The 66883-nt window shown below is 40.9% G+C and overlaps 4 protein-coding genes across 5 annotated transcripts; all 4 read left to right on the top strand.

Annotated features, from left to right (window-relative positions):
- The first annotated feature begins 946 nt into the window (after positions 1–946).
- Positions 947–6327, top strand: adamts1 (ADAM metallopeptidase with thrombospondin type 1 motif, 1). The gene is made up of 8 exons (XM_054624071.1): positions 947–1559; positions 2256–2596; positions 2730–2862; positions 2949–3406; positions 3507–3693; positions 3923–4101; positions 4317–4492; positions 4596–6327. The coding sequence occupies exons 1-8, from the start codon at positions 947–949 to the stop codon at positions 5335–5337; spliced, it is 2829 nt and encodes a 942-aa protein (XP_054480046.1). The 3' UTR covers positions 5338–6327.
- Positions 6328–9968: 3641 nt separating this feature from the next.
- On the top strand, positions 9969–16908 carry cyyr1 (cysteine/tyrosine-rich 1). Its single transcript, XM_054624072.1, has 4 exons — positions 9969–10385; positions 13201–13300; positions 13911–14071; positions 15925–16908. The coding sequence occupies exons 1-4, from the start codon at positions 10298–10300 to the stop codon at positions 16056–16058; spliced, it is 483 nt and encodes a 160-aa protein (XP_054480047.1). The 5' UTR covers positions 9969–10297; the 3' UTR covers positions 16059–16908.
- Positions 16909–17139: 231 nt separating this feature from the next.
- Positions 17140–49331, top strand: appa (amyloid beta (A4) precursor protein a). 2 transcript variants are annotated; one of them, XM_054624073.1, is made up of 17 exons: positions 17140–17341; positions 32830–32997; positions 34739–34868; positions 35098–35210; positions 35319–35509; positions 35917–36242; positions 37207–37374; positions 40175–40308; positions 41343–41417; positions 41504–41662; positions 42006–42134; positions 42269–42368; positions 43247–43459; positions 43560–43613; positions 44529–44620; positions 46123–46269; positions 46795–49331. In XM_054624073.1, exons 1-17 carry the CDS (start codon positions 17282–17284, stop codon positions 46894–46896), a joined length of 2361 nt encoding a protein of 786 aa, XP_054480048.1. In that variant the 5' UTR covers positions 17140–17281; the 3' UTR covers positions 46897–49331. The 2 variants fall into 2 exon arrangements, with proteins under 2 accessions (XP_054480048.1, XP_054480049.1); XM_054624074.1 differs by lacking the exon at positions 37207–37374.
- A 923-nt stretch (positions 49332–50254) lies between these two features.
- On the top strand, positions 50255–53060 carry atp5pf (ATP synthase peripheral stalk subunit F6). The gene is made up of 4 exons (XM_054624075.1): positions 50255–50336; positions 51071–51240; positions 51665–51789; positions 52463–53060. The coding sequence occupies exons 2-4, from the start codon at positions 51071–51073 to the stop codon at positions 52489–52491; spliced, it is 324 nt and encodes a 107-aa protein (XP_054480050.1). The 5' UTR covers positions 50255–50336; the 3' UTR covers positions 52492–53060.
- The last annotated feature ends 13823 nt before the right edge of the window (positions 53061–66883 follow it).

Consider the following 66883-nt stretch of genomic DNA (forward strand, 5'->3'; position numbering starts at 1 on the left):
GCGGCCCCTCTCTGCTCCCGGGGAGCAGAGATGCCGAACCCCGGCCACGGTGCACCACAGCCGGCTTGGCACGGAGGAGGTGAGTACGACTCCCGGAGCCTTGGCCAGCACGATATGGTTACCATTCCGGACCTGCTGCCATCTCCCTTCTCCAGTTGCACCGACACTACAACACTGCTCCACATCAGCCTGTCACCCTGATTTATGTTGGAATGGACACAAGTGATAAAGTAAATGTATACTTGGAAGTATGTTAGGCAAATGTATCTTATTAGACGCACAGACAAACATTTTTAATATATCCAAGTAATGCTATTCATAGGTTATGGCTGTATTTGTACATCTTGTGACAGACTGTCAAGAGTTTGTAGAAGAAAACGTGTCTCTGCCCAAAGCTCTCTATCCTCCCACAATGATTGATTATTATGGCAAAGCTCCAGGTCGTTGGTGCGTTTTTGTTGCGCACGGGATTTGGCCACTCTCACATCAGAGGGCCCTCAGGAAAGGGGTGGTCCCGGGGCAGGGGGATATATAGGAGGGACCTGCTCTGCTCCGACTGAAAGGCAAGAAGAGCAGAGGACAGACTAACCGGGTCAGCAGAGGAAAAAACCTGCCCCCGAATTCAAACAGAGCAAGAAACTGAGACATCTGCTGAGTTTTGGAGAGAAGAGACCTGTTGGATTTACCAGCGAGATCCAGCTTTTATTTTCATTTAATTAACTTTTTTTTTTTGTTGCAACAAGTCAGACCTGCACATAACTTAAAACGAGATTTGCACTGGATTTGATCCCTTTTTTAGATTTTTTATGCTTGTGGGGACAGTTTTGTGGAAGTTCAAATACTTGTAGTTGAAAATCTTTGAAAGGATTTATTTGCTTCCTCGTAGAGACTTTTATTATCAATTTGTCTTTTTTTTTTTTTTACACTTGTCGGATTTTGCAGTTTTATGATGAGGTTTTTACACGTTTCCATTGGTTTAATCGCCGCTCTGTGCGTCGGAGCGGCGCACAGCTCCTGGGAGGAAAGCACCGTGGTACCGGTCAGACTGGACCCGGTGGCCCGGTCGGAGAGCGACACAGAACCGTGGAGGACTCTCTCCGCGGAGGAGAAGGAGAAGGAGGCGGAGATGAGGGAGTACAGGTTGGACGTATTTGGCAAGGAGCTGGTCTTGCAGCTAGAGCCTGATCAAACCTTCTTGGCACCGGGTTTTGTCTTCCACATTGTGGGGAGTCCCGAGTCCGAACCGACTCTGGACCCCAAAAGTGGAGCCGAACCGGGCTGCTTCTTCTCCGGGACGGTGAACGGAGAGGGACACTCTGTGGCTGCTCTCAACCTGTGCCACGGACTCCGGGGCGGATTCTACTTTCGGGGTGAAGAATATTTTATTCAGCCCCTTAACTCCAGTGACTTCAAGGACGTCCACACGATCCGCCGGAGAAGTCGGGCAGCTTTGGCCGAGGAGGGGAGCTCAAAGTGCGGGGTCAACGAGGACGAGGAGAGGGTCCCAAATAACCTGGAGGAAGAAGACGAGCACGGAGCCGCCAACGCAGACCAGACAGGTAAGGCTGCAGAAATACTATGTTATCATTTTCATAGTAGACTAAACTGACAATATTAGACAAGAAAAGTCTCAAAGAAACACACAGACAACGTGGTTTATTCATGTATACAAAAAAACACATCGTCCCAAGAAGCACAGCATGCTCATTGGACACGGCTGCCTTTTTTTGACAGCGCCGTCTACGCACTACCAGAGATGAGGAAGGGAGGGGAGGAAAGAGAGAGAGAGGGGGGGAACTTCTCCAGAGAGGGGGGAAAGAGGAGGAGGAGTGGCCGAGGAAGGGGAGGGGAGCAGCGGGGTCGGGGCCAGCCGGAGCCCGGCGGTGCTGAGACGTGTGAACTCGCCTCCTGGTACAACTCGCACCGCCAGACAGAGAAAGGATTTTCTCCCTTAGCATTATTTTCCCCCCTAGAAAAGGTCATTTTTAGGAATGTGGACCCTGAGGAGGAGGAGTCACGGAAGCCAGGCTCCTCCAGACGCATCCGGAGCCCTCTTTGGAGCCTCAATACCTCTGAATGAAATGAGCCTTTATAGCTGCTATTTAGAGCACTGGTCGGGTTTTTGAAGTGTGCAGCCTGTTTAAAACAAACTGAATAATGTCTATTAAAAGTGAGAAATGTAGAATCACTACTGAAACACGTGACCTGAACCTGGTTTGGTCTGACCTCTCCGTCTCTCTCTTCTCTCCCCTCAGAGCACCACAGAACCAGACGTTTTGTTTCCACCCCTCGCTACCTGGAGATCATGATCGTGGCCGACCAGTCCATGGCTGAGTTCCATGGCGCCGGGCTGAAGCCCTACCTCCTGACCATCATGGCAGTGGCGTCCCGCCTCTACCGCCACCCCAGCATCCACAACTCCATCAGCCTGGCGGTGGTGAAGCTGCTGGTGGTGTACGAGGAGGAGCGAGGCCCTCAGGTGTCGTCCAACGCCGCCATGACCCTCCGCAACTTCTGCCAGTGGCAGCGGCAGCACAACCCGCCCAGTGACCGCCACCCCGAGCACTATGACACCGCTGTGCTCTTCACCAGGACGGTAAGTTGGACTGGGAGAAGGGGAAGTGTGTTGAGAGAGATGATGGAGCAGAGATAGACCAAAAAAAAAGAGGAAGGGAAGCAGCATTCAAGAGTATTCAAACATTCATTTTGATCTCTGTCTGGCTGTTTAGGATCTGTGTGGTGCCCACTCTTGTGACACCCTGGGCATGGCAGATGTTGGCACCGTGTGCGACCCCGACAGAAGCTGCTCAATCATTGAGGACGACGGGCTGCAGGCAGCGTTTACTGTGGCACATGAACTCGGTAAGTAGAAACAAAACACGTTCTCAATAATCCCATGTGCCACTTTTACTAGAGATGATCAAAGAACGTTCATGTCTGTCCTCCAGGCCACGTCTTCAACATGCCTCATGATGATGCCCAGCTGTGCTCCGGGGTCAACGGCGCCCACTGGGGCTCCCACATGATGGCCTCCACCCTGTCCAACCTGGACCAGCAGCAGCCATGGTCCCCCTGCTCCGCCCTCATGGTCACCACCTTCCTGGACAACGGCCATGGTCAGTGCCTGCTGGATAAACCGGTCAAACCTCAGGTGCTCCCTCAGCCCCTGCCCGGGACGGTGTATGACGCAGACCACCAGTGTCGGCTCACCTTTGGCGACGACTCCCAGCACTGCCCCGATCTGAGCACCACGTGCGCAGCTCTGTGGTGCACCGTGACCACGTCCAATGGTCTGCTGGTGTGCCAGACTAAGAACTTCCCCTGGGCCGATGGAACGTCATGCGGGCATGACAGCTACTGCCTGGCCGGACACTGTCTCACTAAGAGCCAAGCCGCCAAACATCAGGTAGGAACCAACCAAAACTGTCTCATGCCGCCCAGCTTTGAACCAATCATCTCCAACTCAGTTCAAAAATAATAATGCTCATGTCCCTGTTGCTTTTTAGACTCCTGTCAATGGTGGCTGGGGAGTGTGGGGTCCCTGGGGCGACTGCTCACGGACCTGCGGTGGAGGGGTGCAGTATTCCTTCCGTTCCTGTGACAACCCTTTGCCCAAGAACGGGGGCAAGTACTGCGAGGGCAAGAGGATCCAGTACCGCTCCTGTAACACTGACACCTGCCCTGACACCAACGGTAAGACACCTTTGTTACCACAGAAATCTCAGATGAGATATGAGAAATTTCCCAAATGCTTTCCTTTGATGTCATGAAAATAAATGATAAATGTCTTTGCACCACATGCTGCAGTTGTTCTCAGGAAGATGTCACGTTTTGATCTACCTTGCACATTGGTGTGAAAGGTAGCACGCGGGTCCGGCTGAGCAAGCAGTAAATTCTGACCCCGCTCTGTTTTCTTTCTCAGGACTGTCATTCCGCGAGGAACAGTGCCTGGCCCACAACGACATGTCAGCCCAAGTGTCGCTGGGTTCAGGCGAGGGTGTCGAGTGGGTGCCCAAGTATGCTGGAGTTTCACCCAAAGACCGATGCAAGCTGATGTGCCGGGCCAAGGGGACTGGATACTTCTTTGTCCTCAAATCTAAGGTGAGAGTTGCTCGATTGTATTAAGAAATTCAGTTTTTTAACTGTTTTTAACTCTTACATGTGCAGACATGCAGGTTGAAAGGTCATAATGTCACTCATCCCCTTGGCTACCGCCTTGCTGGGGAAGACTTTAACTTCCTATCTTTTGGCTCTTATGTAACAGTCTTACTAGACCTAGCTCTTAAATTGCATTTGTGTCTCTCTGCTGCCCCCAGGTGGCTGATGGCACACCCTGCAGCCCGGACTCCACCTCAGTCTGCGTTCAAGGCCAGTGTGTAAAGGCTGGCTGCGATCGCATCATCGGCTCCAACCGACGCTTTGATAAGTGCGGTGTGTGTGGAGGAGACGGCTCCACCTGCAAGAAAGTGACCGGCTCTCTGGAGCGTGCCAGGTAAATAAATAACCGCCTTTTCCTCATACGCAAAAAAACAATGAAACATCATAGTATGATCTATTTTATGGCTCCGTCTGACATCTGTGTGTCTCTGTTTCAGGCCTGGTTACCAGGATGTTGTCACCATCCCTGCTGGTGCAACCCACCTGGACGTTAAGCAGCGTGCCCCAGGCAACGGTCGTCAAGATAACAGCTACTTGGCAGTGCGTCGCCAGGATAGAACCTATCTGTTAAACGGCGAATACAAGCTGATGACCATGGAGACCGACATCGCCTTGCGTGGGGCGCTGTTGCGATACAGCGGCTCATCTGCCGTCCTGGAGCGCATCCGTAGCTTCGCCCCGCTCCCCGAGCCCCTCACCATCCAGGTGCTGTCTGTAGGTGAAGCCCCGAGGCCCCGGGTCAAGTACAGCTACTTTGCCCCGAGACCCAACAATGCTGCTTCAGCCTCCAGCAGCAACGGAGTCCGCCGCCATTCCATCAATGCTATAAGGGAGGTGGGTGGAGCCGAGTGGACCCTGAGGGAGTGGGGTCTGTGCTCCCAGACCTGTGGCGGAGGTTTGCAGCAGAGAGAGGTGGTGTGTCTGGATCCCCAGGGTCGCACGTCCAGAGATTGCCCGGAGGAGCTGCGGCCCTTGGCCTCTCGGTCCTGCTCCACCCAGTCCTGTCCCTCCTGGCTCCTCGGAGAATGGTCGGTCTGCTCCAAGACCTGCGGCCGAGGCTTCCGCAAACGCCAACTGCGCTGCATCGGCCACGACGGGCGCACGCTAACCCATGACAGCTGTGACCCCAAAGACCGGCCGCGACCCCTGCTGGAACTGTGCAATCAGAGTGCCTGTTAAGGAGTGCTCCCACAATCAGACCTCCTTTCATACACCGAGCTTTCAGAAAGACACCAGATATATAAACTCTGACCTTCATCGCCTCTTTTTTTCACACGGACAAACTAAATAAGGCGAATGAATGTTTACATCCAGAGCAAGAGTGGCTTTCATGGGTCCAAGGTAGTCTGATACGTCCACAACGACTGCGGCATTAAAGGCCAATTTGTACCCATTCACTCCATCCATTTTGGGGCCAGACGTCGGTCCGCAGTGGCACTGCCTCCTGGTTGAAGCAATAAAGGCTGATTACAGCTTGCTGCCTGTCTGGCCTCAGCGCAACAGTGGCACATTATGCCTCCCGTCAGGGGAAAGAAAGAAAGCATGTGCATTCCTGATTTCCTAAAGGAGCATGCTGCTTACCGTGCCAATGTCACGCTTGTGTGTGGGTGTGTGGGTGTACCTGAGTGAGTGTGAGACTGTGTGTGTGTGTGTGTGTGTGTGTGTGTGTGTGTGTGTGTGTGTGTGTGTGTGTGTGTGTGTGTGTGTGTGTGTGTGTAAAAAAATGTTTATGCATATATGTGATGTTTGTCCAAGCTGGGCTGGACAGACACATAAGGGGTTGGGGTGGGGGATGTTATTGCAGAGTCTATAAAGAAACAAATGAAAGAGAAAAGCTCATATTCTACTTACTCGCCCCATCAGGTATGGAAAAATAAGATAGCTAATAGTCATAGTGTTTATGTTCAAGCCAGTTTATTTATCACAAACCTGTAGCACTTCATCTTTTGTTTTTTGCCAGCGGCACATTGTAACACCCGGTTGTCTCTAAATGCCTCAGTACGCTGTACTTTGTCCTTTAGCCATATCTTGCCCTCGTCTATGCAACCTCCAATGAGGGAACTCTTCAACTACCAAAGAGGAGTGTCTGTGTGTGTGAGTGGGTGTGTGTGTGTGTGTGTGTGTGTGTGTGTGTGTGTGTGTGTGTGTGTGTGTGTGTGTGTGTGTGTGTGTGTGTGTGTGTGTGTGTGTGTGTGTGTGTGTGACCTAAAGAGGGACTTGTCTCCTGCTACTACTTCATAAGTAAGTCTCTCCTGCCTTCTGCGAAGGCACCTTGGTTTTTTTTCTATCAAGTCTTTTTCCTTTTGTACAGAATATCCAAACATTATTTATTTTTGTACAGCCTGTTAAATATAATCATGTGGCTTTTTTTAATATTATTTTTTATTTGTTATTGAGATCACAGAAGGGAGTAGAATATATAGAGTATTTATACAGTGTTATATATATATATATATATATATGTATATATATATATATAAATAAATATATGGTCCTAGGTTCATGAATAAAGTATCACATTGACTTATGAAGCTGTCGTCTCCAGAGTGGTTTGTCTTTTTAACGTTGGGAGGTGCACTTCTTTCCACTCACACACACTTTATTTTAATCCACCAATTACCACACGTTGCTAGGATACATGTGTCAGCAGAGATGGAAACAAATTTCACCAGCTGTGGAGCTCTTTGAATTGGTAAGCCTGCCAAAGCCAACCCACTAGAAGACAGTTTGTGAACATGTCCAAGGCTGCCAAAAATCTGAATCACTGATCTACATTCAGATCCTAGCGAGCTGATATTTGCCACCAGGGAGAGGTACTGGATTTATCAAAAAAAGCTAACCCCTGACGTTGGCAGAAATGTAATATAATATATATCATAAGTATGTTTTGCACACGGTTGAAGTTTCAGTTGGTTGAAATCCAAGCCCTAACCCCCATATTAGAAATTAAATAAAGTTTTGGTGCACCTACCCAAGTTGTGAAAATAGTTCTGTAATTCATGTTTTGTCCACTAGATGGGAGTATTTCAGCATGTCATCAAATGTGACTACCCAATAACTCTAGTCATGGCCGAATACTGTCTCCCCCTACCCAAACCTGAACCAACCCTTATCCCTTAACCCAATCAAACTGTTGAAAAACTGCAACTGCAAAAGTAGTCTAATACATTATTTCTGATTCGACAAACAAGCACGTAATTATTGAAACATAGAGCTACAAAATTCCAGTTATTTTAAGTGATGAATCGATGCTGGAAGCTGTAGAATTCACCGTCTTTCATTTAGACTGATAGAGCAGAAATGACCTTTGGAAAATCCCCAATGTAATTTTGCCTCTTTTATAGTCAGGCATGCCCCCTAAACTTTCTGAGCCCCTTCTGGGACCAGAAACCACGTCAGCACCGTCACTAAAAAACTGAAGCCTCTATGTCTCTTCCTGTTGGGCCCTGAGGAAGATTATCTCCCGCCTTGGCGGCTCCCACTGCAGCACAAAGGAAATCATTATCCTGTAATTATGGATGGTTAAGAGGAAGATTGGCCACGTCTGTAATCTGCGTAATGGTATAATGTGTCACCAGACTCTAGTCAGCCTAAACAACTGGCACAGACGAGGATGTGCACTGCACGTTTTTCTGACTTTGCGATTGAATAAAAGTAAATGTCAGCATTAATGCGTCCGCCTGCGATGAAAATCTCTTTACCTGCTTGTTTTTTTTCTTTCCTGTCTCAGCTTCACATCACTGCAGCTGAAAAGAAACATCTGGAAGGCATTACGAATCACTGCCGCTCAATGTGGGTGGCATTTCAGAGAGCGAAATTATCTTCATCCTTTTGCCACCCTTGGCTTCCCATAAAAGGGGTTGTTTAAAAAGAAAAGAAACAGCATTCATTTCTAAAAGAATCAAAATCCCTTACGGCCAAAGGATTCATTTGGTCGCACAAATATGGTTGGAAAAAAAAAATCATCTTTTATGTCATGTTGTCAGAGGATATGTTATTCTTCAATGAACACCATCTCTTGTATGGGGAACTTTTACAGCGGTTAATGTTCACAGCCTACCAGGGGCCTTTTCAGAGCAGTAATTTAGCTTTTTTAATTGTCAGTTTTATGACTGTATTTAAGTCCCTACAGGTTTGCACAAGTAAGGTTCTTGATCCAAAGTATTCCCTGTGTGGTGGTCTGCCCCTGTCCAACTTTTTCTGTATGTGCAAAAACACCCCTTCATCCTATCAGGTGTGTGTCCTTGGTGTTTTTGACATGACACCTTTGTGTTAATTGGAACACGTTCACACCTCAACACACCTCTAACAAAAGGGCTCTCTGGTATATTTAAACCAAGAAAGTAGGGCAGCTAGTCCTCATTTGGTCCCTGATGATAGCCGACGTGTCGTCACACAGGTGTGAAGAGAGGCCCCCGGGTTCATTATGGTCCGGGTCCTCTCTCGTCTCAATAGAAGTCGTGATGTGACACCCATGCACAGGCGCTCATCCTTTTGCTGAGTCAAGGCTGGCAGATATAACTGGAATAAGACAGGAAAACAGGCAATTATGCCTTCAAAATAAAAGCACAAACGCACGTAGACTCGTTTAACTGTGACTATGTCTTAATTCACTTATTAAAATGGACAGGGTTCCAACCAGTATGACCATAGTTTTTCTGTCTGTACATATAATATTTCAGTTATTGTGGATTTTTTTTTACTGTTTTTTATTGCTTATTTATAATACATTTTATTTTATCTTGTTTTTCTTTTATTATGTCTCTTGTTTTGCACTATACTCTATGCTGCTGTAATCCTGTACATTTAACTAATAAAGGATTATCTTATCTTATCTTATCTTATCTTATCTTATCTGTCTGTCAACATGCTGACCAGGCGCCCCCCCCCCCCATGTGGATATACTGTACATTTTTATTCCTGTTCTATTTTTTATTTTGTTGTATAGTATGTGTATTTATTGTCTGTGTCTGTGTAGTTGTATAGTATGTGTATTTATTGTCTGTGTCTGTGTAGTTGTACAGTATGTGTATTTATTGTCTGTGTAGTTGTATAGTATAGTATGTATTTATTGTCTGTGTAGTTGTATAGTATGTGTATTTATTGTCTGTGTAGTTGTATAGTATGTGTATTTATTGTCTGTGTCTGTGTAGTTGTACAGTATGTGTATTTATTGTCTGTGTAGTTGTATAGTATGTGTATTTATTGTCTGTGTAGTTGTATAGTATGTGTATTTATTGTCTGTCTGTATGTGTATTTATTGTCTGTGTCTGTGTAGTTGTATAGTATGTAGTTGTATAATATGTGTATTTATTGTCTGTGTAGTTTATTTATTTATTGTCTGTGTAGTTGTATAGTATGTCTGTATAATTGTCTGTGTAGTTGTATAGTATGTGTATTTATTGTCTGTGTCTGTGTAGTTGAGCTGCTGCAACACTTGAATTTCCCCCATGGGGATCAATAAAGGAATATAATAATAATAATAATAATCTTATCTTATCTTATCTTACTTCTACACATAATAGTAATGCTACAATTTGTATCATTTTTTTTTTAAAGCAATCCAGCAACTTAACTGAAATATTTCAAAAACGACGTACACTGCCATATCAATTAGAGTCTTATTTTGAAATGATCGTCCAGAAGTCTTTTATTCCATAACGTGGCTGACTTCATACTGCTCTCTCTCTCTCTCTCTCTCTCTCTCTCTCTCTCTCTCTCTATCTCTCTCTCTCTCTCTCTCTATCTCTCTCGCTCCTCAGTGCATAGTCAACAGGGTAATTTGAGCAAACGGGGGCCGGTGGGGGAAGGGAGGGGAGAGGAGAGGAATAAAAACCTCAGCAGTCAGTCAGAGAGGTGTGGGACCAGGACCAGGAAAGACGCACACACACACACACACACACACACACACACACACACGTGGAGGAAAGAAACGGAGCTCCACTTCTAAAGGAGGGATATTAAAGAAATAACCCGGAATCACAACGAGAAGTCAGTGTAATGAGGGGGCAGAGACACAGCAATGGTCCCGGAGGAGCCAAATAGGTGACTGGAAAGAAAACGCGTCTTTGTTATCTTCTGCCCATTGATTAAGATAAATTAACCAGCAGCCCCGGAGAGTGGGAGAGAAGAAGGATTCATGGAAAACCCCTGGAGGAGGAGGTGGAGGACGCAGGCGGTGCGATGGAAGTTGCTGAGGAACTCGCTGCTACTTTGTTTACTCACCGGTGAGTTTTCCCAAATCCCAATCTGTTTACTCTTCCAACCTTCTACAAGCAGCCACATGTTTTATCATTGACTGATTGGTTTTGTTGTATTTATGACTTGACTCCTCCAGAGTTGCTGCTTGAGTGACCGAGTTAGTTCACGGGAAGCACAAATGTATCTTGCGTTTTGATCCAAATTACGCACAAAAACCTTTTGAGCCAAATCTGCGGTACAGTCTGTGGGGGGGGACTGACTGACTGTGTGTGTGTGTGTGTGTGTGTGTGTGTGTGTGTGTGTGTGTGTGTGTGTGTGTGTGTGTTAGAAAAGGGGGGGGGGTGGAAGGACATGGTGCAATTGTCTCCAAGCGTGTGGAGAGACAGGAGCCAGGACCCCCGAGGACCACCCATACAGAGCCAGAGGGCTGCTGGTGGGACCCCCTGCAGGCATTCACTTGTAAATATCACAGGGGTGTAGTGTTAAATCAGAAAAGGTGGGTTCAGTGTGGCCCCCCATAATAAAGGAAACAAAAAAAGACATATTCTGTCTTTTAAAATCGCAATAAAAATACTGTGAATTTAGATTTGATTGACTTCTCTGCAGTTTAAAGGTGGGCACGCTCAGTTTTCACCTCTGCATACCCACTTCACATAACCCTGAGCAGGGTTTTTTTGTTTTTTTTTTAAAAGCATCCTCCTGCAGTAATTAAAAGGCAGGACTCTTCAACCAGAATGTGAAGCCAAGTCTGGAAACGTGCATATATGCCTCCAGGCGCACATCATTTGAGTGTGAGTGACTGCTGAGAGAAAGCAGATCTTCAGCAACGACACACACACACACACACACACACACACACACACACACACACACACACACACACACACACACACACGCACAGTTTTTTTCTTTGCAATGTCATTCATTTTGAAGTGCACACACTGGATTGTTAAAGCATCCAACCTTCATTGGGAGAAAAAAACCAAAAAAAGAAAATAGAAAAAATATATATATATATATATATATATATATATATATATATATATATATATCTCGCAGCTCCCCAGAAGAAAAGCCCTCAGATGGAAAAAAGGCTTGTGTCACGGCAGCAGGTTGAGACGAGTGCACGGAGAGGCACAGCTGTGTGTACAATGCTTTTGAATATGAATGCTTTTATGGAAGAGCAGGAGGGGTTGATGGTGGTTGTGGTGGTGTGATGAACCACATTAATCACATCACACACACACACACACACACACACAAAAGCATGTAACAGATCCTTCAAAGGACATGTCTTTTCGCAGAAGGAACAAGCACATTCGTGTATTATGTCCCAGCAGAAATGGTAAACGACAGCTCTTCAATCCTCTTTATTTGACCCCCACGCACACATGGACACGTTAGTCACGCTTTGTCCAAATCTACTGACCTCCCACTCAAAAAGTAATGAATTCAGTTGCTGGATCACTGTGGCTCACGAGTCTTGTGTCCAACATGTACAGCTTTACACTCCTTCAATCCCAGTTTGAGAGCCTCCGTCTACTCCTGAACAGATCTGTTATTGTTAAAGGGGCACGTCGTGACTTATTATTTCTTAGCATGGGTTAAACTCCAAAACGGCTGGATCCTACATTTCCCATAATGCAGCTTTGCCTGGGGGTTATTTCTCAGACTTCGAGAGTATATAGTCCTCAGAATGAGGAATAAACTTCCCCTTGTTTGTAAAATTAGACTGCCCCTTTTAAACCTCAGTGAAAGACATAATTTCAAGATTATTTATTTGATTGATCTTGCAAAAATCTCCTGGACTCAATTCTACCTGTTAGGGTTGCGACTAGCAGATATTTTCATAAAAAGTTTCCTACAAATCCCCTCGTGGATGCATAAAATATCCTCCTGACAAAAACCAAACCGAGTGGAATCAAAACCAAACCGAGCCGCTTTTGCAGCTACTTACGTCATCAAAGTCCAAAAGCAGAACTTAATGCAATGCCGTCATAATTAATGTGCAACTTTTTCAGGCTGTGTCATCGACTCGTCTGTCAGATTCAGCCAGTTTGCAGCCTACAGCGTTTGACTCAGCCTGCCAGGCCATGCGGGCTGATTTGCTGCCTCAGTCAGTCCTGGAAATGGAAAAATAAATCAAGCATGTCACGTATTACCTGGGTGAAATGTTGCATGCCTGTCACATGGCAACGACAGTTTGTTGTGCCATGTTATTTAAATCTCCCACCCCAGTGGTTGTGTTTGGGTTCCTAACCCGACAAGGGCCGGTTATTTATTTATTTTTATTATTGGAACAAAACCCAAGGTCCCTGTGTGTTCATTACCCCGATCTTTTTTCTCTTCCTGTTTCCCCAGACGCTCCACATGTATTGATTGCTTCTTTTTTAAAACCGTCTAGTCCTCCACTTCCAACCAGCCTTTCAAGGTATAAATATAGGCTGTGTGCTTTTGAGGTTAGTTCATGAAAGCTTTCATTATAGTTAATTTGTCATCTAGGAGAATGTTGAAGAAAAAAAAATCACGGATAAAAAGAGGAAGAGCTTCTTTTAATTATAAATGGACACCTACGCCTTCTGAACAACCTGAAATATACCAATACCAAGGTTATTTTACTTGGAACCATGTTCATCTGTTTCTTTTTTATCTTTGATTATTTCACTGAAGAGCTTAATGAGTTTCTTTATCTGTGCAAATTACTTCCTTCTCTGTTTTTTTTTTTTATTTTTATTCCACCAGCATTCATAGAAGTGCTGGTGATTTTCGGTTCCACCAAATTTGACACCCTGTGTTAGCGACTTCTTAAAGAGTGTGTGGATGTGTGTGTGTGTGTTGCAGGCGGCAGTGAAGCCCAGTGTGAAGGCTGCATGGAGTACTGCTGCGATGGATCGCCACCTTTCTGCTGCTCCTACTACGCCTACGTCGGGGACGTCCTCTCGTGAGTTAACGCGCACACACACACGTACATCAATCGAATTAAGACTGTGTACACACACACACACACACACCTATAGGTTTGGTGCAGTTCTGGCTCCAGTGAGACATAAAGACTGAATCCGACACCAGCTGTTTTTAAACATGTCAGAAGACCCTTCAGAGGTCCTCACCTTTTGACCTCTGGCTGCGCTGATTCAGCACAGCTGCTTCAGCCCTTAAAACGCATCTCGGACTTCTTTCCTGTCAAGATAAAGATATTTAAAACAGTATATTTGTATGAATATTCTTTGTGCAAAAATGAATGCATCACGTCAGAGTTTGCTGCTCCTGAAAACAGCCAGGGCTGATTCTAACATGCTGAGTAACAAACCTGTTAATGATGAGTGTTTTATCTACTTTATAGTGCCAAATCACAGACTCCTCTGCATTTAACTAACACACACTAATGCCCAAAAACGTCACACAGCTGAGTTACATCAGATGCTGCAGTCCATCTCCACAGCAACTTAGAAGTATTGGTCGCATGTCTGTTTGAGACAGCTGCCTCCTCTCACACTCGGGTGGCTCACAGTTTTTGTGTGTGTGTGTGTGTGTGTGTGTCTGTGTTCCAGGGGCACTGCCATCTCGGGCATCGTGTTCGGCGTGGTGTTTCTGATGGGGGCGGTGGCGGCCCTGTTCCTGTGCGTGTGCATGTGCATGAAGAACGGACGCAGCGCTCGGGTCGACGTGTTCAGAACCTCCTACATCAACACTGTGACCCAGGGCTACCCAGGTCGGTCTACAGGGGACACACACACACACACACACACACACACACACACACACACACACACACACACACACACACACACACACACACACACTTTGAAAGAATAAAGATTAGCAAGAAGGATTTATTTAACAATATATCACTGGTCCATCAAGTTTAAAAAAAGATTTAATACAATACTTGAGCATTTGTTAAACCTTAAAACTCTTTAAAGTGTGTGTACATTTTTTTTTTTTTTTTTTTTACAGGATGTACACTAGCCAAGACGTTTTTCAAGCTTACTTTTTACTTGTCTGTAATGCGGAAACAAATTATTTATTTATTCTAATAAAGAATAATTTACAAATGAAACATCCTTTTTTTTTTTTTTTTTAGTGAGGAAAAAAGTAGTGCAAACATATCCATCACGAATGCACTTTTACAGAAAATACACCAGCCCAAAGAATTTTTAACAACATAACTTGTTACCCATTATTTGCCTTTTAAGCATTAATATATTACCTAACACTAGTGAGTTAAAGTAGTTACCTACTTTTACATTATTTATGAACTTGGTATGATAAAAACAGTGGCACCAATTCATCAAACACACTTTTGAAGGACAGACTTTTTTTTGCCCAATGTATTACAAATTTATTTATATAAATAAAAGCAATGGTTACACCTTTTTTTTTATATAGTATCACTTCACAGGTGGATGTTTTTCAAGGCTGACATGATGATTAACTTGAGTGGTCCATTTGTACTTTGTGACACCTTATCTGCTGTCCTCACACGACCAGATATGAAAAGTGAACAGCAGAATAGGTGTACCGTGTTACTGGATCCACCCTGGCCTTGAACACAATTCCTGTCAAGCAACACAAAGAGAGCGCTGATTCTTTTCAGAATAGACCAGGGCTTCACACGGCTCTGTTCCATATTCTTTTTAAGACTCATAAATACACCCATATTTCCCGCCAGCTCTTGTCCCCTCCACTTTGACACCCTGTTCCCACTTAAAAAGGGAGCAAACCGGCGACAATGTTCCCAGTTTGTACTCTCAGGTACATCAGAGTCTGTACTCTGTGTCACTCTCCAGCCCCAGGAATACACTGTTGTTGTGGGGTTTTTTTTGGCGCTCATCATTTATTCATCCCGTTTCGGTCTCCCCTGTGTATTACCTTCATGCTAGGCTGGACTGGCACTGTTCGCTCTGCCCTGCAGCTCTAATCATTTCATAAACATGCTGCTCAAACACACAAAGCCATGCAATATGAATGCACGTATGTAGCTACAGTGTTGTGAATTATTTTCTGTGTTGATAAAAGCATGCGAGGTGCTATTGTTGTCTTCTGCAACTGCCACAAAATGAGTTAATCTATATTGGTATATGATTTTAATGGTGATTAATGCTTTATCGCTAGTTTTATTTATGTAATGGTACCTTTAAAAGGTATAGAATATTTATTAAGTTGATCTTCATCTTGCAAGGTCTCATCCTGAGCTTATAACAGTTTTATAGAAAAATAAAGCTGCTCTTTTAAAATGTTAGACTATGGGTTATTAATAATAATGGAGTCATAAATGTGAACGCTTTGGTTTGGAGTCGGTCTCGACTAACTCATTCATCTTTTCTTTTATCTCTGCTGCTTTGATGTTTTAGTGAATAATATAAGTTCCCCATGGTGAGACTGATGCATTGTGGTTAAGAAAAGGACTTCTTTCTGCCATATTTTTTGATCTTTTAATAATCAAAGTCTCTTTCTCCAGAGTGCAGTTTCTCTGTTTATCCACTAGATGGTGCTACAGTCTCATCAAACTTTCCTCCCCCACTGAACTGCTGAACTTTATTTATTTCTCTGTCTCAAACTCAGGTCCTCCACCTCCCTACACCTACGACTACGAGATGTACCCTCCATCGCTGCACCCCCCGCCTTACACCCCAACTCAGCCCCAGCCGGCCAACTACTCGCCGCCTCCTCCGTACCCGGGCTGCACCCGCAAGTGAAGCCCTGCAGCACGGATCACCTACAGGCCAGCTCACAGGAAGCTGTCATGGGGGGGGTGTTAAAGACAATTTTCAGGGTGGCCCAGTGCAATATTGTTCAGCAAGCCAGAATTCCCAGCTATGTGCCTGCAAGGTGTAAAATGTCCCTGCATTTCTGCTGGAGTCTGGAGCAAATGGTGGGGAAATGAATGATAATTCCAACACTGTCGCTCAGGACTGCCCCACATTCTGATAGACTAAAGCCTGAGGCCGGTACTGATAAACCAATATTCTTATCCGTCCCTGACTGTGCACATCAAAGGCCCGGCGCCGCTTTGATGGAGGTGAAGACCACTTTTGTCAGCATAGAGGGGAACCTCGCGTCGCTGGAGGAGAAAAGTATTTCTAGGACACTGTGTGGACTCTGCTTTTATGGAAATGTACCTTTTTTTTTTTTAAATCTTGATTTATGTCAGTGACTGAGGTGGATGTGGATGATTAAAGATGTTTCAAACAATTCAGGTCTGGCCCTGTCATGTGTGGACACAAAGAGATAATGACTAATGCTGACTTTGAAAGGAATGGGTTGTTACAGTCTATGGTTGTGTTTTTTTTTATGGCCTTAATTGAAACAATGTGAGGGTGAAAACTGAAGATGGGATCACATCATATGCATTTGAAAATGTGTTTTCTTATTTTTTTTGTTGCCAGCTTTTTTTTTTAATTGTGAAGCATTCATAATTTTGAATTGCAGTTGTAGGCTAATTAAGGTGTGTAAATGAGAGTGAATTGATCTCACTGTGCTATGGCTGATACATGTGATGGAAGACTGTGAATGATGGAAAGGGGTTCAACTGTAATAACTTGATTAACGATTCTATGCGTTCCTTTTAATGTTTCAGTGACTGTGCTGTAAATTAAAGATGTGATTTAAACGTTTTTAATTAAGTAATGACGTCTAGTCTCCATTTCTTCATATATGAATGTTCAATAATGTGCGTCAGAAAGATAACGCGTGTGTGTGTGCATGCATGAGTGTGTGTGTGTTAATCCCACTCCGCTGTGGTCAGGTGATCCGTCGCTGAGCAGCTGTGCAGCCTCGCTATCGCTCACAATCACACATCGGGAGTCACCGGCTCTGAACGCACCAGCTCCTCACCGACGCAGACGCCTTTTTTCTCCCCTTCCCCAGACCTGCTCCGCGTAACGCTGCTTTCAGGAGCGTCCTGTCCAAGCCACACGACATGAGGGACCGACTGGCTTTACTGCTGCTGGCCGTGGCGACTTCGGCTCTGGCTGCAGAGGTAAGAAAATCCCGTTTTTTGTGCGAGATTTTGCGGAGTATTTCCACCATATTGTGGCTGTCAGATGCGTAAAGCTGGATGGAGACTGGAGCAGAAGATGGGCGGACAAACCTTCAGAGCAAAAGCTTTGACTGCGTTAAAGGGAGGAAGTTGGGGGTTATTTAATAACTAAATGATGTGAGGATAATTACAATTACAGGTGAATTTATTTCTGACATTATAACATTGTCACAAGGAAACATTGTCCATCGACTTTGACTGTGTTTGAGCTGCTTTTTAGTTCAATTAATACATTTCCTGCGAGCAAACATTAGCCAAGGATCAGTGAAATAGAATAAAAGTGTTAAAGTGGCTACTTCAATTGACACAGTTGGTGTAGCGTATTGTTAAAAAAAAAGAGGTTGTTTTACGCTGAAGGTTTTAACCGGAAGTGTTGCGTAAAAGCGCACTTATCTTGACACTGACTGTGAATTATTGGGTATTTCTAAACCGCTCATTGCGTTGTAAAACACCACGAACACGTTTAAATGTTTTGTTAGTATTTGTTGTATTACTAATCAACATTCCTAGAAGTACGAAAATAACCATAAAATATTGCGTATTTATTTTTAAAATAGCCTTTTCCCCCTTTTCCAATTCTCCGTACTGCCTTTTTTTTTCTCTCCCCTTTAAGCCTGTTGTGACTGATTTATAGAGACTATGTAACAATGAATGATCTACAGCTGGACCCATACTGTCTCCTTTGTTTCCCCCCCCTCAAGTGGCTTTTTCCTCCGATTTAAACAAATGTTACAAACAAGTAACAGTGTTGGTAAACAAATTAGTAACACTGCGCAAATGGCTCTATTCACCAAAACCCATTACACACACACACACACACACACACACACACACACACAGTGGTCATTCGGGCTAATTTAATGCCATTTAAACCCATTACAGGGAATAAATGAAACCAGTATTGTCTCGTTTTTTCCATATCCCGAGGGCTCATTTGAAGGGAGTGGGCGTGTTTTTGGGAGACTGAAAAAAAACAAGTCAATAAGAGCTCTTGTTTGCTTCACAATGACGACTTGAGGGCCATATTCTGGCTTTTGTGAGCCCTAAATATACCCGTGAAGATGACGGCATCCTCAGTGATAAAAAAAAAAAAAAAAAAAAAACCCAATGGTTATTAACGCTCTCCGTCATATTTCAGTCGGATGGTAGAGAGAATAGAGAAGTAAGATGGCGGCGGTGCACTGCAGCATTTATCGAGGGGTCGGGAAAACTGGGAAAGCCAACAGGAGCTTTTGAGTGTCATTGTTGCCTCTCAAAGCTTCTTTTTCTAACCTATTGTAGAGTTTGAGGTGATAATAGTCATTATTATATGTGAGGTATTCTTTAATAATGTCTATACAGCGGACCTAGTTTCTCTAAATCACTGCTCATCCATTTTTTAAAGCCTCTCTGCCAAGAATATCGCTTTGTGAAATATGCAGTGCAAAAAATAGCTATTTTTAACCCATCAGTTACTTGATCTCGTGGTGATATGTCACTGAAATGTAAAAAAATAATAATAAGAAGAAAGCACACTGATTTATCCTATTAAGGCATTTTCATCACACATAGATTTGAGGAAATGTCCTGTCATTGTGATTTTCTTGATTCCTGTAACACTTTTAAGTTCCCCTTTTTGTGTGTGTCATCTGGAAAGCACCATTTGAAACATGGGGATGTCCCAAACTGAGAATTTTTTTTTTTTTTAAGGTTGTGATGAGATGTGAGAGAAATGGCACATTCCTGTAACCACCAGCAAGCAGCCACCTTGTTTCAGATGGGAGCTGCAGTTGTGTTGGAGGAGCAGCTGCAGTTTCTTGTTGTCCGTGGGATCTCCGCTGGTTACACAATTATAGCAGGAATACGCGATAAATGACTTGTGGTGGATCGATAGTGTCAAACAATAGCTATTATTCTCCATCCGGGGGCCTCCTGTTTTTGCTGTCTCGGCCATTTCTGCTCATTTCTCCCCCAGATGAATCAGGTGTAATATGGCAGCAGACGTTCATTGTTTCCTGCGCGTACAGCCTCTAATCATTGGACTTGGAATGACTAGATCGGGCTGTTCATCAAGCAGAGCACTGGCTTTGCTCCTAATCCGTCGCTCTGCTTACTTAAGGAGTGTTTACATTACAAATTTTCAAAGGCGCAAGTGAGATGGAACAAGTTGTCTCAAATTTCAGTGAACAATGTGAGCAAGATGAAATCAGACTTGATAATGAGACCTTGCAAGTTTTTTTTTTTTGATCTTGTTGGGGCTTGTTTATATCCTCCGTGGCCGCCCTTACACAAACACACACAGGCTGGTAGGAAGCTGCTTTTTTTTTTTTTTTTCTCCTGACGGGCCGGCGGTGTGGAGCGTGGGAGTTGGATGCCAGCCTTTGTGTGTTTGTGAATCCTTGGGAAATGGCTCTTGGATGGGTGCAGGCAGTCTGTTTGTGTGCTCACTGCAGTCTTTCAGCCCGGGGCGGACCAGCCCTCTCCCCCTTATTAGCAGGCTTTAATGCCATTATTGCCTGTTGGCGCTGCCAGTGTTTCTGTCTGGCACCTTCTCTGCTGCTCACGCTGCAGTTTCTATTCTTTTGAAGGAGGAACTCCACCTGACTCTAATATATCTCCAGTTTCTTATTTTTACTTCTTCTTGAGTTTGTAATTTACATTTTTACAGAGAGAGAGAGAGAGTCAAGAGTCAGTTTCAACCTTGTGCTAAAATAAGACGGAGCATATTTGTGGAAAGCTGAAGTGTTGTGATAGTTTTTACTCTTCAGAAATCTGTTAATCAACTGAGACTAATGTCAGTGAATAATTCAGTTTCTCAATATCAGAATCTTTTTTTTCTGATTGTTGACTAACCTGCTAACGGAGAAGCCTTTGCTCTGTTTCTGACAGACTGACAACAAAAACCAGATGATTGTCGTTGTGTTTTTTTCTGCTATTTAACTCAATGGAATCATATTCAGAGCTGGGACAATCAATTCATTGATTAATTACTTGACGGGAAATCATTGGAACCATTTGGATGATTGATTAATGGTTAAGTTAATTATTCAAGCCACAATGGCCAATATTCAGTGGCTTCTCAAATGTGAATATTTAAATATAATTTCATATTAGTAGGTTGGTGGATCAAAACGATGACATTTCATTCACAAAAAGCATGTCTGATAATTCAATAATAATTTAAGTAAATGTAAAGCTTGCAAAACTGCCAAACTGTCTCGTTTCAGATTCTAAATGAGGTCATTTCTTTCCTCTCGGTTCTCAAGGGTAAATTCAATACCCTTGGGTTTTGGACCGCTGTTTGGACGAAATGAGCAATTTAAACACGTCTCCTTTGCTCTCAGAACTCGATGAACTAATGCTAAATATTTGAAACAGAACAGATAAAACAATAATGAGAAATTAATCAGTAGCTGCAACCACAGACAGCAAAAAAAAAAAAAAAAAAAAGGCCCCAGTCCTACCAGTCACTGTGGTTATATCAGTATGTCGTACTCCATTTTTCTGTCTCTGCTCATCTCAGTAAACAGAGGATATTGTCATGTGGCAGGACTGGATGTCCTTTTTATTTAACGAGACATGAAAGGAGTTTGTCTCCAGCGCTGCCTGGTTTTTGTCTCTCTCTCTCTCTGTCATTTTCTTTTTTTAATCCTTCATGTCCAACCAGTGGCGCAAATAGATAGTTTAAAAAAAAAATAAAAAAAATCCTTGTTCAAACAGAACACATTGTCCATCTTGGTTGTGTCAACAACAGCAACGACACTGCAACGCTCCCAATTAATGTCCCCCCCCTCCGTCACCCCTCTGTCTGTCCTGGAGAAAAGAATTCCTGACCTTTTGATACTGTTGTTTCTGTTGTCATGGTCCCTGGAAACGCTCTCGTGCTCGTTGTCTTTTGGACCTGCGTGTGACGTGAATCATTTCCCGAACACCGCGGATGCTTTTACCCCTTCATCTTTGCTTCCTCCTACCTGTTATACTTACCTTGTCTCTTTTTATTTTGGTCATCCTCACACTCACTTGTCTTCTTTTGTGCGTCCATGATGTGTTTTCCCACTGAAAGGTAAGCCCCCCCCCCTCCCTTTTTCAAAGCACGATAGGAATCTGGCCGTGCTGTTTTCAGTGGTAACCGGCCACTGCGTAGCTCAAAGGCCCGCTTTGTGCGCTGCAACCTGGCCTCTGAACGAGATACTGTGGACGAATGCCAGGAGGTGAGATTAGATCCAGCAAGTATCTGATAGCATAAGAAGCTTCTGAGGAGGACTTTTTTGGATTTTACAGCGAGGGTCTGGATGGAGTATCACACTCTTAATTCGTCTCGCTCACTGGCTCGTAATTACCTCCTAATAGGTCAAACGTGTAACAATCGTCCGGGAGCTCGCCGTGCTCCCTCCCTCTTTCTCTATAATAGAGTGAATCCCCGTCGATGCACCGCCATTCATCACCATCGGACCGCTATTTCCATCTGTAAATATATCAGCAGTGCGCCTCCAAGACGTGCTGAGTAAGCAGCCGTTGGTACGGAATCTGAATAATAAGCCGAGGAACGAGTCGCTCCGACCTGCACAATTACTCAGCAGCAGCAGCAGCATCGAGCGGCGTCCACCTCATCAGCGAGGAAGCTGCACACACACTGTATTCACACACACACACACACACACACACACACACACACACACACACACACACACACACACACACACACACACACACACATATGGCCTCCATCTAAAGCAGGATCATGCCATTTCCTGTTAAGGCCCCCGATGCTTTTATTGTCACATCTCCATCATAGTCGCCACGAGTCGCAGTCAAGGCTGCGATGTGTCGTTTGTGCGTGGGCGTGTGCGAATGACCTTCCGCTGAGATACGACCCGGGCTGCAATAATCTGACCAAGGCCAACACAACACAAGTTTTAATCTCGGAATTCGGTCGCACAGACGCCACATTATCAGCGCGTGATGGCTGAGTCCGGATATAAATGTAAGTGTGTATGTGTAGGTACACGCCCATGGAGCTGCAGCCGGATTAAGAGGATATGTCGCCTCACGCCACGACTCGTATCCGCCCGGCACCCAGAGGTGTCTGACTGGATTTGCGCGGCTGATCCGACGGGGCTGCTTGTGTCCTCTCTGTTGGATCCGAGACTAGAGGTGTAATGAACCAAAGGAAAGCTCCACCTCCCAAGCTTTCACTTATAGCGGAGGGTCCCTCCCCCACCCCCACCAGCGTGCCTGGGACTTTGACGTTCATGTTGGGTGAAGTGCATTAACGCTGACATGAAGTGGCCCCACAAATTCAGTCAGTCTAGAGATAACTAGAGTGGCATACAGCACATTTGGTACCTCCATTCCCTCCCCAAAAAAAGAGCCTGCAACAAAGTGGGTTTGAAAAAGCATCTCTGTGAGAGTCCTGGTTGTTAAGTGGCTTAGAAGCATAACATGTAGACGCAATTTGCAATGTCTGCTCCCATCTCTTTTCATGTTTCCTACTTGCCTGTCGACTGTAAATAAAAAAGGGCTCATGTAAGAAATAATAAATTAAATGTATCTGGCCAGGATTTACAAATTAAACTACTTCCTATCCCTTCTATTACAAAAAATGTCACATTTTAAAATAAGATTAGTGCCCAGAGAAATTATATTAATAAGTGTCAGATTGATATTTTTATCCCTTAAATTCTTTGGAATATAATAAATATCCGAGTTGAATTCGTAAGGCACATTTTCAAAAGAGCACTGGCCTCTATCGCAAGTCTTCACCAGCCACTGCCAACTCCAGACATGTGCCAGATGCTCTTGATGTTCCCGAGCAAAAGGTCAGAAAGTGCAGAAGTGAAAATGAAAACTTAAAAAAGCCAGCAAACACAAGTATGGGTATTAGAAGTGTGTCCCTTGGTGTTATTGGATTAAATCTTTGCATGTTTTTCCTTGTGGTTCTATGAGCTGAATTAAACAAGCTTTTGAATTAAAATGATTTATTTAATCTCAGCAGTTTAATATGACAAATCCAAATATGAGCAATTCAGCAACACTCCCGTCAAAACGAATACAAACCATTTCTTCCACCATATAAGTCGATTCCTGGAACCACAGTGGCGCTTGACTCTCTGTGGTCTTGTTTTCGAGGGTTATATTCTTCCACTTACAGAAGTGATCTCACCCTCTCTTCCTCTCACTCGTCTCTTCCCCATCCTGGGTGTTCATGGCTGCCATAGCGCCGGGGCCTCCCCCAGGTGCCTGGTACTTGGACTATAATTAGGCCGCTGTGTGTTTTTCACCGTCGTTCTTCTCACCCATTCCTCCCTCGCTCCCTCCTTTTACCATTTTCCACCAGAGCAGTTTCTCACTCTCGCCTTTTTTTCTCCTTCTTTTTCTGAAACGCTGTGTCATCCATACAGCGCGTTACTGATGTGCCCTCGGCTTGAGAGTCACAGTTCAGAGGGTTTATGAAACTAGTACCTCTTTGAGTCGGGCGACACGCCATCAATTGTAGATGACAAGTCCTCTTGGAGTCCAAGTGTGAAATTGGAACACTTGTTTAAAATGCCAAGTTCGTTGTGGTGTGTGTGTGTGTGTGTGTGTGTGTGTGTGTGTGTGTGTGTGTGTGTGTGTGTGTGTGTGTGTGTGTGTGTGTGTGTGTGTGTGTGTGTGTGTGTGTGTGTGTGTGTGTGTGTGTGTGTGTGTGTGTGTGTGTGTGCAAAAGAGACGAGAGGGTATGAGAGGTTTGCGTCAGAAGATGTACGGGCCTTATTGACTTTGCCTTGCTATTTCTGGATCTGCTTCCTGTTTGGTCCCTGTGAAAGAGGCGGACTTCCTGTGTTAATACAGCCGTGTGTGTGTGTGTGTGCGTGCGGTAGGAAGCCATTGTTTAGAAAATCCCTCTTGTTGGAATCAACAGTATGCTCTGTAAGAAAACCCAAGTCACTTAAATTTGGGATTTGTGAAATAGAATTTCCCCTTCTTGTTAAGCTGGTATTAATCATAATTTCCTTGTAAGGATTTCAGCATTTAGTCATATGATTCAGAATTAACCTTCTATCATATTAAAGTATGAATTGGTAGTATTCTTCCGTTGGTGATTGGAAATACTGACTGTGTTCCCTGTTTTCCTTCCGGCCCTCTCCGGAGGAGGTGCTGGTATCCGCTGATGACGAATCCAGATAAACACTCCCATCAGCACCCTAGGGCCCCGATTAACAGTGACTCCTAGTAACGACACTAATGTGCTCATATTCAGGCGTAAATAATAGTTATGCAGATGTAAACATGCTTTTAGGGAATTCTGCACTGTTTTCTAAAGACAGATTGGGGAAAAATGAAAATATCATTCAAATTGTAATTGTAGAATGAAGATGACGTAGCTACAGATGTTGAATCTTATTCTAAAGAATGAGAGTAGGGTTGATGTATGATGTTGTGACATGCTGATGACACAAACATGATACAAAAAGAACGTAGTATATGTACAGCAACACTGAGGTTTTAATGGGATTTTTAAAAACAGCCACTATTAACATGTTTTTTTTTTCCAACAGCTTTGTGTAATTTCTGATCCCAGTAGCCACAGTTCATTGTGTGATCACTGAGGGTGATCACACAATGAACTCTGTGTGTGTGTGTGTGTGTGTGTGTGTGTGTGTGTGTGTGTGTGTGTGTGTGTGTGTGTGTGTGTGTGTGTGTGTGTGTGTGTGTGTGTGTGTGTGTGTGTGTGTGTGTACAGCTCCATCTGTGTATATTGGCCCACTGCAGGATGACTCCCAGCTGAATAACATTGAGGTCAGAGGCAGTTTAGCAGGCCGTTACTGAATGAGGCGGCCATTACGCTTTTTGGGGACACAGAAACACCTGCATGCACGCCCGGCTACATGCAATTTACACACACACACACACGCTTCCTTCCGAAAGCACACCAATCTGCTGATGACATTCCTACTCCCAGGTGACTTGGACAATGGTGTTGCCTCAGGTTGCCACAGCGATGACAGAGGGAGGTTATAACAGGCAGCTCCCCGGGGTTGAGAGCAGGCTCTGTATCCATGGCGATTATAACTAAGGGAGCCGAGAGTCCCTCCATCACGTCTAGAGAAATTAAATGGGCCTAAGTTGGAACTATTTATCTTCCACACTTCTAATCAGATTTTCAAGAGATTTGTCTGAAATGCTAATTCCACAGGAAGCCCCCCCCCCCCCCCGAGAGACAAAAGCTTTATCGCATTGAATATGAATGAAGATAATGCTTCAAACAAACTTCCCCACAAACTGAATGAAAACTTTTAAAGACGACGACCGCTGGGATAAGCTCAGAGTAAATAAAATATAAGATCCTCTAAATGTGAGGGGAATAAAATCCCTTGATTGATTCGCCGTTTGACTTGAAGGAATCTTTTCATTGTGCCAGTTTGACCTTAATAAGTCCGACAAGCGAGGAGATCGATGTTTATCCCGAACTGACATAGATCTGAGTTGCAATCTGTGTTTCCTGAGGTGCTCGGGTTTCATCTCGACCTGATTCACATCAATTTACCCCACGCTAAAACATTGGCAGCTCTGCTTAGAGGACGAGCCAGGCCATCAATCCATCACCCAGTTGGTTTTTTTTGCCTTTTTTCTTTCTCATATTCAGTTTATTTATTTGATGAAGGCGTTCTGTCCTATTTTACATCTGCTCTGTAATTTAACTCTTGTCCGGCAGGGAGGAGGGTCTGGCTGCCCTGTAATCATTGAAACACACTTCCCTCTAAATCTGCTTCCCAAACATCAGGCGCAGATCGCTTTACACACACACACACACACACACACACACACACACACACACACACACACACACACACACACACACACACACACACACACACACACCAGAGTGGGAAAGCGTTGCACTCACACTTTAGAGTCCAGTCAAAGATGATATGGAGGTTTTAAGTAACAGCAGGGCCTGCTTGCCAAGGTGATTACAGAGTGTGTGTGTGTGTGTGTGTGTGTGTGTGTGTGTGTCTGGACAGTGTGCACGTGTGTGCGTGGAGCACAGTGTGCACGTACCAGCGTGGAGCACTCCTGTCACCGCGCCAGTCTTATCTAATTCAGCCGTCACACATCCTCTTCAGCTAAGCAAACGAAATTCCCGCTGCGATGCGTCTTGTAAACAAAGCCACAGACAGCCGGGGTCCGTGCTCCATTCCACCGCGATTGAGTGATTAATGAGCCAAAGCGGTGCTATATAAGTTTGCCGTGTCACATAACGCGTTATCCCGCTCGTAAATGCTTAAAGGCTGCCAGTGATAACACCATAAAGGCCTTATTTGCATTGTGTAAGTGCCAGTCGCGGGAGGAGATGCTCCACGTAGTGATTGTGTGTCTGAGCCATTGCTAACCATGTCATCAGTTGACATTATCTTGTAGCACAGTGTGTCCCAACACCGGACAATAGAGCCATGTCTTGTTAGCGGCTAGCTTGGACAAAGATGTCTGTAAAAGATGTGTGCTAGTAAGAGAGAGAGAGAGATTGTGTGTGTGTGTGTGTGTGTGTGTGTGTGTGTGTGTGTGTGTGTGTGTGTGTGTGTGTGTGTGTGTGTGTGTGTGTGTGTGTGTGTGTGTGTGTGTGTGTGTGTGTGTGTGTGTGTGTGTGTGTGTGTGTGTGTCTCTGCGACACATCTCGTCCTCCAGGGAGTCCCCCCTGGGGGATGAGAGATGATCTAAGAGACCCTCCCCCTCAAAACACCCCCACCACCTTCACCCAACTCCCCATGGCAGGCCTGGGCCACTCAGATAAGACTGTACAATTAATAGCACCGCAGGACCAGCGCCCATGGAGGGGACACATCAAAGATTGTGCGTGTGTGTGTGCAAGTGAGATGATACATGGTATGTGTGTGTCTAGAAGGATTTATTTGCAGTTTGTAAGCGTGTGATGCAATATTTCTCTTTCTGACAACCCTCCATTTACATTTAATGGGTAATAAACATCTTCCCTGGCTTTTTTCCCCTGCTCTTTAGTGCCGCCGATCACATCTGTGAGGGCGCCAGGCGTAAGCGGGCTCATTCACACATATCAGCACATTTTACAGTCCCTCTACACAATGACTTTGAGATGGGAATGGTTGTGCAATTTATGTAAAGGGAGGGAAGAAGAGTTATTATGTCTTACAGACTCCTACACATGGGAAGTGCTGCGCAGTTGCATTGATCGATGAGAATGTTCTCGCCTTTGAGAGGTGAGGGGCCACAAATTCAGACTATAAAATATTTTTTTCTGGCTGAATATTTTGTAACTAATTTCTGTTTTTATCCCAAAGTCAAAATAGTCAATGGGGACACAAGCTTGTAAGGGGTTCATTATTTATTTAAATTGTGATAACATTGTTCTCTCTTTAAAGTAATTACTGAGATCTGGGGACTTTGAGATTGCTATGACGAAGCAAGAAACAACAAATAGGGCTTTTTTCTTTTTTGCGTTTAAAGCCTCTTTTGAGGTTTGTTGTCATATTTGATGACGTCTTTAACAGGTTTTAGTTACTGTGGTTATATAAATGTAATTTATGGTGCTGTTGGATCACTGCTAAACCACTCGGTTAATGCAGGGGCCTGGCAAGCTGGAGAGCAAACAGCTTTTTGACGGCTGGGAAAACTATGGATTGGAGAAGAATATTTTGGAATTGATAAAATCTATCTTTTTTCAATAAGTCCAGACTTTTGGACTTTACAACTCTCTGGAGTTATTGGAAATATTCTGATCACACCAGTCGATAACAGCATTGGAGTCTAATTCTACAAATAATATAATACTAATTATATAATGTAGCCTGATCTTTTTTTTTTGCAACTCTGCAGACATACTGGGTTTAAATAGAATGAATAGACATAAAACAAAACTGTACAATGTTCAAATGTTGATTTTAAAATTCAAATGTCAACGTTCCAGCTTTGAGGCTTCCACCTATTCAGTACAACCCAATAAACAAACAAGCAGTTAAACCAGTCCAGGTGAGGATCTCATGATAAAGCGGATTAATCCTTTAAGGCAGAACATATGACACTCAGACCCATGTTGATGAGGCAAAGATCCTGTTGCGTGTGTCTAAGGTTTGCCTGGATGTGATCTAGGTCATGGTTTCCAGCTGTGGAAATAGGTCGCCTGTCTGAGATGGGAACTGTGATTTGAATCAGGGTGTAACACAATCACACACGTGTGGACGGTACATGCGGACCGCAGCCACGAGCTCATCATAAACCTCCTTGGGGTAGCGAACCACTCTATCAAATTGCAGTAGCAAATAATCTGACTTTAATCGCTTTAGTACTACAAACTTGTATGTTATTGCATTACATTATTAGATTGTTTGTTTGTCTGTTTTCCTTTTTACGAGCCTCCCTCGGGGTAAAACTAATTCCATTTCAACCTCAAATTATTACGAGGACATTGAACGCTTTGTGTAGTTTAAAAGCCATCATTGCATGCCAAGCTTTAACAACTTGGACACGGGCTATTTGCTACTTAATTTTGTGGTCCCATATGGGTCAGCAGGCCCAGTAGCTTAAGTCTGTATTTTCTTTTCATGGCTGAATTGATTTTGCTGCCATTTTCTAAAAAAAAATAAAAAAAAAACACACCAAAACAGATGGATGAATCTTACCTAGCATCAATTCTCTTTCTCTGGGAATTTTTTATGACTTTGCCAGCTTTTCGTCGCCCGCAACTTTTTGCTCTCGTTTTTGTCAACCCATGTGTTTCATCTACTAGTATGATTGAATAACAGCGGCAAGAAGCAGGAGAACATTTTTGATGGATCAGGGTTTTATATTTTGCATCACTTGTAATTTGTGTTTGCGGGAGAAGTAGCACGCCAAGCGATATGTGACGGGGTTTCTGCTGACGTTAATTGACTCCGAGTCAATCTGATGGAGCATCAGCCTCCTCTCCCCCTGGCTTATTCCCTGTCGTTCCGGTGATGGCTATCATGCCAGATTGAGACCAAAGGGGGATATTTCTCCTGACCAGGCTGCCGACTTAATCCTCAGTGCCCAGATTACCGCTCCTTCCCCTCCCTGCAGGATGACCGGCTGGCAGAGTGGTAGAAATGTGAACCAGAGCTGAGCTAGGATCAAGACAGAGAGAGAAGGAGATGAGGGAAGCCTGGTGTCTCCTTCTATAACATACATTTGTCTCCCGCTCTGCTGCAGACGTGTCTCACTCTTTGTCCGTCTGTCTTTCTTTGTGTCCATCTGTTGCTTGCTCACTCAGGGTAGATTCTAGCATCCCAGCATTGCAAAAAAAAAGTCATTTCCTCTCACTGTTCTTATCTTTTCTCCCGTCGTGATTGCAGTAATTTATTTTGTGCACACAGTATAATCAGTGGCGTCGCTGCTACGGAGAATTCTTTTCGAAATTGTTGACGGAGCCGGTACGGAGCTTAACTGACCGAAGGTGCACTCATTCTTTTCTACTAGAATGCCCCTTTCTACCACCAGAATAACCAATCTTTTCCCCATTTTTAAGCCTTCCCTGATTTTTCCATCAGCCTCCCTCTCTGTCCCCAGCCCTCCATCCCCACATCCTTTCTGTCTCACAGAGCGCTTGACCTTCTGCTCAAGCCCGAAGGCTCATTGTCCAATTCATCTGTTCTCCAATCTCTCCCCGTCTCTCTCCATTGTGGTTATTGTTCCTCCTCTCACTTTCTCCTCCCGGCTCCTGCCTCCTACATCATCCTGGGACTCTGATTTATAAGCTTGCAGCGAATGCTTGGCTGATCCACCCCACCGCCACCACCACCCGCTTCCCCCTCCCCCCCCCTTCAGCAGAAGACAGAGCGGTGGAGAGATAGCAGTGGAGAGGCTGAGAGGCAGGAAGGAGAAGAGGGAGCGATTGGACGAGGATATGATTTGCCAACCAAAAGAGGATGACACAAAGAATTTGAATGTCAGCTGGCAGTTGGCTCAGATTGAACTACCTGTGCCTCGAGCGGAGAGAAAGTTGGTTTATCTCTTTTAATAAGCGACAGGGAAGAGGCCAGAGGGTGTGCGGATAAGGTCAAAATGAAACCGGGCACCAGGAAAGTGAATTAATTAAAAGATAGCACACATGCACACAACTTCTTTTTTTAAATTTTTTCCTCATGAAAGATTATTTGAAAAGTTTCTGCTCCCACTTAGCCCTGGGTTTAACTGTTAATGAGCAGGATGGGATTTGATCTGCTCCCCGTTGGGCGCTCCTCACTCACAGATGGTAGTGTGGGAATCGAGCGGCAAAACCTCTAAATAACCCAAACGTGGTGCAGATGGCCCGGTGTCAACACTGATTGCTACCAGTGTTAAGTTGCCATGTGTCGGAGCCAAAGGGGGGGATTTACTGATTTCCTTGCCGCCGCAGCATGTTGGCCTGTGAACTTTGCAGGTGCATGCATGACACGTGAAAGTGTGAGCTGATCTGTGATCTTTTTCCCCCTCATTTGACTGCAGCACATGGCTGAACCTCCAACTAGTACACTTTATTTTGGCTCGTGCTTCCTTTATTTGTGCAGATGCAACTAAATGCAAACCAATACATCTAAATGATATAGATATTCAGCTTCATTACACACTTACGTGAACTTGTTTTGAGTATGTTATTGAGCAACCATAGGCTTCATACCAGGTCTTTAGAATACATGACAACTCTTAAGCAAAGCCTGTGTTTACCAGTAGTGGATGAATAGCAACATTTCTCATGATAACATGAAAAAAAAAAACATGACATCAGAGCAGATTGATGAACTTTGGCACTAAATCATCAATTGGGGCGACGTTCTTAAAAGTAGGACATTTGTCAACTGACAGACACACTGATAGCTTGTCTTGATTGATAGAAAAGATTCTCCGTTTGTGACTATAATTTATATATTGCAGCTGTCACAACCCCCACCGACCCTCGCAGATCATTCGTGGAGGCTGTACAAAATAATAGGTCCACTCTAAAATGTATAATAGACAGAGAACGCTGTCTGGTCTTCTTCTGCCAAGTGTATGAATCCTGTCAATGTCTTTAAATCGAATATAATAAAAGCCAGATACACCAGAAACATGCCTGCTAAATCGATCCAAACATTTGAGTTTCCAGCTTCAACTTGTTCTAAATCAATGCGCCCCCCCCCCAGCTGTTCTCATATTGGAAGAGGACTTTATGCCCCCGGCTACTAGGAGAGAATCAAGTCTGGAGGAAAAAATATGCTATCCGTCTCACAAAACAACATTTGTTTGCCTGCCAGGGCCTTCAAAACCATTAACAAGATTAGGGAGCACACAATGGCGACAGTCCCTCTCCTCCTCCCTCCCTCTCTCTACTTCTCTTTTCGCCCCCTCCTGTATTCCCTCCCATTTTGTTCTAGCTCATTTGCCAGTACAATGCAGACATTCAGTGGTTTGTCTGCACCTCCTCTCCTAAGGGGGCACAAAACCTCCGTATGCAACGCAGGCAGACAGCAATGTGGCACACACACACACACACACACACACACACACACACACACACACACACACACACACACACACACACACACACACACACACACACACACACCGATGCAAAAACCAACACAGAAATTAACACAAAAATGAAAACATTCATGCCAAAGGCAGGCATTCTCTGTCGCACACATGTTTGCTCACACACACACGCACTCTCCCTGCCTCCAGCCAGCTTGCTTTCTGGGTTGCTGCACTGACGGAGAGAAACAAACCCAAAATGAATCAACAGAGGGTTATATAAACACTGTACCGTCTACGAAAAAAAAGCCAGCATGGGCACAGAGATGTACACTATTTCCATAAATGGTATTGCATAGGGAGATCGAGTGGGTGCGTGTGTGCCGGTGCATGAACATCATAAACAACAGAAGGTGTATTGGATTGCTCCAGGCCTGTAGTTTGAGGCAATTTATTCCTCCGAAGCTATTGATTTTTGATGTCCATCAGATTTTTTTGGTTTTTTTTTTTGCTCTGTTCACCCAGCATTTTTCAGTGAGTTCTTTTGTACACTTGACAATACCCAATGGCAAACATGAACACGGGCCTTGCGCTGTACAGAGTTTGATTATAGGAGCACAGAAAAGGAAGCAAAAATGTTATTAGAATGTAAGAGAAGAATTTGTTCCTTCACTTCTCTCGCTAACACCTCATCCTCAGCTTTCCTCTTCTTTCTTTCCCTCTTCTCTCTCTCACTGCTCCTCTCATCTTAAACCAGCTTACCTCATCTTACTTTTCATCTAAGGCTAATCTCCTCTCCTCTCCTCTCCTCTCCTGTCCTCTCCTGTCCTCACCCCCCTCCCCTCTATCTGAGTAATGAAATTTAATTGCATCCGTCTTGCATTTTTCAGCGCAAGTGCTCCAGAAGACATGAGCGGTACATCTCATTAAATCTCTCCCTCGCCTGTCTCTCTCCTCCCCCACCCCCACCCCCACCCCCACTCCACCCCTAGGTGCCTACAGATGTTTCTATGGGCCTGTTGGCAGAGCCCCAGGTGGCCATGTTTTGCGGCAAACTCAACATGCACATCAACGTGCAGAGCGGCAAGTGGGAGCCGGACCCCTCGGGCACCAAGAGCTGCATCGGCACCAAGGAGGGCATCCTGCAGTACTGCCAGGAGGTAAAGTTTTGGGAGTGGTGTAACTGTTTATCTCTCCCCCCCCCCTGTGGAATTAATTAAGTCTGATATTACATGATCATATTAATCCACCCTTTACAGCAGATATGAATCTTTATTGTATGTATTATACTAACAAGCCTAAAGGGGTGTTGAAAAGGTGAATGTCAGATAGTATTGAACAAACAATAATAGACTGAATGTAAAATTCAAGTGTCTTTTAGGTTGCAGCAGGGGTTGGAGAGGTAATTTGCTTGTAATCATAATTTTCAGTGTGTGACATGCCTTGAAAACGGCTCTCATTTTCTTCTGTATGCTGTGATATATGGAATATATAAACCGTAATCACCCAGTGTTTATTTTATTTGAGTGTGCAATAAGCCTAGATAATAAACTTTTATAGTCATGCCATTTTAGTTGGATTCTTTGGGTCGGATAATTTACATTTCAGCCATTAAGCTGAGTCTCTTAGAGCAAATTAAAATGATTGAGCAGGTAGCAGTGCAACAAGCAAAATTAGATTATCTTTGTTTTTCTAGCAGATTTACTCTTTTCATTTTTGGTATGTTTGGGTAAGTGAGAACAGAGTTGGTATGCAAAAAAAATGCTTGAGTTTCTGTCCTCTTTTACAATCTGAACCAATTTACCCAATACACAAAGTGCTAAGGATGTTACAGTTGAGGAATTTGTTGTTGCTGGTTTGAGAGAATTTAAGAGCACAGAAGTCCATCATGAGTGGGTAACAGAAACTGCAAGCAGATTTGTTTTTATTCACCAAAATCCCCAATTTGGCAGGATGACATGATGCCGAAACTCAGCTCAGTAAACAAGCTGCTTACGTCCATGTGACTTTGCTTTAAAAGCTCTGGATGGCTTTTAATTAGGCAGCGCAAAGCTTACCAGACCAAACGCAACACAGTGAACCTCTGTGTTGTTGTTCGGCCGAAGAAAACCTCCAACCACAAGACCACACTTATTTTGGGAATATTTCCACAGTGCACTGCATGACTAAACTGTGTTAAGAGAACAAGCTGATAAAAGGGAGTTGTCTGATAAGCAGAGGTGAGGCATAATGAGATTTCTCTGGAAAGCTTGTAAGACAGACTAAAGGGAAGTTAAGTCCTCCATTGTTACCACCGATAACAAATCCTGTGATAACAAACAAATGCTTACTGAATCAGCCTTAGGTCCCAGGGTTCAAACTGTTTCAATATTTTCAACTTCAAATATCAAAAAGAGAAATAGAGATATGGAGAAACTTAGAGTTTTCCTGCCCGAAGCCAAATAGAAGAGGCGACTTGTAAATGTGAGAGTGTCACAAAACCAAGAAGGTTATGGAATTATTTTTATTTTCCTCTGCATTCGGAAAGGCACAAGTGGAGAGGAAACGTGGGGGGGGGGGGTGTCGCGATAAAGAAGGAAGGGTGATGTGTTTGGAGAGGGATGACACGTCGACTAAGAATACTGTGCAGAGGCAGATGTCATGCATTGGCTGAGAGGAACGTGGAGGTAAACACAGCCGAGTCAGCCAAGCAGAGACCGGGAACACTGCAATGCAACAATAAAAAATAAAAAAAATCTTGGAAAACAACATATTCCTAAATTAATGGAGCAGAATATGTTATGTAACAAAGACAGTAAATTAGTAGAAATTGGCCCAAAAATGTTTGTACAACACACGGATGAAACTATACCCTCATTCAGCTTTGTTTTATTTACCATAAATGTAATACTGTGTGTGTAGGTGTACCCAGAGCTCCAGATTACCAATGTGGTGGAGGCCAACCAGCCAATCAGCATCCAGAACTGGTGCAAGAAGGGGCGCAAGCAGTGTCGCAGTCACGTCCACATCGTGGTGCCCTACCGCTGCCTGGGTGAGTCCCATATATGTTCAATTTTTAGGAGAAGCAAAAAAGATCTCTATCTTGCCTGTGGCTACTACAAGAGATAATAGTTGCCATAGCAACTATGGAGTAAGGAGTCAGCTATGCTTTACAGGAGTCATCAGTGTATGTTGAAATTTGTCTTCGGTCAATCAGAGTAACGGGGCTGAAGCTTCCTATTGTTTATTAATTATAAATATGGATGTTGTTTTTGATGCAGTGGGAGAGTTTGTGAGCGACGCCCTGCTCGTTCCTGACAAGTGCAAGTTCCTGCACCAGGAGCGTATGGACCAGTGTGAGAGCCACCTGCACTGGCACACCGTAGCCAAGGAGGTGAGCACGCACCGAAACCAACACTAGTGGAACCAGTAGCAGGAACACACAGTTACTGAACTAGCCTTTGCCTGTGTGTGTCTTTTTTCGTCCCGTGTCTCTGTGTAGTCCTGCGGAGACCGCACCATGAATCTCCACGACTACGGGATGCTGTTGCCGTGCGGCATCGACCGTTTCCGAGGAGTGGAGTTTGTGTGCTGTCCCGCTGAGGCGGAGCGCGACGCCGACAGCGCCGAGCAGGACGCTGATGATTCCGATGTCTGGTGGGGCGGAGCGGAGACTGATTACTCTGACAACAGGTACACACACACACACACACACACACACACACACACACACACACACACACACACACACACACACACACACACACACACACACACGAATAAATGAGGGCAAGGCAGCAGCAGAGTAATACATCAGCGCTCAGATGATCAGAGATACTGCCACTTTCATTTTCAACCTTTGACACAAGGATATATTTCTCCTCTTGGAAGTAAACTGCAGGTTGCTTCTAATTTAAAGTCTTTGTCCTTCCCTCCTTCACATTCATCCACCTTGTTTCCTCATCCATCTCCCTCTGTCACCTCCCCTTCCCCCAATCGCTCTTGTTCTCTCCATATGTCCCCTTGCTCCCTTTCCTTCATTTTTCTCCCTTTCCCTCCCCCCTCTCCCCTTTTTCTCTCCATCCATGCTTCCCTCCCAGTATGGTGCGGGAGCCGGAGCCAGCGGAGCAGCAAGAGGAAGCCAGACCATCTGTGGTAGAGGAGGACGAGGAAGACGAGGAGGTGGCTGAGGAAAATGACGAGGAAGAGGAGGAGGAAGAGGACGTGCTGGACAACGACCAGGACGGAGACGGAGAGGAGGATGAGGAGGTGGTGGAGGAAGACGAGGATGAGGAGGATGGAGACGACGACGATATCGTCGACGCGCTCGACGACACCGATGACGCCGACGAGCCCACCACCAATGTTGCCATGACAACCACCACCACTACCACCACCACCGAGTCTGTGGAAGAGGTTGTCAGGGGTGAGGAGCATTTCTTACGTAGGCGTGTGTCTAGCTTTGGTTCTCATCTTATAAATAGCCCTCATTTTATGTTTTCATTATCAAAAGCCTTGGACATTTATTTTTAAAGGCACTGTTTACCCCAAAATCCAAAATGCATGCACCTGTAATGCTATTTATCTGTGTAGATTGTTTTTTTTTTGTTGTAAGTTGTGTACTTCCTACTGCGCAGTGTTACAGTTGGCGGGTGTAGTTCAGTAGAAAGAAACTAGTTCCTACATGAAACAGCTCACAAAGAGGTCTGTGGATTATCTTGAGTAACTAGGTCATGATTTCTGGAAAGAGACTTTTGAGTTTTAAATACATTTTTTAGCAATTTGAGCACCACAAGCCCAGTATCATATAATCCCATTACCTTTTATATTATATACCAAAACAATCTACATTGATGAATAGCACTAGAGTTAAGAGGAAAAATATGTATTTTGGATTTTGGGGTTAACTGTCCCTTTTAAACATCTTTTCATTTAGATTAGGGTGGAAATAGCTTAGTAGGACAACATACAAAACGTGCTTCTCTCTCCAGTTTTTATGCTTTGCTAAACACAATTGAACTTCATGTTCTTCACCAATTAATTTCCCAGCTGTCATTTTTCTCATTGTGCTCATCTGTCATTTCAGAGCTTTCATTAGCTACGTTCCATTAGAGTCAGAACTGGTTGTTCCAGGCTTTGTTTCTTCAGTTTAGTGTTTAATTTGTAAATTTTAACTTGGCTTTCTTCACATGCCACTGTAAAGCATTTTCTTTTAATATGTCCTTGGATTTTAGTGGCATATTTTATAAGTGAACATACTTGAGATTTTTATACACAACCTCGACAAAACAATGACGCACTTACATGGCGTCTGGTGAGCTGAAGAGACTCCTGTGGCCATGTACTGCTTTGTGAATGAAGACGAGGTGTGTATGTGTGTGTCCTCCAAGATGTGTGCTGGGCCAATGCAGAGACCGGTCCATGCCGGGCCATGCTGTCCCGCTGGTACTTTGACCACCAGGAGGGCCGCTGTGCTCAGTTTATCTACGGCGGCTGCGGAGGCAACCGGAATAACTTTGACTCAGAGGAGTACTGCCTGTCTGTCTGCAGCAGCGTCCGTAAGTCCCGCCATGACAGCGGCAAACCTCGGCCAGCTGCCCGTTTGTCTCTAACCCCCTGCTTATACTCGCCGTCTTTCCAAGCTGTCCACTAGCTGCCAGGTGCTCAGAAGTTTCTTGCTCGGTGTGCTCCTCTTTTAGACGCTGCCTCTACCTGTCGGCTCCATTCCTGGCTAACCTTTTCCTCGCCACCTCTCTCTGTGTCTGTCACAAATAAATGTGTTTGCACTAAAAACAGACTAATCCCTTGTGGATTCTTAAAGCCACCAACCTGATCGTCTGTACGCTGCCTGTTCCCTTCACTGCCCAGTTTGTTGGGCTGGTATCCTTCTATTTGTTGAGGTATTTACATTTCTCTTTGGACCGCTGGACCTAGTTCTCTTTCCAGAGCTGGAGACATGTTTTAGCAGAAATATTAAAGCTAAAGCAATAAAAATAAATTTACAACATGGCTTTTCTGAATCCTCAGTGAAGAGTTTTTATATTTCAAAATACCGGAATTAGTTTAATTCATTGATCTCCATTAGAATAAAGTGGAGGCAGCTCCAACTACAAAGCTTCGATACAGAGGATTCATTTTCATGGACAGATGGCTTTTAAGGCTCAATGACACGTTAGACCTTTCTAGCCATGGGTACAGTGTTGTTGTCCTATAGAGCCTCCACTGTCATTTCTATGATTCCAGTCGTTTCATGGGCATAATATGTATGTAATGTATTTCTTTAACATGAATAAGAGCTTTAAAGCCATCCAGGCACGAATTATTTAGCATTAATCCTCACCTCGCTGCACATCGGCCCTTACATCCCTGACGCGTTGCATGCTTGCTAACATTATAAATATAGGTTCATTACATTCACTTCAATCAGATGTCAAATTACCCTTCTGCCATTTTAAAAATGTAAAACCTGTTACTAGGTAACGGTAAGGTAAAAACTCATCAATGCATCATGACACTCTCAGAGCATACCTGCCTTCTACATCACATCGTGATCATTGATTATCGATGGCGACGGCGAAAACGAGGACGATTGCTTGATGGTTTTCAAATCTTGTCACTATATTTGGCTTTAAGGTATTTCTAAAAGAAGAAAGTATTTTTTAAAAGAGTATTTCCCGCCGCTTGATCATTCAGTCACAAAGTGAAGTGATTGGATCTCAAATAGTTGCTCAGTCTTGGATTGCCAACCTATTTTTCATCTGGCTTCTTTTTTTTTTTTTCCATTACCAGGAGACTGTGTGCAAGTGTGTGCGCTCAGAGTGGAGTTGTGTGTTATAGATGGGCAGCAGAAGGCGGTTTAAGTGTTTGGCTCTGATGCTGATTTCAGTGTTGTGTAAGGTTCAGTGACCTTGCTTGGTATTCGTGCGAGTGTGTGTTTGTGTGTGTGTGTGTGTGCGCGTCTCAGTCAGGAAGTGCACGATCTGTCCTGCAGCAAAATGGAGTCATGCTATCTCCATCTCCCTATATTGTGATCTAATTTTATCCACGGTGTGATTGTGCTTGTGCATGTGTGTTTAGGTGTGGGATTTCCGCTCTGCTGAGTATAGTGGAGGTGAGAAAGTGCTGCAGTGTCTTGTTTCCCCCCCCACCACAACACAACACAAACCAACAGAAACACAAACACACTTTGCACTTGTCTGTGAGGTCAATTATCAGTCATTCACAGTTTCAGCGCAACTGGTATTTTAGCAAATTTGTAAATACAAGGCATATGATAATTACAGTAATAATCCAAGTAATCATACAGCGAAGGTTTTCTTGGTTCTCTACGAGTGTTTGGTCAAGTGCTTGTCCACTTAATGGAAGTGTTCACAATTCCTTAAAGTTGAACTTGGGACAGACCTGCATCAAGGAGTTTGTTGATTACCCTTTCAAGCACAGTGTACAGAAGTTAAAGGTTTGGTGCACACATTTTCAAAAAAATATGAACATTGTCACCTCCCTGCTTCAATTTTCATTACTGTCAACCAAAGAATTAGCCCCAATGAAACAAGGACACAAGTTGTGTTGAATTGAACTAATTCAGAGACAGACAGCTCTAAACCTGCATCGATAAAACCCAAACTATCTCCATGATACCACCAGAGGTGAGTGAGAAATCTTAATTTAGGTGAACTGATCCTTTTAAATGATTTTGAGGAACAGAGGCTAACAAGCACTCGGCTTAGGTCGAAGTGAATAACATCGCTCCGTTGTTTTTGTGTCTTGTGCAGTCATGCGCTCTCATCAGACATAACCGATTTCACATGACGTGCGACCTTCACACATGCACGCACACACACACACACACACACACACACACACACACACACACACACACACAACACACACAAAGAGATTCACACACGTATCTCCAGACACTCTTGATAGCAGACTTGTGAAAGATAATCAACTTTCCACGGATTTAAATCCAGGTGTCACGCAATATGTGGTCCATTTTTTATTTCTTGCTGGTAAGTCGACCAAAATTCAGTCCGTGCTTTTGAGCCCAGAGGATAAATTCCAACGTCAGTGTTTTTTGGCATGGGAGCAGCATCACGCTCTGAATGAAGTTACATAAGTGAGAGATACAAAAGACTACGGGTCATCTGAAGCATTTACTTGTTTGCTATTTGGAGGGTGCTGGCTTCCAGCTACAGCTGCTATCTTATCTTCTTTCTCTCCCGATCTCACACTAACCCTATTAACCCATTTCAGGCTCTGTCCCCAGATCCTCCAAATAAAAGCGTGCAATAAAAAGAGGAAGCCTTTTCATCCCCTTGCCTCCTCTTTCTCTCCCTCTACTTCCATTTCATGCAGTACCCACAGCCACGCCCAGCTCCCCCGACGCCGTGGACCACTACCTGGAGACGCCTGCTGATGAAAACGAACACGCCCACTTCCAGAAGGCTAAAGAGAGCCTGGAGGCCAAGCACCGCGAGAGGATGTCCCAGGTACTAAGGGAGAGGAGAGGAGAGGAGAGGAGAGGAGAGGAAGGAAGCAAGCAAAGGGAATACATGAGGATGTTGGATTTTATGTTTTTACTGTTGATGTTTTTTTAATAGTTCAGTAGACTCAAAGCTCATCAGCAGTCTCTGTGTACACATGAATAAGTAACGGTTGCTAAGCAGTTAGAACAGTTGCACACACACACACACACACACACACACACACACACACACACACACACACACACACACACACACACACACACACGAATAGAAAATGGAGGGAGAAAAGGTGTGTCAAGTAAAAACGAATAGGTGCGTTTTTTTTAAATCCCTCCCGGGTATGCCGACCGAGCCAATTCAACTTTAATTGCGTTCTTTAATCAACCGGCTCGCGCTCCGGCAGAGAGCCAGATGGTCTACAGCAATGTCACAGTTTCAAAGCTCCAGACAGGAACACTAACAACATAGTGGCTCTCAAAGCGCTGTTTTCCACTTTTTTTGCCAGAGTTTGTGCACTGCTCTAGATAGCTTTTTTTTTTTGTGCGTGGGTTGCTTCAGCCGCAGTATCATCTGATTTCATGCAGTTGACTTCATCCTTACAGATACTGTTGGGTCATATGTTTGGTAAAGGCCTGGGTGGAACTCATTCACCCGGTGAGTCAGAGAGGACGAGGCTGGCCAAAAAGGGAACAGAAACTGTTGATTTGGGACTTTCTACTGTCTTCATCACACTCATTTCATCTAGTACATGAATCCCCCTGTGTGGTAAAAACCCAGACACTTCCCCATTTTAACATTCTCATTCTTAAAAGGATTATTGACACAGACCGGAAGGATCTTATATTTGCCCTCCACAGCCCAGATGTTATCTTTTCATAGCCGTGTAAAATGTCAGATTTTCTACCATTTAGACAGCCGTGAAAAAAGACCCACGGCACAAAGAGCAACGAGATGTTTCACTCAAGTGTAAAATCAACCTGTGATAGAACATGTGCAAAGATAAAGTTGACAAGTTGCATTAACCTCGTTGCACCCAGGTGATGAGAGAGTGGGAGGAGGCCGAGAGGGAAGCTAAGAATCTTCCCCGTGCTGACAAGAAGGCCGTCATCCAGGTAAGACATGCACATACAGGACATGTATCAAACCACCCAACGTTTTTTGTATCCTTTTTTTAAAAATATATATCTATACGTTCCAGCGTTTCCAGGAGAAGGTGGAGGCTCTGGAGCAGGAGGCGGCCAGCGAGCGGCAGCAGCTGGTGGAGACCCACATGGCCCGGGTGGAGGCGCTGCTGAATGACCGTCGCCGCTTGGCACTTGAGAGCTACTTGACAGCTCTGCAGCAGGACCCACCCAGGGTACGCTATAAATACAGTTCAGAAGCATTCTCCTTTCCCGTAGCTGATGCAGATGAGTGATGGTTTTAAGTTTTTGTTCTGTTTAGTCTGTCCTTTGCTTCTATGTTTTAAACACGCTAAGAATAAACTCCCTAAAAGGTCATAATTTAAAGGCTGAACTTGATTCATGTCTTGATAAATGTATGAAGTAACCTGAAGTAAACAATGTCACTGACTGATTTGAATTGTGTTTTATGATTTTTTGCTTGACTTTGGCTTTGGTTGCAGGTATGTTGCACCGTATATAAATATATATCGCCCTGTCCTTCCTCTGCTCTTAACCATCTGTCATCGTCTTTTGTAGCCTCGCCACGTCTTCAGCCTGTTGAAGAAGTACGTGCGTGCGGAGCAGAAGGACAGACAGCACACCCTCAAACACTTTGAACACGTCCGCATGGTGGATCCCAAGAAGGCCGCGCAGATCAGACCTCAGGTAGCGTTTACATTTCACTTGAAAATGATGTATTTTGCCACTTTACTGCATATATTATGCAGGGTTTTGTTTTTTTTCCTGAAGAAGCTGATGCAGTTTTGTATTTACTTATGTGCATGTGTATGTTATTAAAGGTGCTGACCCACCTGCGTGTCATTGAGGAGCGTATGAACCAGTCCCTGGGACTTCTCTACAAGGTGCCCGGTGTGGCCGACGACATCCAGGACCAAGTCGGTGAGTTTGTCATTGTGACAATTAAAACACTTGTTTTTCACTACAAACATTACATATCAGTAAAAAATAGAATCCAATTTATAGTAGAAACTGAGTGCAACTGAGAAAGATGGAAAGGTGGGTTCAGCTGAGAGAGCTGTGTTGGTAGAGAGTCAAGATAATAAAGATCTGACTGTTGACCCTGGCATGAGAAAGATGTGTAAATATATATATACAGACACCCTGTCCTGATTGTGCAACATGTTACTGAGAGATTGAATTCTCTAAATTCCAGCTCCCCCCCCAAAAATGCATTTTTTTGTGTTGATAAGGGCATTGGAGAGATTTGGCCTAATTCTTCTGTTCAGAGTCAAATGAAACTGTTTGCCGGGAAGATAAATCCCCTCCCTCCCTCCCTCCCGCTCCCGTATTCGCTAGGTTTCTGTGTTTTTTGTTTATTGGAATTGCTTGCGTCACGCAACCATCTGTGTCTGTGTATCTGTCTCGGAGACAGTCACAGTCTGCGCTGCCCCGGCAAAACACACACAGGAACAAACATACACAGAAGATAATGCACCATGTTTTATAACATTTCTTGGAGGCTGCCTGTCCCTCCTGATAGAGCAACAGTTGGGTCATTGCATGCGATACAATATTTTCTTTAAGCAGAAATAGATACACTTGTCCTCTTTCTAAACTCTAATTATCAAAGGAATTATTATTTAGTTTATCATATTATCACCACAGGGAGCCTTTTATGTTGAAACTAACTGACGGCATACAAGAAGTTTAACAATAGTTTGATAAATGAAGTTAAACTTCCTTCCTTTCCTCTGTCTACTTCCATTTCTCTTGTGACCTCTGACCTCTCTCCTTCCTTCCTCCCTGCCTGCGTCCAGAGCTTCTGCAGAGGGAGCAGACAGAGATGGCCCAGCAGCTGGCCAACCTGCAGACGGACGTGAGGGTGAGCTACGGAAACGACGCCCTGATGCCCGACCAGGAGCTTGGAGACGGCCAGACCGACCTGCTGACCCAGGAGGACACACTTGCCCTTGGAGGAATCGGCTTCGTCCATCCTGAGAGCTTCAACCAGCCCAACACTGAGAACCAGGGTACTTACTGAAGCACTGGAGCTGTTGATTACATTTTGGTTCAAAGTTAATTAAAAAACGACACCCAAAATGTCTTTGCTCTCTCTCTCTTTCTCTCCAGTTGAGCCAGTGGACTCTCGCCCCAGTCTTGACAGAGGCATCCCCACACGGCCAGGTTGGTACTATTGTCCGAAAAGTTACCCAATATCAAGATTTTGAGTATTGATTTGTATTAAGGTATGCCAATGAAAGTGTTTAAGGCCTGCAGATATTATGCTTTTGACCCAGGTTGCTAGGCTACTAACTCAAAAAGTGTTAAACAGCTGATTCATTGATGCGATTGATTGTGAAAAATCTCAATTACATTCATCTCACTTTATCCAATGGCTGTAATAAAATTAGGAATTCATGAGTATTTATTAATTACGTCATGTAACCGCGTGACTTTTTTCTGTGCAATTAGTGAGTTATATTATGAACAGCTCACCAGCTAAATGTGTTTTTACGACCTGACCACCCAAAAGCTAAGTAATAGTGTCTCATAACTGCAATAAAAAGCATTCGTGAATTATAAATAAATTAATCATATCTGGTCTGCTAACAGTCATGGGAACATATATAAGCATATGTAGGTCATGTATGTATTGTAAACTGCTCCAGATCTAGTCTTAAGTTGCATGTTAACTTTAGCAAGTTTTGCTTTGTTCAAGTAGCTTCCAGGCTAATAATAAGAATATATTTCTTCAGGTTAGGTAATGTCTCCTCTTAAAATACATCACAAGGTTGCTTTGAAGTAGAGACGCTCTGTAAAGTCAGCACAGTATTTTTCCACCATCTCTCCCACTCTCCGCCATTGTTTGCACACAGCCAACTCCACTTGACCTCCATTAAGGTGCCAGCTGGGGTTGTTAGATTTGAGATGCAGGCACATGGTCTATGAGTACAGTGCTGTATATGTGCTATATTCAATTCATGCCGCTGTTACATCCAACACTCGGCTGTCCGTCCCGCTTTAGAGAGGGAGTTTGAGAAGGAGAAAGCGGCTGAGTGTCACCATCCATAATAGATAGTCCTTTTCCTCCCTTGCCAGTGACTGGAATGAAGATGGAAGCTATTCCTGAGCTGCGGATGGAGACAGAGGACAGGCAGAGCACCGAATACGAAGTTCACCACCAGAAACTGGTAAACAAACACTCATATGATATTCACTGATCCATTTATATATGACTAAACGGAGAGAAATACACACAAGCATGCTGACACGCATGAAGGTGAATTTACTGACACATGCAAGCTTGCACTGTGCCCTCTTTTTTTCCATAAGTACACACACAGGCACAGTCAGGTCCATGTCTCGGCTTTGTCCTCATGGTAAACTCCCAAGGTTGTCTCCATGGGCACATGTGCCCATGGAGACAGCCGCGATAATGTGTGCGTCACACTTCTGCTCCTCTCTAAATTCCACTGTCCTCTGATCAGAGTTAAGTTTATGCGTGTATGTAATGTTCTGCTCAGCCACAGTTGCTGGAACATTAGCAGTCTTTAAGCCAGTTCTGCATTTAATTATTTATCTCATCCAGTATTGTAATACCAGCACAAAAATCAAAATCTATCCTCCGTCAAATCCAATTCCGCGTACCGTATTCCTCTCACCTAAAGGCTTTAATCTCTTTAATCCCTACAATTTATTAGATATCACATTTCTTTCATATACAATGAGCAGCCAGTGTGTCAGCCTGCCTCCTTCAGTCAACTCCTTAATTTGATATTCACCGTAACCCCAATCAGCGTTCTGCCGGATTAATCTGGAGGAGGCTCGCCAGCTTGAATTTAAGTCCACGCTCACTGCAGTGTTTGAATCTAGCCGGGGTAGCAGTGTTGCGATGTCAAGATGTGTTTTTGTTAGATTATCTGCAGTTTAGTGGTGTTCCCATTATCGTCCCATTATCCCTGCTGGCGTCAGCATAGGTGGAGTTATCAGTTGTTTTCCTCCCTTCAGAAGCCGCCATTTGCCCTACTTATTTCTGGATCTGCATTAAAAAACGAGTTTCACAGAGCAGCGGAACCCACGTCAGAAAAAAATTCGATTAAAAAAAATCACGTTTCTTAGTATTGTTTTGGAGCTGAGTCATACTGCATCAGTGTCGCTTTATAGTGTGCTCTTCTTTCTTTAAATCACATGTCAGACAAAATTATCCTCAAAAACAAGTCACCTTACAGACAGTGTAACGTGGATGTGCTCTTTTGTGTCCCATCTTTGTTCCCCAGCTTCAATTTTAAAGCAAGATTTGCCTCTTTTAATGAAAAAATGTTGGGAAATGCACTGGTAATTATGCACAGCATGTAGTGCAAACTGATTTGGGTAGATGGAAATAAAAGTAAATGGGCTGTAACTCTGAATGTCAGCAGCATTCTCCTCCTTCAGTGATATTCAAAGACGTTGGAATGAAAGTAGAAGCAGGATCTCCGAGAGAAGTAAAATGCAAACTATTTCTAAGAACAATTAACTCTCAGGCCTGCTGTGCTGAAACCACACTCATAACTCAGCAGTGTCACAAACACACAACAGCACATCACGCCGATGTCCTTGGTGTGCATTAAAGCTCTATGAAAACCATCGCGCTGGTTGTGATTGGTCGTGTCCAATGCGACTGACAAAACTATCTTTCCTTCAACTCCCGCAGGTCTTCTTCGCCGAGGATGTGGGCTCCAACAAGGGTGCCATCATCGGCCTGATGGTCGGAGGCGTTGTCATAGCAACCGTGATCGTCATCACCTTGGTGATGCTGAGGAAGAAGCAGTACACCTCCATCCACCACGGAGTCATCGAGGTGGGAAACAGCTGACCTATGTGTTTGTGTTTGTGTGTGTGCGCTGTGTACAAGCTGTTCTATACGCCAGTCAATCTGGTGTGTGTGGGTGATGCTGTGCACATGCATGCACGTGTCAGTGCAAGCTGCTTTTCAGAATTGAATGTCCGTATTTGTCAATGTATATCGAGGTCAGGTGTCAGGTGCTGTCAAAGACCGAAAACCACTTAAAAATGTCGAGCTGGGATGTTATTGTACAATCTGCAAACTGCTCACTAAATTTGACGGCATTAATGCCAGTTAACAATACATTTCCTGCCCCCTATTTCTAATTATCCTCATTTATCACTCCAGAACTTTCATTAGCAGTTTAATTAAAAAAATGTGGTAGTAATGGCAGGCGTGTTTCTTTATTTTTGCCAATTACTCTTCCAGGAAGCACTAAAAAGGTCTTAAAATGTAGATTGTGTTTACATTAGTAAACACCACATGAATGTGTGTGTCAGTGTTTAACCTCCCCCCACCCTCTCTCTGGCTTTCCTCCAGGTGGATGCTGCCGTCACCCCCGAGGAGCGCCACCTGTCGAAGATGCAGCAGAACGGTTACGAGAACCCGACCTACAAGTTCTTCGAGCAGATGCAGAACTGAGGAGAACGTCACATGTACACAGCACACATAAAACACACACACACACACACACACACACACACACAGACATCTCCTCCCACACATCAAACACCTCCCCTCCCTTTCCTCCCCAATCCCCTCCCCCCCTCCTCGAATAGCCCCACGTCTCCACGAGGCAGTGTGGCAAAGATCATTGAGTGACTGAAATAGTCAGTTACAACCATACTGGAGCGACTGTAGCTGGGGTTTTCTTTCATTTTCTGCCTGGGCGGACACTGTGGCCAAGCCAGTTTGCTCACTTTATCGGAGCAAGACGCCTTTTAATTAAAGAAAGACGTTTTTACACGTTGCTCCGTCCGGGCCTGCTGACGTATGAGGGGAAAAAAAAGAAAAGGCCCCGCCCAGCGCCTCGAAACAAACCCTCTTTTTGGGGAAAGAAGCGCTTTCTCTCCACGCTGATTCAGGGCCATTGTGTAGTCTGGGTGTTTTGGCGTGGGACGGTTTAGGTGTGGACTTGTGTAGGCAAATCTGACCACTGATCAGTGTGATTTTTAGGCGCACGCTCACCCTGGGTCTCATTTACAAAAATTGTTTGCATTATCGTCATTTTAAGTCATGATTAAACATATGGACATATTGATTTGTTTCTATCATATTCTTTGTAATCATTATATAATGAAACTTAGGCTTAAATCAAGCAACATGATTTTTCTAAATGAGGTCCAGTGTTTCCCCACAAACTGCACCACTACTGCACTCACTCTACAGTCTACACTGGAGTATCCCCTCCTCCTCCTCCTCCTCCTCCTCCCTCATCTCTCCCCTCCATCCTCTTTTCTTTAGGCATTCTTACCATAGCTGGGCTGTGTTAAGTCACGCAAGGCTCTTAAGGATATTTGGAGATGCTGATGATAATGAATATGTTGATGACGACGGTAATAATTATGTATTCTGAATGAGCTGTTTTTTATTTTAGAGTTTTTTCTCTTTTCGTTTCCAGTTTTGTTTTTCAAAAAAGAATGAAAACAGAGGGGGAAAAAAAAGTCAACCGATGTAAAGTCCTTTTTTTAAATTGCGTGTAATGTTACTGAAGTAATGCTGAAGTCTTAGCTGTTCCTATGTAGTGCATGACAACAATGACAACAGGATTTGGGGGAAAAAATACAAAAAAAAAAACAAGATCGTAACGCTGCTCTCTCTTGAGATCCTTTCTCACGTATAGATTGTCATTCTAGCAAGATTGTACATTTAGTATCTTCTCGTGATCACGTGAAATCAAACAATGAAAAATATATATAAATCTAGATGAACGGGCTCTGCTTTGATATCGTGTAAAATACACATTTAAAAGAGATCTGTGATTTTGGAATTAAAGTGTGTTCCTCATGTCTTTTCTTTCTTAATTTTTTGTTTAAACCATGCTACGTTCCTGAAGCTACAGAAGGGGGGCTGGCTTCATCTCTGTTTGTATATTATTCTCATTCACTGAAATATATTATGTTAAAAATCCTCATGCATAGGGGCTCTCAGAAATCACCCCCTTATATATATATTATTATTTTATTTTTTGCTTTTTTGTTGATTTCATGTTTCTTTGTTTCTCGAAAAAGGGTATGTTGTGGGCGTGAAGGTTACAGGGAGTGGGAAGGGAAACGAAAAAATGGGCGGCATGGGGATGGGTTTGGATTATCTCTGCGTGTATGTTTTGTCATTCTCAGTCTGGTGTTTCGTCCAGTTGTAAGCCAACGCAGTTTTTTTGTTTTTTTTGGTTTGGTAATCATTTTGCTGGTAGAGCAAGTGGAGTGCTGAGAGGAGGAGGAGGAGGAGGAGGAAAGAGGGCAAGGTAGAGAGGAAATGACTTGCAGTTCCGGATGGATAGCCCGCCAGCCTGTGTATATAATGGATTTTCACTCCCCAGCACCTCCCTTCCACTCCCTCCCTTGCCTGCTTTCCCTCCAGGCATGCTGCTCACCTCTCCGTCATCAACGCACACTTGACTCCTCAGAGGCAGAGCACCGTCGCCTGTATATAGATGGCAGGCGTTCACCATTGAGAGAGCTGCAATGAGTCAGGGGCAGGGATGTGAAAGCAGGGATGAAATATGAGTGTCCGTTCATCTTCATTCAGTTAGCTCATGTTAAAGGTTTGTCACTCACCATCTCAACAATACATCGAAAGAAATACAGTCACTTCTCACTCATGGCTAGGTAAGATCTGTGAGGAAATGGTGTTCATATGGAGGCTGCAGTTGGGTGGGTCCTTGGTTTTCAGAGTGTGCTCATTAGAAGCCCAACAGAGGGCAGTAGAGTAGAAGAGGAAGCAGGATTTTCTTTCTATCTTTTTTCTGCGGGTTATATATTGGTTTTGTTCTCCACTGTGTAATATTGTGCAGGCATTTGCATTGACTGGGAAAACGCTTTCTACACTGTATTCCATAATAAAGTTTTGAATGTACATACAAATGCTGCGACTATGTGTTTTTGATGTTTAATGCACACTTGCTTTCTTTGTTCATCCGGTTTTATTCTTGTAATTTGTGTCTAGATCTTTGGTATTAATAATCAGAAAGGTATTAATGTGAAAACTGATACTGTAATGGAGCATTTCAGGAGAGGTCAGTCTCAGACAGAAACATTACATTACATTACAGTCATTTAGCAGACGCTTTTATCCAAATCGACTTACAATAAGTGTATTCAACATAGGTATTCAAGAGAACTACTAGTCACCAGAAGTCACAAGTGCATCTCCTTTCTTAAACAAGCATCTAAGAGCATAAACCAGAGGAAAAACCTGCACACTGGAGCCGACAGGGATTTAGTGTGTTGCTCAAGGACACATCAGAGGGCTGCCTGACACAGATGACCCCAGGTCATTTTGCCAACAGTTGAAATAATTTGCATTAAACTGAGGTCAAACCTATGTTTTTGGTGGACCACATCAAAACTTGACTATACTATCGAGCCAAGGTGGCCATGAGCAAGGCGATAATCCCCTAATTACTCGGTTGGGGGCACCTGACCATGGCCAAGGTGAAATTACAAATAGTAAACCGGTCTGGGATAACTACAATTGTAGTGTAAAGAGTCAAAATAAAAAAAGACACATGTGTTCCAGTATAAAATACCCATACTATAAACTATAAACAGCAACAGATTATGTCAAAAATTATTTAAATTCAACAATATTTATTATATATATATATATATTAATATATATATATTAATTAATAATATATATATATATATATATAAATTAATTAATATATATATATATATATAAATATATATATATTCTAATTTGGTTGATTTGGGACACTTTGGTGTTGTGAGGTCAACCTAAATATGCGCAGCGCTGCGCAAAGGCGGCGCCATGTTGACGTCCTCGAACACCTTAAAAGCTCCCACAATGCACCGCGGTCCTCCACATCCGGATCTGGTCCTGAGAGTGTCAAACCCAAGGTGAGTAACGCTACTGAGTTAAAACAAATACTATTAAACATTTAACTGTGCATTATTTTTCATACTGATATATAATTATACTTATTGTTAGTGAGTGTTATGTTAGCATGACTGCAGCGCAGTAGAGGACATTTGAAAGCTATCTTAGCATGTTAGCATTAGCTAGGTGCTACAAAGTCATATGCTCAGCTAGCATTAGCTATGCTACTGCTAAGGCTAGCTAGCTCCAGCTAACACTTAGTGCATTGGTTTAAATGCATTAAAAGCATGTGACATGTTTTGCTGTATGACCTGACTCTAGTTGTACGTTTGCACGTGTCCTCCTGACGTTTGCACATGCTGTCATGTGTTCAGGGACATGCTGTCATAATAATTATAATAATAATAATAATAATTTTAATAATAATAATAACTTTATTTATATAGCACCTTTTAAAAACAAGGTTTACAAAGTGCTTCAACAGACAAGGCAGCAAAACAGTGCAATAGATGAAACAATCATTAGGATAAAATTAAACTAAGAACAACAAAATGAAATAACAAGTGACAATCAAATAATCAAACAAAATGAAGTGAAATAGGTAAACATAAAATAGTAAACGAATATAAGATAAAATACTAAAACCAATTAAAACGACGACATCACATAAAAGCCATTCTGTAAAAATGACTGTGCTGTCATGTGTTCAGGGACTGGATAACATCATAACCAGGGTGTCTCTTTGCTCCTGCAGATGGCTCTTCATCGTTTGTTCCAGCTGTCCTCCCTGCTGCGCTCCGCAGTCAGCCTGACCCTGCGCAGGAACATGGGGCTCTCTGCAGTCCTCTTCAACAAGGCCAAAGACCTGGACCCCATCCAGAAACTGTTCCTGGACAAGATCCGGGACTACAAAACTAAGAGCCAGTAAGTCATATACACCCACATGACATGCCCCACTTGTTTAGAGTTGACTGATCAGAATCCAGATGGAGGGATGGTAGAAATGAATCATTTTGTTGGTCAAACATTGCTCTTGAATGATGATCGCCATGTTGGCTGCCATCAGCCAAGAGGCAAATAAAGTGACATTCACCAATGGCAGTGGCCGATTTTTACATGTTGTGTTGCATCAATTTTGCACCTGCTAAATATTGTGTACGGAATCGTCCCAGAATTTTACAATTGCTGCATCCTAGAAGATAGAATCAGATGGTGACAAAAGCGACTTTTTGGCTTCTTCACCATCAACTGAATATCAGTCCTTGCTGCTGACGCATTTACATCTCCTCCACTCATCGCTGTCACACTCATCTTTTGAATATTATTTGATGCCTTTGTCCTCACCCAGGTCCTCAGGTGGCATTGTGGATGCAGGGCCAGCTTACCAGAAGAACGTTTCTGAAGAGGTAGTCAAACTGCAGAGGCTCTATGGCGGAGGAGACCTCGTCAAGTTCCCTGATATCAAATTCACAGGTTAGTTTGGGCTTATGTTGGTTTACATTGTTTACTGTGAGTGTTCTTTGTCTTCTGTCCTAATTGTTCCTTATTATTATTATTATTATTATTATTAATTAAAAACACAAATATGTTGCTAAAAGTGGGTGGAACAAATCAAAACTACAGCTTCTTTTTTACTTTGATTTGCTTAGAATAACAATGTAAAGATGTGTTAGAACGGGCCAATGTGACCCAGACAGGGTGTTTCTTAACTGATAACAAAAGAGTTTGCATTTAAAATTGTCCTATCATAGTAAAATCCAGAATTATGATCAGCCACACCTTTGGAATTACAATAAGATGTGCTTTTTAAATTGCTAGACTCTTTTTAAATACAATACTTTCTGAGATGTTTTGCTTCCACACAATTTAACAGTTCCCTTTCATCAGTATTTTTTCCTTTGCCACTAGAGAGACTCACTTTGATTTGCTGCTTTGTCTGTGTCTATATAAAGCGCGTAGATAGTGACACTGTATTAATGAAGCTTGATCTAGCTAGTTGCTACATATTGTTGTAGTCTAGATTTCAAACCTAATTTGAAGTATTTGTAATGTGTTGTAAAGTTGCAATATGTTTTAATTCAAAACTCAGGGAATAACTAACAAACAACTTTCACTAACTGTATTCTTTTTTAATTTTATTTTTCAGAGCCCAAGCTTGACGAAACGGCCAAGTGAATGCTGTCCATGTTGTAAATCTCCTACATGTCACAAATATGTTGTATTTAATAAAAAGATGATGGATTGAACCATGATATACTGGTTGCCAATTAAAGTGATTTAATGAGATTTTGAATACTTCTATTGCTTCCGAACAACTCTCGACATGGCCGATGGCTGAGTTATCTGTACTCGGTTAACTCAGCCATCGACAGTGCTTAAAACAGCAGAAGTGCTGACAGAGCAAACATTGTTTACCTGAGGGCCAACCGTAGTGTTCATGCTTCGCGACCACGACTGTGTTGTCAGTAGTAACTGTTGTATGAGAGCAGTGTAGGGCGGAGGTCGGAATTTAGCCAGTTGGGCACTCTCGCATGCAGGAAAATGCAATAAGACAAGTCAAGGTGAGGCTCGGATAACACATTACTACACTATGTCTTTAAATAGCAAGTTGTTTGTTGCTATATTAATGCTCCAAATCCCGTATATTGTACCTTTTTTAAGCTGCCCCTGATGGTTGCCACATACTGTCACTGTTATTTTAGGTAGGGTTGTACAGTCGATCAAGTATTAAAATGCTGTCTATACTTTTGTGATGCTTGAATGATTTCTGCATTAAAACTCTTAAATATGTCACATTGTAAAGGTAAATGACAAATATTTAAATTTAGCTTGTGAAGTATCGGAAATCATTTTCTGTTAATGATCAATATTTTAAGATTTTTTTCTAGTCAGCATTCTGACTGGGCAACTGTGTTGCGACTGATCCAAGGCTTTGTAGTCAATATTGGTCTTGAAAATCAATTTTATGTAATTATAAAACAAAGGCCACTGATGGAGAAGGCAGGACCGTTCTGCGTCCTCTGGTTCTGATATGGGGTTTTTTGTCGTGATTTTTAAAGCTGCCACAAAGCGCAGTTCTAATTGTTGGATTGATTAAGACTAGGTCCCACCATGTGCAGGCAGAGAAAAGTAACATGCAGTTTGACTTCAGCACTTTAGTCCTCTGATTTTGTTGGTTTGCTGTCCATTGCGTCCATACAATAAATTGTCTGTTAGAAGAGTTTGAAAGCATAGTATGTCAAAGGAAGTCATTACGTTGCAGTATAGTACAGGGATCTTCTGATCATTCATTTTGTTCATATTTCCTCACCGCACACTTTGGAGCTTTTAGTGCGGCAGGTTGTCTCCCATTTCACTTTTTTGTTACAAAAAAACGATCCTATTTGTGTCACTGCGTGTGAGGGATGGTAAGCTGGATAATTGGCAAAATCTGGTTGTCTCTGCCTGATGATGTGTCGTGATTGTCGCGTTGAGATGCAGGCGTAACTAGTCATAGTAGGCATTGATTTGTTTACTATATATTTGTTTTATTTATGTGAATTCTTAAGGAAAAGTTGGATTTTTTTAAATTACATGCTCTTGACATTACCCCAAAACAAGATAAGATAAGATAATCCTTTATTAGTCCCGCAGCGGGGAAATTTGCAGGCTTACAGCAGCATAGAGTTAAAGTGCACACAAGAGACATAGTAAAGAAAGACAAGATAAAATAGAAACAATTTTAGGAAGTTTCAAATAAAATATTTCTGTTTTTCTGTATACGATGTATTTTTTTGACATACTATACCATGACTTTTTTCAACATGCTATAGTATGACATTTTTTTGACATACCATACCATGATTTTTTTCGACATGCTATAGTATGAATATTTCTCGGCTTACTATACTATGACTTTTTTTCAACTTATTTCGACATACTATAGCATGAATGTTTTTCAACTTTTTGCGACCTACTATAGCATGACTTTTTCGACATGCTATAGTATGACATTTTTTTCGACTTTCTTTGACATACGATACTATGACTTTTAGTTGGGTTTTTTTAAAATACTATACTATGGCTTTTTTCGACATACTATAGTATGAATGTTTTTTCGACATACCATACTATGACTTTTTTCAACGTACTGTAGCATGAATTTTTGTGGACTTTTTTCAACATACTATGCTATGGCTTTTTTCAACCTACTATAGCAGGAATGTTTTTTCGACTTTTTTCGACATACTATGCTATGGCTTTTTCCGACATACTACAGTATGACAGTTTTTTTCAACATACTATCCTATGACTTTTTTCGACATACTATACTATGGCTTTTTTCAACCTACTGAAGCATGAATGGTTTTTTTACATACCATACTATGACTTTTAGTTGGGTTTTTTCGACATACTATAGTATGACTTTTTTCGACATACTATAGTATGAATGTTTTTTTGACATACCATACTATGACTTTTTTCAACGTACTATAGCATGAATGTTTTTTGACTTTTTAAGTTTCATTTTTTAATTTACTAATTACATTTTGTTAACTTGATTACAGTGCAGCTCCATGCGTTAAGTGTGAAGTACAATTGCATGTGTAACACAGAGCATGCATAGTGGTTCACATGTTTTTTTAACAAAATATTAAATATTAAACCTTACTTTACTAGCCCAAATCTTTCAGTAAGTCTGGTTAGTACGTACATATTATTGTTTTTAATTTAGGTAAAAAGATATTTCTAATTTCTTTAAAATAAAGTAATGATTCAAAGAAACTTGACTGTGAAAAAACAATGTATCAGTGTTAATACCCACATTTCATTCATGGTTGTTTATATTTGAAATGAATGCAATAGTATAGTATGTCAAAAAGTTGAAAAAAGAATCTGGCAACCCTGGCTATGGAGTAGACGTGTTTGCGGGAAGCTCCGCCTCAACTTTTCTTTTTACCTCACTTATTGTTCTTAATTTAAATTTTGGCGAGTTTGAACTAACAAGAAAGACAAAATGACAAGAAAAGGCAAGGGGTATAAATCTGAAAAAAGCCAAGACGAAGAGGGTTGTCTCGACAACGATGCCGAGGCCACTGAAGAAGCTGGCGCTACTGCAGCTAGCCCTGTAGCTGCTAATGCTATAGTCCCGGCTACAAACGAAGACGTCTTGGCAGCAATAAATGCATTGAAAAGCGCTGTAGATGTGAGATTCGACGAGCTAAAAGGGTCCCTATCCACCCTCAAATCTGCTCTATCAGACGTTACTGAACGTGTGTCGTCAACCGAGGTTGCCGTGGAATCGCACGAGAAACGGCTAGAGGAGTTGGAGAGGCGACAAGCTAGCCTTGAATCCCAGTACACGCTACAAGAAGCCAAGCTAGCCTGCTAAAGATGGTAAATCTAGGGCTATCATTGCAAAGCTACACCACTTTCAGGTGAAGGAGCTGGTGTTGAAGCTTGCCAGGGAGAAAACGCCGCTGCAGTACGACGGGCGCTCTGTGTTCATCTTTCCTGATCTAACGTCTGCTACCATGAAGAAACGGAAGGTGTTTCAGCACATTAAGGAGAAATGCAGAGTCAGGAAAATCAGGTGCGGTTTCAGGCACCCAGCAAACTTTGTGGTCACAGTGGATGGCAATACTGGCACGTTCAACACCCCGGACGAAGCCGAAAAATTCCTGAGTCGGGAGGTACGGGACTGGAACATGAATGTTGGGTCAAGCCGGCAAGTTGACTAATTTATCTCTGTATTATCAGCAAAAAAAAAAAAAAAAAAAAAAAAAAAAAAAAAAAAAAGACCAAACTCGCATTGAGAATTGAGAGGACAAATGTTTTATTTGCAATTATTATCCACGGTTGAGGTGGAGTCTCTCCCTTGCTTGGAGAGAGGTGAGTAGTTGTTTGCTATCTTGGGCCTTTATTGGCCCCCTGAGTTTAGCTTTAACTTTAAGTCTGGGGCATGGAAGCGTTTTCCATGGGGTTGTCTCTCCCTTTACTATGTTCATGTGTTCTGTTCCATGTTCTTTTTTTGTCTGCACATCTTTTTTTTTTTTTGTCGGTTTACTGTATATTCCTTTTTGCCATGGTCATGTAACAAATTCCCTTATGTAGCATATTATGTCAGATAGACCTACATCTTGTAAACACAGTGAAGGTGGAATTACATTGGTCAGTTGGAATGTATGGGGGATCAATAGCCCTCTTAAGAGAAGAAAGGTTTATGCACATCTACGCACACTCAAGGCTGATATTTCCTTCCTTCAAGAAACGCATATAAAAACAACGGCAGCAAAAATATTGTGTCCTTCATGGGCATCTCATGTATTTCAATCTAATTTTTCTACAAAAGCAAGAGGGGTAGCGATCCTTATTAAGAAAACAATAGCTTTTATCCACAAGCAAACTATTTCTGATCACAGGGGCAGATATTTAATAGTTAAAGGGGAACTTAACTCTGTACCAGTTACCCTAATTAACGTGTATGGGCCAAATTTTGATGACCCCATTTTCTTTCAGAATCTCTTCAACACTATACCCGATATGTCAAACTCAAATATAATTTTGGGTGGAGATTTAAATTCTGTTTTGGATCCTGTCTTAGACAGACAACACTCCCAAACCAGTTCATCTAAGAGCAGTGTTACTCTTAATAATTTAATGCAGTCATATAATCTAGTGGATATTTGGAGACTCCTCAACCCCACAGCAAAAGACTTTTCTTTCTTTTCAGCAGTTCACAAGTCTTATTCTAGGATTGATTATTTCATTCTGGATTCTAAACTTTTAACACAAATAGTTGACTGCAAGTATCATAATATTCTCATATCGGATCATGCCCCTGTTTCTGTGAAACTTAAATTGAATTACAAGAGGGGAGAATTTAGCTGGCGCCTAAATAATGCAACACTGAAAAATAAAGAATTTTGCTCTTATCTCTCAAACCAAATAGATCAATATGTACAAATGAATGACACTGGTGAAGTTGATGATTCCACACTTTGGGAGGCCATGAAGGCTGTTATTAGGGGCCACATTATATCCTATGAGGCAGCAGAAAAAAGAAAATCTAAAGAAAGGTTAACTGAAATTGATAATCAACTGGCTGATATGGAAGTGTTATATAGAGAAGGTAACAAACCTGAGTTACTCAAGAAGATCACTGCATTACGATATGAATACAATACTCTACTGTCAAAGAATGTGTCACGTTTACTGGTCCAAATTAGACAAAAATATTTTGAATTTGGCGACAAGCCCCATAGGTTGCTATCCCGTCAATTAAGGCAAACTCAGGCTTCTAGAGCCATACACTCTATTAAGTCAGATGATGGCACTCTCTGGACAGACCCTGAAAAAATTAATAAATGTTTTGCTGTTTTTTATGAACGTGTCTATCAGTCACAAGGAGAACCTGATCCTGACGAGATGGAAACATTTTTTGAAAATCTGGACCTACCTAAACTATCAGCAGAATCATCTCTTTCACTAGATAAAGAAATCAATTCAAAAGAAATAATGGAAGTGATCTCCTCCCTTCCCAACAATAAGGCAGCTGGGCCAGATGGCTTCAGTATAGAATTTTTCAAAGAATTTAGCTCTAAATTATCGCCTCTCTTATTACGTATGCTTAATCACTCAATGTTGAACTCAAGGTTACCTCCCACCTTATATAAAGCCAACATTTCACTTATACCCAAGCCAGGCCGTAACCCTAACTTGGTCTCATCATACCGCCCCATTTCACTGTTGCCTATAGAAACCAAAATCCTGGGTAAAGTCTTGGCTAACAGATTAAAGGAGCACATATGTTCCATTATTCATCCTGACCAATCAGGTTTCATGCCAGGGAGACATATGTATTTTAACTTGCGTCGTTTATTTCATGTGTTGTACACGGAGCACACAGAGGAGGCTGTAGTAATCTCTCTGGACGCACAACGTGCGTTTGATCAGGTTGAGTGGCCTTATATGTTGATCACACTTGAAAAATTTGGTTTTGGACCCTCCTTTATGAAGTGGATTGAGATCATTTATTCACACCCAACTGCCTCTGTTATCACCAATCAAAACATTTCATGCCCTTTTGCAATCAACCGTGGGACCCGTCAGGGGTGCCCTCTCTCCCCTTTTTTATTTTCAATAATTATTGAGCCACTTGCTGCCAGTGTCAGACAAAGTCAATTAATATCCCCCGTTGAGATACATGAGCAAGAGCATCATCTCTCGTTGTATGCAGATGACATTCTTTTGTTTATATCTCGTCCTGAAACATCAATACCTGCCCTCTTGACTCTAATTAGCAGTTTCGGCAAACTCTCTGGATTCTCTGTTAACTGGGACAAAAGTGAGTTAATGCCAGTGTCCAAGGAGGTTAATATGACGTATTTATTGTCCACTCCCTTTAAAAAGGCTTATGAGCATTTTTCATATCTTGGTGTTATTGTTACGAAAAAATCGGAGGACCTCTTACGAAAGAACTGGAACAGCAAAATTGAACAGCTTAAGCAGGGAATTAATTTCTGGAAGACTCTTCCTATTTCTCTCGTAGGGAAGATTAATGCTATTAAGATGATTGTACTGCCGCGTTTCCTCCATCTTTTTCAATCCATTCCTTGCTTTATTGCTCAGTCTTACTTTAAGCAACTAGATTCCATTATTGTATCATTTATCTGGAACTACAAAGCCGTTAGAATTTCTAAAAAACATTTATGTAAAGCAAAGAATGTTGGTGGCTTTGCTTTACCAAATTTTAAAATGTACTATTGGGCTACTCATCTGTCTATGCTTGCTTGGTGGAGAAGGGGCCCCCCTCTATTTCAGATTCATGCCCAGCGTGGCTACGCATAGAACGGCTGCTTTGCAAAAAGTCCTCCTTGCTGGCACTGCTTAATAGCCCCACCACAGTCAAGAAGTCATGCTATAGTAACAGCCTTGTAATTCATGGCACTATACGCATATGGGAGCAGATAAAATCTTATATTAAGGCTCCAAAAATGTATACTGACACTCCCATTTGTAATAATCACTCTTTTATACCAGGCATTAACGATGCAGCTTTCTTTGACTGGAAACAAAAGGGTATTGTTAACATAAATGATTTGTATATTGAAGGAAGTTTTGCCACATTTAGACAGCTACAAACTGCTTATAATATTTCTACCTCAAGCTTTTTCAGATATTTACAAATTAGAGACTTTATTCGTAAAAATGTAACGAACTATCAGAGCCTGAATAAGCACGAAACTCTTGAGACAATGAATAAATTTGACCCGGCTACTCGCGGGGCGGTTTCCTTCTTTTACAAAATTCTTCATAAGGGAGCTGTGCTGGGTACCGAGGAGCGTAAGCAGGCATGGGCAGATGAGTTAAATTTGGAACTGAGTGATGATATTTGGGATGAATGTTTGCGGAATGTGCACAGATGTTCAGTTAATGTTAGACACAATCTTATACAGTTTAAAACAGTCCACAGACTTTATTATTCCCTGGAGAAGCTAAACAAATTTTACCCTAATGTCTCACCTGTCTGTAATCAATGTAAGTCCATGATAGGTAATTTAGCACACTCATTTTGGTTATGTAGCAAACTCCATTCATATTGGGAAAAGTATTTTTCAATGCTTCTCTGAGGCTTTTGGGAAACGTTTGGAACCTGACCCACTTGTGGCAATTCTGGGAGCTACAAGTCCCTTGTCTTTTATTAATAAATACGAGAAGAAGGCTATTGAATTTGGGATGGTGCTTGCCAAGAAATTGATATTACGTGTGTGGAAGTTGGACTCTGTGCCTACATACGACCTGTGGTTAGGAGAAATGTCTAACACACTGCATTTGGAGCGACTGAGATACTATAACGATGATAGAGGAGATGTGTTTGATAAGATTTGGGACCCTGTACTAGGATTCTTTAATGGGTAGGCCGCTCTATAGTGCTTTACTATGCATATGTATGTGTATTTTTCTTTTTTATTGTACTCTGACATTCACTTGACAAAACTTCTGATCCTTTTACTTCATATTTATGTTTTGACCATGGACCGCGGCTGCTAATTTTGATGTGCTTTGTTCTGTATGTTATATGTGTTTGTATGCACTGTCTGTTCTAAAAACTGAAAACTTCAATAAACATATTTAAAATAAAAAGTTGAAAAAAAGTCATAGTATAGTATGTTGAAAAAAGTCTAAATAAAGTCATGGTATAGTATGTTGAAAAAATTCAAAGTATAGTATGTCAAAAAGTTGAAATAAAGTCATAGTATAGCATGTCGAAAAAAGTCAAAATATAGTATGTCGATAAAGTCATAGTATAGTATGTTGAAAAAACTCTAAATAAAATCATAGTATAGCATGTCGAAAAAAATAAAAATGTCATAATATAGTATGTTGAAAAAAGTGACCAAAAAGTCATAGTATAGTATGTCGAAAAAAAGTCAAAATATAGTATGTCGATAAAGTCATAGTATAGTATGTTGAAAAAGTCTAAATAATGTCATAGTATAGTATGTTGAAAAAAAGTCATACCATAGTATGTCAAAAAGTTGAAAAAAAGTCATAGTATAGTATGTCGAAAAAAAGTGAAAAAAAGTCAAAATATAGTATTTCAATAAAGTCATAGTATAGTATGTTGAAAAAAGTCTAAATAATGTCATAGTATAGTATGTTGAAAAAAATTCATACCATAGCATGTCAAAAAGTTAAAAAAAAAAGTCATAGTATTGTATGTCGAAAAAAAGTGAAAGAAAAGTAAAAATATAGTATTTCAATAAAGTCATAGTATAGTATGTTGAAAAAAGTCTAAATAAAGTCATAGTATAGTTTGTTTGAAAAAATTCATTGTATAGTATGTCAAAAAGTTGAAAAAAAGTCATAGTATAGTATGTCAAAAAGTTGAAAAAAAGTCATAGTATAGTATGTCGAAAAAAAGTGAAAAAAAGTCAAAATATAGTATTTCAATAAAGTCATAGTATAGTATGTTGAAAAAAAGTCTAAATAAAGTCATAGTATAGTTTGTTTGAAAAAATTCATTGTATAGTATGTCAAAAAGTTGAAAAAAAGTCATAGTATAGTATGTCAAAAAGTTGAAAAAAAGTCATAGTATAGTATGTCGAAAAAAAGTGAAAAAAAGTCAAAATATAGTATTTCAATAAAGTCATAGTATAGTATGTTGAAAAAAGTCTAAATAATGTCATAGTATAGTATGTTGAAAAAAAGTCATACCATAGCATGTCAAAAAGTTGAAAAAAAGTCATAGTATAGTATGTCGAAAAAAAGTGAAAAAAAGTCAAAATATAGTATGTCGATAAAGTCATAGTATAGTATGTTGAAAAAAGTCTAAATAATGTCATAGTATAGTATGTTGAAAAAAAGTCATACCATAGCATGTCAAAAAGTTTAAAAAAAGTCATAGTATTGTATGTCGAAAAAAAGTGAAAAAAAAAAAAAGTCAAAATATAGTATTTCAATAAAGTCATAGTATAGTATGTTGAAAAAAGTCTAAATAAAGTCATAGTATAGTTTGTTTGAAAAAATTCATTGTATAGTATGTCAAAAAGTTGAAAAAAAGTCATAGTATAGTATGTCAAAAAGTTGAAAAAAAGTCATAGTATAGTATGTCAAAAAAAAGTGAAAAAAAGTCAAAATATAGTATTTCAATAAAGTCATAGTATAGTATGTTGAAAAAAGTCTAAATAAAGTCATAGTATAGTTTGTTTGAAAAAATTCATTGTATAATATGTCAAAAAGTTGAAAAAAAGTCATAGTATAGTATGTCAAAAAGATGAAAAAAAGTCATAGTATAGTATGTCGAAAAAAAAATTGAAAAAAAGTCAAAATATAGTATTTCAATAAAGTCATAGTATAGTATGTTGAAAAAAGTCTAAATAATGTCATAGTATAGTATGTTGAAAAAAAGTCATCATAGCATGTCAAAAAGTTAAAAAAAAGTCATAGTATTGTATGTCGAAAAAAAAAAAAAAAAAGTCAAAATATAGTATTTCAATAAAGTCATAGTATAGTATGTTGAAAAAAGTCTAAATAAAGTCATAGTATAGTTTGTTTGAAAAAATTCATTGTATAGTATGTCAAAAAGTTGAAAAAAAGTCATAGTATAGTATGTCAAAAAGTTGAAAAAAAGTCATAGTATAGTATGTCGAAAAAAAGTGAAAAAAAGTCAAAATATAGTATTTCAATAAAGTCATAGTATAGTATGTTGAAAAAAGTCTAAATAAAGTCATAGTATAGTTTGTTTGAAAAAATTCATTGTATAATATGTCAAAAAGTTGAAAAAAAGTCATAGTATAGTATGTCGAAAAAAAGTGAAAAAAAGTCAAAATATAGTATTTCAATAAAGTCATAGTATAGTATGTTGAAAAAAGTCTAAATAAAGTCATAGTATAGTTTGTTTGAAAAAATTCATTGTATAGTATGTCAAAAAGTTGAAAAAAAAAATTCATTGTATAGTATGTCAAAAAGTTGAAAAAAAGTCATAGTATAGTATGTCGAAAAAAAGTGAAAAAAAGTCAAAATATAGTATTTCAATAAAGTCATAGTATAGTATGTTGAAAAAAGTCTAAATAAAGTCATAGTATAGTTTGTTTGAAAAAATTCATTGTATAGTATGTCAAAAAGTTGAAAAAAAGTCATAGTATAGTATGTCAAAAAGTTGAAAAAAAGTCATAGTATAGTATGTCGAAAAAAAGTGAAAAAAAGTCAAAATATAGTATTTCAATAAAGTCATAGTATAGTATGTTGAAAAAAGTCTAAATAAAGTCATAGTATAGTTTGTTTGAAAAAATTCATTGTATAATATGTCAAAAAGTTGAAAAAAAGTCATAGTATAGTATGTCAAAAAGTTGAAAAAAAGTCATAGTATAGTATGTCGAAAAAAAGTGAAAAAAAGTCAAAATATAGTATGTCGATAAAGTCATAGTATAGTATGTTGAAAAAAGTCTAAATAATGTCATAGTATAGTATGTTGAAAAAAAGTCATAGTATAGTATGTCAAAAAGATGAAAAAAAGTCATAGTATAGTATGTCGAAAAAAAGTGAAAAAAAAGTCAAAATATAGTATTTCAATAAAGTCATAGTATAGTATGTTGAAAAAAGTCTAAATAAAGTCATAGTATAGTTTGTTTGAAAAAATTCATTGTATAGTATGTCAAAAAGTTGAAAAAAAGTCATAGTATAGTATGTCAAAAAGTTGAAAAAAAGTCATAGTATAGTATGTCGAAAAAAAGTGAAAAAAAGTCAAAATATAGTATTTCAATAAAGTCATAGTATAGTATGTTGAAAAAAGTCTAAATAAAGTCATAGTATAGTTTGTTTGAAAAAATTCATTGTATAATATGTCAAAAAGTTGAAAAAAAGTCATAGTATAGTATGTCAAAAAGATGAAAGAAAGTCATAGTATAGTATGTCGTCGAAAAAGTGAAAAAAAGTCAAAATATAGTATTTCAATAAAGTCATAGTATAGTATGTTGAAAAAAGTCTAAATAATGTCATAGTATAGTATGTTGAAAAAAAGTCATACCATAGCATGTCAAAAAGTTAAAAAAAAGTCATAGTATTGTATGTCGAAAAAAAGTCATAGTGAAAAAAAAAAAAAGTCAAAATATAGTATTTCAATAAAGTCATAGTATAGTATGTTGAAAAAAGTCTAAATAAAGTCATAGTATAGTTTGTTTGAAAAAATTCATTGTATAGTATGTCAAAAAGTTGAAAAAAGGCATAGTATAGTATGTCAAAAAGTTGAAAAAAAGTCATAGTATAGTATGTCGAAAAAAAGTGAAAAAAAGTCAAAATATAGTATTTCAATAAAGTCATAGTATAGTATGTTGAAAAAAGTCTAAATAAAGTCATAGTATAGTTTGTTTGAAAAAATTCATTGTATAATATGTCAAAAAGTTGAAAAAAAGTCATAGTATAGTATGTCAAGATGAAAAAAAGTCATAGTATAGTATGTCGAAAAAAAGTGAAAAAAAGTCAAAATATAGTATTTCAATAAAGTCATAGTATAGTATGTTGAAAAAAGTCTAAATAAAGTCATAGTATAGTTTGTTTGAAAAAATTCATTGTATAGTATGTCAAAAAGTTGAAAAAAAGTCATAGTATAGTATGTCAAAAAGTTGAAAAAAAGTCATAGTATAGTATGTCGAAAAAAAGTGAAAAAAAGTCAAAATATAGTATTTCAATAAAGTCATTGAAAAAAGTCTAAATAAAGTCATAGTATAGTTTGTTTGAAAAAATTCATTGTATAATATGTCAAAAAGTTGAAAAAAAGTCATAGTATAGTATGTCAAAAAGATGAAAAAAAGTCATAGTATAGTATGTCGAAAAAAAAAAAAATGTCAAAATATAGTATTTCAATAAAGTCATAGTATAGTATGTTGAAAAAAGTCTAAATAAAGTCATAGTATAGTTTGTTTGAAAAAATTCATTGTATAATATGTCAAAAAGTTGAAAAAAAGTCATAGTATAGTATGTCAAAAAGATGAAAAAAAGTCATAGTATAGTATGTCGAAAAAAAGTGAAAAAAAGTCAAAATATAGTATTTCAATAAAGTCATAGTATAGTATGTTGAAAAAAGTCTAAATAATGTCATAGTATAGTATGTTGAAAAAAAGTCATACCATAGCATGTCAAAAAGTTAAAAAAAAGTCATAGTATTGTATGTCGAAAAAAAGTGAAAAAAAAGTCAAAATATAGTATTTCAATAAAGTCATAGTATAGTATGTTGAAAAAAGTCTAAATAAAGTCATAGTATAGTTTGTTTGAAAAAATTCATTGTATAATATGTCAAAAAGTTGAAAAAAATTCATAGTATAGTATGTCAAAAAGATGAAAAAAAGTCATAGTATAGTATGTCGAAAAAAAGTCAAAATATAGTATGTCGATAAAGTCATAGTATAGTATGTTGAAAAAAGTCTAAATAAAGTCATAGTATAGTATGTTTGAAAAAAGTCATAGTATAGTATGTCAAAAAGTTGAAAAAAAGTCATAGTATAGTATGTCAAAAAGTTGAAAAAAAGTCATAGTATAGTATGTCAAAAAGTTGAAAAAAAGTCATAGTATAGTATGTCGAAAAAAAGTGAAAAAAAGTCAAAATATAGTATTTCAATAAAGTCATAGTATAGTATGTTGAAAAAAGTCTAAATAAAGTCATAGTATAGTTTGTTTGAAAAAATTCATTGTATAATATGTCAAAAAGTTGAAAAAAAGTCATAGTATAGTATGTCAAAAAGATGAAAAAAAAAAAGTCATAGTATAGTATGTCGAAAAAAAGTGAAAAAAAGTCAAAATATAGTATTTCAATAAAGTCATAGTATAGTATGTTGAAAAAAGTCTAAATAATGTCATAGTATAGTATGTTGAAAAAAAGTCATACCATAGCATGTCAAAAAGTTTAAAAAAAGTCATAGTATTGTATGTCAAAAAAAGTGAAAAAAAAGTCAAAATATAGTATTTCAATAAAGTCATAGTATAGTATGTTGAAAAAAGTCTAAATAAAGTCATAGTATAGTTTGTCAAAAAGTTGAAAAAAAGTCAAAAAAAAGTCATAGTATAGTATGTCGAAAAAAAAGTGAAAAAAAGTCAAAATATAGTATTTCAATAAAGTCATAGTATAGTTTGTTTGAAAAAATTCATTGTATAATATGTCAAAAAGTTGAAAAAAAGTCATAGTATAGTATGTCAAAAAGATGAAAAAAAGTCATAGTATAGTATGTCGAAAAAAAGTGAAAAAAAGTCAAAATATAGTATGTCGATAAAGTCATAGTATAGTATGTTGAAAAAAGTCTAAATAATGTCATAGTATAGTATGTTGAAAAAAGTCATACCATAGCATGTCAAAAAGTTAAAAAAAAAAAAGTCATAGTATTGTATGTCGAAAAAAAGTGAAAAAAAAGTCAAAATATAGTATTTCAATAAAGTCATAGTATAGTATGTTGAAAAAAGTCTAAATAAAGTCATAGTATAGTTTGTTTGAAAAAATTCATTGTATAATATGTCAAAAAGTTGAAAAAAATTCATAGTATAGTATGTCAAAAAGATGAAAAAAAGTCATAGTATAGTATGTCGAAAAAAAGTGAAAAAAAGTCAAAATATAGTATGTCGATAAAGTCATAGTATAGTATGTTGAAAAAAGTCTAAATAAAGTCATAGTATAAAAAGTCATGTTAGTATGTCAAAAAGTTGAAAAAAAGTCATAGTATAGTATGTCAAAAAGTTGAAAAAAAGTCATAGTATAGTATGTCAAAAAGTTGAAAAAAAGTCATAGTATAGTATGTCGAAAAAAAGTGAAAAAAAGTCAAAATATAGTATTTCAATAAAGTCATAGTATAGTATGTTGAAAAAAGTCTAAATAATGTCATAGTATAGTATGTTGAAAAAAAGTCATACCATAGCATGTCAAAAAGTTAAAAAAAAAGTCATAGTATTGTATGTCGAAAAGATTAAAAAAAGTCATAGTATAGTATGTCGAAAAAAAGTCAAAATATAGTATTTCAATAAAGTCATAGTATAGTATGTTGAAAAAAGTCTAAATAAAGTCATAGTATAGTTTGTTTGAAAAAATTCATTGTATAGTATG

The sequence above is a fragment of the Anoplopoma fimbria genome, chromosome 22 (assembly GCF_027596085.1).
Source record: "Anoplopoma fimbria isolate UVic2021 breed Golden Eagle Sablefish chromosome 22, Afim_UVic_2022, whole genome shotgun sequence".
Taxonomy (NCBI): Eukaryota; Metazoa; Chordata; class Actinopteri; order Perciformes; family Anoplopomatidae; genus Anoplopoma; species Anoplopoma fimbria.

Coding starts and splice junctions, on each gene's coding strand:
- appa (XM_054624073.1), top strand. CDS start 17,282: ATGAGGGACCGACTGGCTTTACTGCTGCTGGCCGTGGCGACTTCGGCT. Junction 40,309..41,342: donor ACCGCGAGAGGATGTCCCAG/GTACTAAGGGAG, acceptor CGTTGCACCCAG/GTGATGAGAGAGTGGGAGGA. Junction 42,135..42,268: donor CCGCGCAGATCAGACCTCAG/GTAGCGTTTACA, acceptor ATGTTATTAAAG/GTGCTGACCCACCTGCGTGT.
- cyyr1 (XM_054624072.1), top strand. CDS start 10,298: ATGGAAAACCCCTGGAGGAGGAGGTGGAGGACGCAGGCGGTGCGATGG. Junction 13,301..13,910: donor TACGTCGGGGACGTCCTCTC/GTGAGTTAACGC, acceptor TCTGTGTTCCAG/GGGCACTGCCATCTCGGGCA. Junction 14,072..15,924: donor TGTGACCCAGGGCTACCCAG/GTCGGTCTACAG, acceptor TCTCAAACTCAG/GTCCTCCACCTCCCTACACC.
- atp5pf (XM_054624075.1), top strand. CDS start 51,071: ATGGCTCTTCATCGTTTGTTCCAGCTGTCCTCCCTGCTGCGCTCCGCA. Junction 51,241..51,664: donor GACTACAAAACTAAGAGCCA/GTAAGTCATATA, acceptor GTCCTCACCCAG/GTCCTCAGGTGGCATTGTGG. Junction 51,790..52,462: donor CCCTGATATCAAATTCACAG/GTTAGTTTGGGC, acceptor TTTATTTTTCAG/AGCCCAAGCTTGACGAAACG.
- adamts1 (XM_054624071.1), top strand. CDS start 947: ATGATGAGGTTTTTACACGTTTCCATTGGTTTAATCGCCGCTCTGTGC. Junction 2,863..2,948: donor TACTGTGGCACATGAACTCG/GTAAGTAGAAAC, acceptor TCTGTCCTCCAG/GCCACGTCTTCAACATGCCT. Junction 3,694..3,922: donor CACCTGCCCTGACACCAACG/GTAAGACACCTT, acceptor TTTCTTTCTCAG/GACTGTCATTCCGCGAGGAA.